At 39.6% G+C, this 61843-nt stretch overlaps 4 protein-coding genes across 5 annotated transcripts; 1 reads left to right on the forward strand and 3 right to left on the reverse strand.

Annotated features, from left to right (window-relative positions):
- Positions 1-24245: 24245 nt before the first annotated feature.
- LOC109415064 (probable 18S rRNA (guanine-N(7))-methyltransferase) lies at positions 24246-25419 on the reverse strand. Of its 2 annotated transcripts, XM_062860049.1 has the most exons (4): positions 25256-25398; positions 25108-25195; positions 24785-25039; positions 24246-24669 (listed from the first exon to the last, which is right to left on the reverse strand). In XM_062860049.1, exons 2-4 carry the CDS (start codon positions 25180-25182, stop codon positions 24292-24294), a joined length of 708 nt encoding a protein of 235 aa, XP_062716033.1. In that variant the 5' UTR covers positions 25183-25195; positions 25256-25398; the 3' UTR covers positions 24246-24291. The 2 variants fall into 2 exon arrangements, with proteins under 2 accessions (XP_062716033.1, XP_019544466.1); XM_019688921.3 differs by having other exon boundaries at positions 24785-25195; positions 25256-25419.
- Positions 25420-32231: 6812 nt separating this feature from the next.
- LOC115261336 (uncharacterized protein C9orf85 homolog) lies at positions 32232-33067 on the forward strand. Its single transcript, XM_062855721.1, has one exon. The coding sequence runs from the start codon at positions 32348-32350 to the stop codon at positions 33005-33007; it is 660 nt and encodes a 219-aa protein (XP_062711705.1). The 5' UTR covers positions 32232-32347; the 3' UTR covers positions 33008-33067.
- Positions 33068-33390: 323 nt separating this feature from the next.
- On the reverse strand, positions 33391-34370 carry LOC109415062 (vacuolar protein sorting-associated protein 37B). Its single transcript, XM_019688919.3, has 3 exons — positions 34153-34370; positions 33879-34050; positions 33391-33816 (listed from the first exon to the last, which is right to left on the reverse strand). Exons 1-3 carry the CDS (start codon positions 34264-34266, stop codon positions 33416-33418), a joined length of 687 nt encoding a protein of 228 aa, XP_019544464.2. The 5' UTR covers positions 34267-34370; the 3' UTR covers positions 33391-33415.
- Positions 34371-39650: 5280 nt separating this feature from the next.
- Positions 39651-41263, reverse strand: LOC109403284 (alpha-tocopherol transfer protein-like). The gene is made up of 3 exons (XM_029862777.2): positions 40949-41263; positions 40525-40885; positions 39651-40197 (listed from the first exon to the last, which is right to left on the reverse strand). The coding sequence occupies exons 1-3, from the start codon at positions 41221-41223 to the stop codon at positions 39958-39960; spliced, it is 876 nt and encodes a 291-aa protein (XP_029718637.1). The 5' UTR covers positions 41224-41263; the 3' UTR covers positions 39651-39957.
- Positions 41264-61843: the final 20580 nt, after the last annotated feature.

Genomic DNA, 61843 nt, shown 5'->3' on the forward strand with positions numbered 1-61843 from the left:
TGTCATAAAATTATCAAATTTAGGTGATTCTTACTTGGAGAATGTTATCTTAAGTTGAACCATTTGTAATCTAAATTTGAACTAGTAAACGGGGGTGAGCTTCTAGTGTTGGCCTGTAGATTGCGCTAGTGGTTGCTTTGTTTACTCTTGGGGGATGAAAAATTCCAAACTTAGTTTCCAAATTCCTGAAGAATTTCGAACATTCTGAGTTGAGATTCCACTGCCTAATGAAAAATAGGTATGAGAATTAGCATATTAATGTGATTTTTCATTGTTTAGCATGGTATTGGCTGTTTTGTGAGTTGCTCGAGCTGCTGCCGCCAGTAGTTCAAATTAAGATTAAAATTGGTTCAAATTTTGATTACGATGGTTCAAATTAAGATTAAAATCATTGTTGATGAAACATCAAATATTTCAATGAAATTCGATGCAAATACAACTTTTTACCATTTATCAGAAAGCTTATACCCGTGGCTTTCATGTACATACGATTTTGCCGTAGTAAATTATTTCCATGTTGGAGAAAAAATCACTTAAAATTTGCACTGCTTCAGAAAGCCGCAATTTGGTTCAAATTTTGATTACCTACCCTACATAAGAGTTTATAACGGAGGGTTTGGTTAAACATTTCTATCATGTTTTTTTTACTGTAAATTGATAGCCTAGGATGTTCTGAAGAACTTTGTTGAAGACCGCAATGCGATCCGATGCTTGTGAAAATAGTTATAACCAACGAATCGCATGCATGTGTTTATGTTTTAACGTGTAAAGGAATAACAATAGCAACAAAATCATGATGTTTCACCAAGCAATGCCAACGCTTTAACTTTTTTCATAAGCATCAGATCACTTCGCGGGCTTCGACAAAGTTTTTCAGGACACCCTAGGCTATGTTTTCACTTTAACGGTTACACGGTTTTAGAAAAATTCGAGCTTGTTATGAGAGAAATGCAAAAAAGTGTGTTTTCCCATGTAAAACCCCATACAAACTTCAATCGCGATGCGCAAAACGTAGACATAACCGATCGTGCCCAAATTTTGCACACTTATTTGGGTCCTGAAATGGTATCAAAAAAGCTTTGATCTGATGGGATACCATTGAATTTTTCACTTTTCCATATAAACGATCACCCACTCTAGTGTGTATATATGTTACAAAAAATGTCACTCACGGTTCTCAGCCGTCTGTTGACCAATTTGAGTTCTCTTGGAAGCAAATGAAAGCTACTACATCCTAGTAGAACGCTATTGAATTTTATTTTGATTGGACGTTCGGTTACCGAGATATTTTTCAAAAAGTGCTAGGGAGTAGTCAGAGCCGTAGCGTGGTCCCATGGCGCCCTTGGCAAGCATCCAGATTGGCGCCCTACGGCAATTGGACATTGTTCATTTGCAAAAGTATGTGATTATTTATTTGTTTCTTTAAAAATTGTAATCCGCTGTTTTGTTTCGAAGAAACAAATCCCTTCTCCGATTTATTTATTTGTTTTAAAGTGTTTTTCGTTCGAATTTTTGGGAGTTACCCAAAAAAAATTCTAAATTTATTTCTTTTCTATGAGTATGAATAAGTACGAAGACATTTTGTACTTCAAGAATCGCACACTCATTAGGAATGACATTTTAGATTCCATGAATAATGCATTTTTTTCAAAAAAATAGTTTTTTATTTCTTTCTTTTCTGGATTTTTTGTTCAAATGAATTATGTTTTCAAAAATACTTTTTTTAATAAAATCCTTTTATTGCGTTCAGTTAATACTTACATAAAATCTAAAACTATCTACATCTACCATATTTTCTGGAGTTTCTAATAAGTAACAGTAGAATTTTGCTAATTGCTGAATAATGTTTCGTTTTGATCTTCTAGGAATATGCTAAAGTTAGGATACACAAAATCCTCTGGTTCACATACTGCTAGACTAGGTTCTTGAATTACAATCTGTCGCCGTTGGAAACGCCAAACTTGTCTGACCTGCTGACAACGGAACAGTTTGTGCACTATTGTATCTGGTTCTCCAGGACACGTTTCGCAATTTGGATCGTCAACTACATTACGTAGGAAAAGCAGTTCCCTATGTTTTATTTTCTTGTGCATAATCATGTACCAGACAGAACGCTGATGAGAGGTAAGCCCATTTGAGTGCAAATTTTTGAAAACTGCCTTCCAGTCTCGAACATCTGCAGATACAAAACCAGGATCAGGAACTAACGATATACAGTGCTGGTATATCCCTTGCGATGACAATGCTTCACGTAACTGTTCAGGGCCCATATAGCCGAGGCGGTAAACGCACGGGTATTCAGCATGACCATGCTGAGGGTGACGGGTTCGATTCCCGGTCGGTCCAGGATCTTTTCGTAAAGGAAATTTCCTTGACTTCCTTGGGCATAGAGTATCTTCGTGCCTGCCACACGATATACGCATGCAAAATGGTCATTGGCAGAGGAAGCTCTCAGTTAAAAACTGTGGAAGTGCTCATAGAACACTAAGCTGAGAAGCAGGCTTTGTCCCAGTGAGGACGTTACGCCAAGAAGAGGAGAGGAGGAACTGTTCAGGTAACTGTTCCATCTGTTCAATCATCGTCGAGATATGGAGACACGCAGATGGGACGGGTCTATCACGATTTTCCAAAAAACTTTGGAGAAATGGAAGTTGTTCTAGTAGGGACATCAAACGATTTGTGAGAAGTGCTTTCGATTTCTGTTCAACACAATGTAGGTTTAACCCTCCACGATTTTTCGGAAGTATCAGACTCGAATAAGCAATCCTTTGTAAGGTTTGACCGTGCCAAATGAACTTTCCAAATTCGGCTTTGATTTTGTTGACATATCCTTTCGTGATTGGAATATTCGATGCCATATACCACAGCTTAGAACTTATGTAAGTGTTCAGCAGAGTGATTTTTTGTATGATGTTGAGCTTTCTGGGACTATGCAACCAAAGCCTAGTTCTAATTCCTCGCAGAACATTCTCCCAGTTTTTTTTTACGCGCTTGCTTGATATCTGCTCCATACAGTACACCCAAAATTATGACAAAGTCTTCGATGTTGAGCCACTCCGTCTGATCCGTTAAATTTACGTTTCCAATCATTAACGCCGCCGACTTTTGCTTGTTGAGGATCGCTCCGGAAACTGCACCAAATTCTTCAAAAATGTCGGTCACTAGTATTAGTGTCTCTTCATCGTTCAGGAACATCGACACGTCGTCTGCATACGCATTGAGTACTGCTTCGGGACATCTTCTCCTTATATTGTCGACTAGAGGCTGAATATAAATCTAAAATACTTGAATTTCAGGGGTTTTCAGGAATCTCAAACGATCCATTTTACCAATTTTCGGTGATTACTTAGTTCAATTGGTTTCACCAGAATTTTTCAATAAATTTACCTGAAATTATTCAGGAATCTCTGAAGAAATTTTTGCAGGAATATCCGGTGCATATGAATATATGAATTTCCTATTAAATTTTTGAGTAATTCTTGTAGGAATTCCTGGAGTAGTTCGTAAAGAAATGTGGATAAGCACTGGAAGAATTTCCGAAAGAACATTTGGAAAATGTTTTGATTGAATCAATCCCTGCAAAAGTATCGTAAGAAATCTCATTGAAGCTTTCTAAAAAAAATAGCTAAAAGGTTTTATGTAGAAATCCCTGGAGAATCTTCTAAAGGGACCCTTTGAAGAAATGTTGCATAAAATCAATGGCATGTTTTATCAGCGGAATACCTAGAGAAATTTCTGAAGGAATTCTATACTTACGGTTTATGAGAAAATTCATTGAAGATTCTCCAGGGAATTTTAGCAGAAATTTAGGGATCAAAATCTACTGAACTTGGAAAAAAATCGAAAGGAATCAACGGAAGATCTTCTAAGCGATATGAGAGGTTTCTTCTACTAAAAGGATCTATATAAGACTTTCTGAAGGAAATTTTGGTCAAATTTCTTAAGAAATCTATAGACGATTTTCTAAAAAAAAATATCTGGAAGTGTTTCTGAAGGAATTCCTAGAGGTATTTCAGAAAGCATCCCTGGAGGGACTTCTAAAGGAATCACTGTTTCAAGAGTTTCTAAGTAATCCTTAAAGATATTTTTGCTGGAATCTCTATTTTAATTTAATAAAAGTAAATCTCTATAAAGCTCTGGAAAATTTCTAGAAATTCATTTAAGAGAACCCCTGGAAAAAATATGAGTTAGAAGATTTGGGAAATAAAGTTTTGAAGAATTTCCGAAGGAATCTGTGGATCATTTTCTGAAGGTATCCTTCAAGAATATTTCCAAATTTATCCCTGAAAGATTTTTGAAAAACCATTGTTGATACCGCTACGTCGACAGCCCGTCGATCTCCACATTCCCCACGAGTAGACATGACAGGCGAGACCACGCCTATTGTTCAACAAAAGGATTGTTTCGCAGATCAAGGTCAGGAGAAACTTCACCGGCGGCTAGATCAATAGATGAGAGGAAAAGCTGCAAAAGTGAAGATACTGAAATGCAGTTTAGTGGTGAAACTTAAAATTACGATGAAATATGATTGTTTGTACTTAAAGCTACTATTTATATGAACTTAAGACTTAGTGCATACATGAACTTAAACCTACTATTATATGAACTTCTACCTAGTGTTACGAACTACTATTTACATCAACTAAGGACCTAGTGCTACGAACTAATTGAATTGTTATTTATATGCAAGTACGCTATTGTAAAAGCGTAAATCGAGATCTATAATCTTTTTTCCAATTGCAGAATTATTATTTGCTAACCTACACTTAATTAAGATCTCGCTTAAGATTGTATAAAACTGAATTCGTTGTTTTTTCGCCATTAGAAGTTAGGGTGAGCAAACCTTCTTAAATTTCAAGCTTATTTCTAAATATTCGTCCTCTTTTAAAGCAGAAACTTATGAATTATGTCAAACAAACAAATAAGTAGGACATAACACCGTTTAAATCAAGATTTGAATCCTATTTGAGCTACAAGGTGAGCCCACATAATCAAAACATGCCCAAAATGTATGTCTAAACTAAAACTATGTTTAAACAGGACCAACCAGATTTGTAGTCAAGGATAGCGGAAAAGGTTGTGCGGTAGCGAAGCACTACAAGTAAGACCCTAATGATACCACTGACTGCAACATACTAAAATTTTCTTCTTTATTAGGAATTTTGTATTTTTTTCGCACCAATAAATTGACAAAATTAATCCTTCGTACATTACCGCCCAACATCTTACAAAATTCTTGTAAGACGGACAAGACCATCTCCGGATACGCTTGGACAAAATGAGCACTGCCAGTGGAAAATCAGGAAAGGGGACGGACAATCAGGCTACGGACACAGATGTAGTTACCGGAATCGGCAGCCTTACCATCGTGAATAATGCGAAATGCGAATCGAAGGATGCTGCGAATCAAGTAACTGGCGCACAAGGCGCAACAGCTCTATTGCCTACGAATACGACCCTTAATCCTGAGATGACTAACGCGGTGAGTAGCAATAATTCGGTCCGTATAACGGGAACCAAACCCAAGCAACCGCCAAGCGGCGTGAAACTGGCCAGTGTACGTGTACGAATCACTCGGTTCAGCCATTGTGAGATGTGCAATGATCGCGACAACAGCAGGATGGTGCAGTGTGATAATTGCAATCTGTGGTTCCACTTTTCGTGCGTGGATGTTACCGGCGGAATAGCTAACTACAGCTGGGCCTGCCCTGCGTGTGCGGACGTGAGAGGGCCACTGTACGAGACGTCCATGCCCCCTGTAATGGCAGCGGAAGACCCACCGGCCCATCAGTTAAGCTCGAAGAGGTCCACTGGAAAAACGAGCAGCAAACGGAGTGAACAGCGAAGAATCGATCGACGGTTGCAGAAGCTGGAAGAATTGAAGCAGCTTGAGAAAAGGTTTCTAGAAGAAAAATATCGCATATTGGACGAGGAAGATGATGACGTTCAAACGATAGCCAGCGAAGATTCTATGGGATCCAATGAAATAGTCAAGGTTCGCGGCTGGTTACGAGAGACGGAGCAATGCGGTGAAGATGACTCGTCGAAGAGGATACTCGCCTGGATCCGTATGCTGGCAGAAAAGGACAGGAAACGCTTCATGGTTTCGCACCTAATCAACGCTCTACGCCACGGAGTCAACTCAACCACGAAGCCCCAAGTGTAAATTCGACAGCGGCACGTGGTATATATGTTCGATCCGGTCGAATGACTGAAACTTTCAGTATGTCCCGACCCAATTCGTCACGAGTACACTCCTACCCGTTAGGAACGGTGGAGCATCCTCCAGCGCCACCAACTGCTGCGAAGGTTCATTTTCGGCAGCCTGTACAGTCGGAGACAAGAAATCTGCAGAGCATGAACTCAGGGTCGGATCCCGTACGTGGAACTAATACTCAGCGAGAATATTTCCCTTCATTGATCACCAGTTCAGAACCAGGACAACCAATCGGCGAGGATTATATCTGCCTTCTAAACCGGAGCCAACTAGCGGCGCGTCAAGTTGTGCCTAAAGAGCTTCCAGAATTTAGCGGAAATTCTGAGGATTGGCCTCTGTTTTATTCGACGTACAACTCTTCGACACAAATGTGTGGTTTCACAAGCGAGGAAAACATGCTTCGCTTACGAAAGAGCTTGAAAGGTAAAGCTCTGGAAGCTGTACGATGTCGACTCCTTCATCCGACAAACGTAGCCGGTGTGATGTCTACCTTGAAAATGCTATACGGCAGGCCCGAAGCTATTGTGCACGCTTCGATCAAGAAGATCAGATCGTTGCCTGCACCTCAAGTGGAGAGACTTGACAGCTTGATCAACTTCGCTTTAACCATAGAAAATCTGGTTGCAACTATTGAAGCATGCGGAGTTCAAGATTTTGTATATAATGCATCGTTGAAGTTTGAACTTATTGATCGGCTTCCCCCCGGTTTGAAATTGGATTGGGCCAAGCACTCCAGGAACAACCCTGCTCCAAATTTGATGGACTTCAGTACTTGGTTATATGCAATCGCAGAAGATGCCAGTAGCGTGATGCAAACGTCAAGCAACACAGTCAGGAGTCGTTGGACTAAAAATGACGGGTTTGTAAATGTGCATTCTGACGCTGATTCCGCAAATCAGTCACCAGTACAAATGAACGAATCAGTCGCGCAAAGGTCTTACTCTAAAGACCTACCAGAGTGTATCGTTTGCAGAAGCAACTGCCAATCAATATCCAAGTGCAAACGATTCTCTGAGCTTACCCTGGACGCTAAGTGGGACGTAGTGCGAGAAGCGAAGCTGTGTCGGAAATGCTTACGTAAGCACAATGGATCGTGCCGCCAACAAAAGCCTTGCGGCATTAAGGGATGTACCTTTCTACATCATCCAATGTTGCACAGTGAAAGATCGCTCGTCACAAACGAATCAACTGCGGATTCTATTGGAAGCTGCAATATCCACATGACTCAAACCAGCGAGATATTGTTTCGAATTGTGCCAGTCTTGATTCATGGACCGTCAAAGGTAATACGCACCTACGCGTTCATAGATGACGGTTCAGAATTAACCCTAATGGAACACAGTCTTGCCGAAGAGTTAGGAATCCGAGGCCCCAGATCATCGCTATGTCTCAAATGGACAGGAGGAACCAATCGAGTGGAGGACAAGTCTCAAAAGGTTGATGTGGAAATATCTGCAATAGGATTCGATTCCAGACGCCACCAGATGAAGAATGTGCAAACCATCCAAGACCTACAGCTACGACCCCAGACTATGGTGTTCTCGGAATTAAAAGAACAATTAAGTTACCTTGACGGATTACCAGTAGAATCCTACATCAACGTGTGTCCCCGGATTCTCATTGGGTTGGATAATGCGTTTCTCGGCCACGTTCTTAAAAGCCGAGAAGGAAGACCACACGAACCAATCGCGGTGAAAACACAATTGGGATGGATCATCTACGGCACTTCTTCTCAAAAAGGACGCAGTACAAGCTTTGTCAATGTACATACCATCAAGGTGTGTGATTGCAATTTAAAAACCGATGAGGACATGCATCTCGCGATGAAACGTTATTTTGACCTCGACAGTTTGGGAATTTCAAAACCAGATAGGATTCTCCAGTCGGCAGAAGAACAACGAGCCATGCAACTCCTGGAAAAGCAAACCATACCTAAAGCAGGACGATATGAATCCGGACTACTTTGGAAATATGACGATGTCCGTCTGCCAAACAGTAAGGAGATGGCATACAAGCGGTGGCTATGTCTAGATAGACGAATGAATCGGGACACGCAATTTTCGGAAACCGTGCAGCAAAAAATGAGGGAATATGTGTCCAAAGGATACGTGCGAAAACTAACGGAACCAGAGCTCAAACATCGTCCAACGCGAGAGTGGTACTTACCCGTTTTTCCAGTCGTCAACCCCAACAAGCCGGACAAAGTTAGACTGGTTTGGGATGCAGCAGCTAGCGCGTATGGAATATCCCTCAATTCTCTTCTACTAAAGGGTCCCGATCTCTTGACCTCGCTCCTTTCAGTACTCGTTCAGTTCCGCGAATTCCGTATTTGAATTTGTGGAGATATTCGGGAAATGTATTTGCTGATTTTGCTAAAAAATGACACGCGACTGCGCTTTTTCTGGAAGGACGACTTTGATAGGAGTCCGCAAGTGTTCGAAATGTCTGTCTTGCCATTTGGAGTTTCGTGTGCTCCCAGCATCGCCCAATATGTTAAGAACGTTAACGCTAAACAATTCGAACTGGAGCATCCCAAAGCAGTTCGGGCTATAATCGATCAACATTACGTCGATGATATGCTCGCTAGTGTTGAAACGGAGCAAGAAGCTGTAGATTTAGCTAACAACGTCAAAACAATTCACGCGACCGCCGGTTTTGAAATGAGGAACTGGATCTCGAATTGTCCATCTCTTCTGGATGCCCTAGACGAACCTACAACGGAAGAAAAAGATCTCACCATAACTGAAGCTGGTGCAACTGAAAAGGTGCTCGGATTATGGTGGAATACAACCACTGATTGCTTCACCTTCAAGGTATCTTCACGATACGACCCTGAATTGATCTCAGGAGCACGAAAGCCGACCAAACGAGAGGTGCTGCGGACTTTGATGATGATTTTTGACCCCTTAGGGTTCATCGGTCACTTTTTGATGTTCCTCAAAGTGATACTACAAGAGATCTGGAGAACGTCTGTAGCCTGGGATGATACAATCGGAGACGCTCAATTCGAAAGGTGGCTGCAATGGCTAAAAGTACTGCCTGAGGTTGAAAATGTAGAAGTTCCACGATGCTATGGATCTACGATATCGCTTGGTGATGCAACCGAGGTACAAATGCATATATTCGTCGATGCGAGTGAAAATGGATTCGCAGCAGTCGTATACCTTAGATTTCAACAAGGCGATATGATCGAGACTTCATTGGTTGGTTCTAAAACAAGAGTTGCTCCGTTGAAGTTTTTATCCATTCCTCGCTCCGAACTTCAAGCATGTGTTATTGGCTCCAGATTTGCAAACAGTGTACTCAAATCTCTGACAGTAAAGGTTAACAAACGCTTTTTCTGGACGGATTCCAGCGACGTAATTAGTTGGCTCAATAGCGATCATCGTCGATACAGTCAATTTGTGGCCTTTCGGGTAAGCGAGATACTTGACACCACCGAGGTACACGAATGGCAATGGCTGCGGACCCAATTCAACGTAGCAGATGAGGGAACGAAGTGGAAACGAATTCCTGATATGAGAAAGACTAGTCGATGGTTCACAGGGCCTGAATTCTTGAGTAAGCCAACCAATCAATGGCCGAGGAAAAGTACAGTTTGTGAAGTCACCAATGAAGAACTTCGTCCACATTTACTCGTTCATGTGGTAATGCCGGATCCTGTAATAGACCCACAAAACTTCTCTCAGTGGACACTACTTGTAAGACGGGTCGCCTACGTGTTTCGCTTCATTAACAACGTTAGAGTTTCTACTCGTCAACAGCGGATCATCGGAATTCTGAAGTCATCCGAGTTAGCACGAGCCGAAAGATATTTGTACCGTACCGCACAGTGTTGCTCATACGCGGATGAAATAGCAGTTCTAACCAACAAACGCGTGTCGAATGGATATGATATACTCAGGGTTGAAAATCGTCCTTCTCGTCACCACTGCGTGAAGATAACAATAAAACAATCTTCGTCCGAAAGAACAACGGTGACGATTAGCCTTTTCGTCGCCGACTGCGGGCTTCACGACGAAGCTCAATCATAAATAGTCACCCACCAACTTTTTCGTCGTCCTCTTTGTTCTCTGGAAACGACCGACGACGGGCCAAGCGAACGCCAACAGAGAATAGCTTTTATTGGCGTTTTAGCGCTTACGTTGGTGTGGAACCTCACTAGCTCAGTTGGTAAGAGTGCTGGATTGGCAATCTAGAGGTTCGTTGTTTGATTCCAGGTGCAATTATTTTTTTATTAAAATCTTTTTTTGTGTGTGTTGCTGGTGGCAACATTGACTCCTTCGGCTAGACGCACTTGGACGAAGAGCAAAACAAAACGAATGAAGATTTTGTTTTCGTCACGACGCAAGCCCTTCACGACGATTCGCTGGCTTGAATGAGTCATCCGATGTGGAACGAGCAACGATGACGATCTAGTTTTCGTTCTCGTCGTCGACTTTTTTGGTCGTACGGCGACGATTTTCAGCCCTGGATATACTTATTCCAAAGAGTAGCTCAATATACCATCTTTGCCCATTCCTCGATGATCACGATGTTCTCCGTATGCGGGGCAGAACAGGAGCTTGTCCATTTGTTGACCCGGAGGCTGTAAACCCAATCATTCTTCCGAGAAATCACCAGATCACCCGACTCATAGTTGGACATTACCATCGGATGTATCACCATCAAAACCATAACACAGTTCTCAATGAGCTACGACAACGGTACTCTATATCACGTTTGAAGGCAACCCTCAACAGGGTGCGCCGAGATTGTCAGCAATGCAAAAATGATCGAGCACGACCAATTCCACCTATTATGAGTGATCTACCTTTGGCTCGTCTTGCCGCTTACTCCCGTCCATTCACTCACATGGGGGTTGACTACTTCGGACCAGTTTCAGTCAGTGTGGGCCGCAGATCAGAAAAGCGGTGGGTTCTCTTAGCAACCTGCCTTACCACACGAGCTATTCATCTCCAAATTGTTCACTCCATGACTACTAATTCTTGCATCATGGCAATAAGAAACGTTATGGCTAGGAGGGGTATCCCTGCCGTTATATACAGTGATCGAGGCACGAATTTCCAGGGAGCCAGCAAAGAATTAGAAGTGGCCATGAAAAACCTAGACAACGAGACTTTGGCCAAGGAGTTTATCACGCCCTATACTACCTGGAAATTTATCCCTCCTGCGTCACCACACATGGGTGGTGCGTGGGAACGCTTGGTCCGCACTGTCAAACAAAACCTCGACAGAATCAAACCAACCGGAAGTTTGTCGCACGAGGTTCTAGAAAATTTGTTGCTGGAGGTGGAGAATATCGTTAATTCTCGACCGTTGACCTCCATTCCCATTGACAACGATTTATCACCAGCATTAACCCCTAACCACTTCCTACTGGGATCAAACAATGGAATGAGATCGTGGGTCAAGTTCGACGACACTCCCACAATTTTGAGGAACAGCGCACACTACTCTCAAGTTTTAGCCAATCGTTTCTGGGAGCGTTGGCTGCAAGATTACCTCCCAACGATAACTCGCAGAACTAAATGGTTAACGGAATCACAGCCAATCAAGATCAACGACATAGTCATCATAGTGGATCCAAAGCTTTCTCGGAACTGTTGACCTAAGGGCCGAGTAATTGGCATCAAAAAGAGTTCAGACGGACGTGTAAGAAGTGCTACGGTACAGACAGCCAACGGAATCTATGAACGACCTGCGGTGAAGCTCGCCGTGCTTGACGTAGACGTTGGAGGTAATACGCATCCGGTAGACCAGAAGCGCATTCTGGGGGAGGCTGTTGATACCGCTACGTCGACAGCCCGTCGATCTCCACATTCCCCACGAGTAGACATGACAGGCGAGACCACGCCTATTGTTCAACAAAAGGATTGTTTCGCAGATCAAGGTCAGGAGAAACTTCACCGGCGGCTAGATCAATAGATGAGAGGAAAAGCTGCAAAAGTGAAGATACTGAAATGCAGTTTAGTGGTGAAACTTAAAATTACGATGAAATATGATTGTTTGTACTTAAAGCTACTATTTATATGAACTTAAGACCTAGTGCATACATGAACTTAAACCTACTATTATATGAACTTCTACCTAGTGTTACGAACTACTATTTACATCAACTAAGGACCTAGTGCTACGAACTAATTGAATTGTTATTTATATGCAAGTACGCTATTGTAAAAGCGTAAATCGAGATCTATAATCTTTTTTCCAATTGCAGAATTATTATTTGCTAACCTACACTTAATTAAGATCTCGCTTAAGATTGTATAAAACTGAATTCGTTGTTTTTTCGCCATTAGAAGTTAGGGTGAGCAAACCTTCTTAAATTTCAAGCTTATTTCTAAATATTCGTCCTCTTTTAAAGCAGAAACTTATGAATTATGTCAAACAAACAAATAAGTAGGACATAACACCGTTTAAATCAAGATTTGAATCCTATTTGAGCTACAAGGTGAGCCCACATAATCAAAACATGCCCAAAATGTATGTCTAAACTAAAACTATGTTTAAACAGGACCAACCAGATTTGTAGTCAAGGATAGCGGAAAAGGTTGTGCGGTAGCGAAGCACTACAAGTAAGACCCTAATGATACCACTGACTGCAACATACTAAAATTTTCTTCTTTATTAGGAATTTTGTATTTTTTTCGCACCAATAAATTGACAAAATTAATCCTTCGTACATTACCGCCCAACAACCATGTTGCCAAAATTTCTTAAAAAAGCTGTGGAAGATTGTCAAATTAAATCCTTGGAGAAATATCAGGCGGAATTCTTTCACTTATTTCTAAAAAAAATCTTAAAACTCCCTGAATTTCTAAAGGAATCTATACTTGTATGAATGCGAAGAAAATCCTCGAAAGTAACCTCAAGACATTCTCCAGTGAGAATGTTTATGATTTTTTAGAAAAAATACTGGAATTTTGAAAGCATTTTGAATTTGCGTTGCTCAGTAAAAAAAAGCTTAACTAGTTATTATTATAAAAAAATAAATAGTAGGTAAGTTGCCAGGTAACATTAAGGTAAATGTTAAAAATAAACTAAAGAAATCTAAATGTTTGACAATACGGAAAAACTAAAAAATATATTACCAATATTGGATACTGAAAATAGCGAAACCTTGATAACATTCAAGAAAACAATGCTGTTTTCTTCTTGCCTTAGGCCATTTCGGCGTCCCTCTGAGGCTAGCGCCCTTGGCGGGGGCCAACCTGGCCAACCCCACGCTACGGCTCTGGGAGTAGTACAGCTTAATTATTTTAGATATTTTTGACAAAGTGTATCACCATAAATTTATCAGCCGTCTATCAACCGATTTGGGTTCTTAAGGCCCCAAACGAAAGCTACTACATCCTAGTAGAACGCTATTGAATTTTTTTTTTTTTGATTGGACGTTCGGTTACCGAGATATCTTTCAAAGAGTGCTAAGGAGTAGCACAATTTAATTATTTTAGATATTTTTTGACAAAGTCTATCACCATAAATTTCTCAGCCGTCTATCAACCGATTCGGGTTCTTAAGGCCCGAAACGAAAGCTACTGCATCCTAGAAGAACGCTTTTGAATTTCATTCCGATTGGACATTTTGTAACCGAGATATCTTTCGGGGAGTACTTTGGAGTAATACAACTTAACTTTTTAAGAGGTATTTGACAAAATGCTTCATAATAAATGAACCAGCCGTGTGTCAATCGATTTGAGTTCTCTCAGCATCAAATGAAAGCTACAGCATCCAAGTAGTATGCTATTAAATTTCATGCCGTTTGGACATTTTGTTTCCGAGATATCTTTCCACGAGTACTAAGGAGTAATGAAATTTACGCTTTTGAGAGATTTTTGATAAAATGTATCATAATAAATTTCTCAGCCGTCTGTCAACAGATTTTTTATGATCATATTTGGTTACACAAGTTAGTTATACATGAAAATGCAATTGCATTAAATACATAAAAGCTACTATCTCTTTGTAATATTTGAGCTTAATAAACAGTAGCAAAAATATCACGGAATGTATGTAGGAAAAGCCTTTTTACCCTTCTTACACCCATAAGAAGGGTATAAATACCGCTTGGAAAACCGACTTTCGATCCGAGGCCCGCAGGGCCGAGTCACATATACCAATTAACTCAGCTAGACGAATTGAGAAAATGTCTGTATGTGCGTGTGTGTGTATGTGTGTGTGTATGTATGTTACAAAAAATGTCACTCACGGTTCTCAGCCGTCTGTTAACCGATTTGAGTTGTCTTGGAAGCAAATGAAAGCTACTACATCCTAGAAGAACGCTATTAAATTTTATTTTGATTGGACGTTCGGTTACCGAGATATCTTTCAAAGAGTGCTAGGGAGTAGTACAACTTAATTATTTTAGATATTTTTGACAAAGTGTATCACCATAAATTTCTCAGCCGTCTATCAACCGATTTGGGTTCTTAAGGCCCCAAACGAAAGCTACTACATCCTAGTAGAACGCTATTGATTTTTTTTTTTTTTGATTGGACGTTCGGTTACCGAGATATCTTTCAAAGAGTGCTAGGGAGTAGTACAACTTAATTATTTTAGATATTTTTGACAAAGTGTATCACCATAAATTTCTCAGCCGTCTATCAACCGATTCGGGTTCTTAAGGCCCGAAACGAAAGCTACTGCATCCTAGAAGAACGCTTTTGAATTTCATTCCGATTGGACATTTTGTAACCGAGATATCTTTCGGGGAGTACTTTGGAGTAATACAACTTAACTTTGTAAGAGGTCTTTGACAAAATGCTTCATAATAAATGAATCAGCCGTGTGTTAATACACGGTGTGTCTGGTGGACAACATTATTTAAAAAAAAAATCGGTATCGCTAAAATACCCACCAAACGAAAGCTAAGGGTCCCATCTTTCATTTGAGACTTAAATGAGAAAGTTCTATCGGCGGGTCTAGAACATTTTTTTTTTAAATAGTGTGATATTTTTTTGTATTTTCTCAAAGTACTAAGTAATAATGAAAAACAGTTTGTCCATTGCCAACATGGTTTTCAACGGAAGATTTTTTTATATGATGTTTATTACACTTCCCACAAAAGTATAATAGTCCGATGCGAATAAAAAATCCAGTAAACAGTAGTCAGTTTCGTAGTTTTGGGCAATAATGCTTAAAAAAAATGTAATAGTTTCAAGCAGGTGGAGATGATGAGTTCAAATTTCAATTTACATGTGTACCGCGTCATGCTCGTAAATATTATTATACCATCGTGTTCATCCTTATAGCGTGTATTTGACAAAAGTTTCAATTATTTAACGATTTTTATTATTTTCTCTATTGAGCAATGCACGCTATAAGCACAGACAAACAGACGCAATACTCTTCGATAGGGCTTGGCACATGCATTCAACGATGAATTTAAATTTCGTTTGATTTCCGCGATCCATTCACCAGAGTTTGATGTTTGACCGATCGCTTTGATGTTTGCGAGAATACACGTTGCTGAATGATACAAACGAAACTTACAGGCGATATGCATAGTTGTGTGCGTGTTTGGGCAAACGTCAAATCGCAATGGCCGACAGTGTCTCGCGCGGTTCTACCAATAGGTGGAAGCGTGTTCATGAAAAAGACGGAAATAAATAATGAATTTTCTCTAAGAGTTACGTCTTCTTGTCTGTGATATAAGGGAATGGCTGTGTGTTCCAAATACCATGAATTAATTAAAACTGCAAACATGCACCAATGTATGCGGGTCATCACACGATATTAGGCCTAATGCTATATTTAATTATTTTGTTAAGCATGGTATAAATACTTGGAATTCCACTCGTAACGGAAAAAAAAATTATTGCGAAGATAAACCGTTTGAAAAATAAAAAAAAAAACATTGCCAATTTAATTGACAGAGCTGTTTTAAGTGAAAAATATCCTTAAGGTCCTAAGATAACCGCAACTCAATGTTCTCTGGAATCAAATCTTTAAAACGCGTGTATTTCTTACGGGGCCGGTGGGTCCCATAATTCGAGAAAGGTGGGCCTACTATAATGGAGCAAAACTTAAAAAAAATGCGTTGTTTTATTTTGTTTATTGGTGAAATAGGTACTTTTTCATAATATTCTAATTGTTATCCTATATTTTTTGCTCTTAAGGCCGTCATTAACATAATCGTCATCATTGACAAATCTAAAGCGGTTTTCTCGTCAAAAACTGATATTTTAGTATTGAAAATGTATTCACTGTATTGCTGCAGGAAAATGGAGTACAGTGATTATATTTTAAATCTCCCTTTAGCATCTTTAGCAGAACTGCAACGATCACTTTCTTCTGCATCATCGGTAGCAGTGGTAAGTCTGCCGCGTTTGCCCTTTAATTATGGAGAAAATGTAGTTTTTGCAGCACTGCATATTTCACAATTACAGCAAAGATACTCCGCGTAGAAGATTCAAATTATACTTATACTTAAAGAGAGTAATTCTAAAAGGTATGATCTCATCAATGAACGAATAAACTTTAAATGAGTAATTGCAATATATTATCGTGGAATAATACTAACTTCTTTATCTGGTATATTTCAGATAATGTTGTTCAATAATATCATTAACCTGCAAATACTAATAAAAAAAGTTGGGACTTTTCTAATTTATTCTGTCTATTATTTGTATACTCAGCCATATAAAACAAATATTTAAATCTGTGAATATCAACTACCTACGATGCTATTAATGGTTGCAGAAAAGCTTCTTCGAACAAAGCACGCACACCTTGGTACGGCTTTCATCGAGACTTCATGATTTCATATCGTAGTAGTTTCTCTAAGGGCCGATTTCTTCACCTACCCGGCTTAACGACGTAAGCCTGGTTTATCTTAAACCACACTTAAAGTTAAGCCAAATTCTTAAGCCAGGTTTAAATATTTGCATTTCTTCACACCGGTTTAGCAAATAAAGGCGACGGCTTACGCTAAGCCAAGCTTAACGAAATTTCCCATATCATTCCAGTGACTTTCCAATGGAAACGTCATTTTAAGCCGCCGATATTTTGAAATGCCCGTTATATGCAGTATGGAGTAACAACAACAAAACATCCGCTGAAATTTTAGCAGGAAAAGCGGAATCGCTCGGTATTTTTTTCGGATACAGAAGGAAATTAACTATAATGATCTACCTAGACTGTTGATGTTTTACCCAACGCTAGTATTGAAGATCTACGATTTAGTATCTACTACATATGATCGTTCCACAACATTTGGTGTTCGAACTTACCTCTCATTGTACAAAGTTGGAGTGCCACATTGCAGAAAAGGCGTTGCAATGTTGATTTTATGTTTTGATATCCATATTTTGTACCGCGGTAACCGGACGGTGTTCGGACCGGTGTCCCTACATCAGGGAATGATAACGCGCACGATTTAACTAATTAAAACAACTTTATTCGCGACACGTTAAAAGTGGTACAACATATTTATTCGCGAGACGTAAACAATAACTAAACTACTATGGACAACAATACACAGACACAGAGCACAAACGACAACCAAATTAAAATACATTGATGCGCTTCCATTGCATCGCGCACGACAGTAGTGCTCTGTCTTGTGCGAGCTCAGCGGCGCGGTACACAGCAATCGGGTTGTCCACAACACCATAATAGCCTTCGAATAAAGTTGCATTTCGATAGTGAAAATGTGTTTCTCGTGAGATGCTCCAGAGTTCAGACCATTTTTCGAATATGTTTAAAATTATGAACTGTATAGGTACATTCAATGAAAGCCACAGCAAAGTTCAAGTTACACTAGAAACTAAAATTCCTTACCTAATAGAAACACTTTTATTCCATTCGTTGGTGTTTTTAATACTTTATTTAAAAAATGTTAAGGTGCCGTTCACAACGCTCCAAAGAAAAGGAAAATATGGTCGTGCGTTACGGCCCATGCAAAAAAAAAAATAGGATTTTAATATAAAAAAATGCGTAAATACGTTGCACGCTGCCTTGTACTAAAATATGAAACGGAACGTATTTTGCAGTGCTGAAATAGTTATTTATGCCACAAGTTGCAAAAATGATGATTTTTTTCAGCACGATTTGTACATTTATCCAACCAGGCTTGACGAGTTGGATAAATACAACGAGTGCTGAAAAAATCGAGTTTTGCAACGTGTTGCATACTAAGTTTTTTTTGTAATTACGAAAAACACCCATCAATTACAACTTTAACTGCACATTCTGAGAAAACATTCAAGCGGGCTTCCGCGTGTATTAGCCGTCTTAGCCTATTATCCGATCAAGTAGGCGTTTCATTAGGCCTACAGACCAGGACAGACCGAGATGGCTGTCACAAATTTTCAAGCTTCCGTCCAGTTCAGTCTGGCACTTTTTCTTCTAAGAGGAGAAGTTTTTGGAAGGAATAATAGAGGAAGTGACCGAAAGGACGTGCGCGGACATAAAATTTATAGATTTCCGGCATATTAACTTTGTTAACTATGATAAATTAAGCCAAACTAGGAGCAAATTGTCCAATCAAACAACAGTGCCGAAAAGCACTACTTTTCGGCACACTTAAGAGTGCCAAAAAGTAGTACTTTTCGGCACACTTCTTAAAGTTTGGTTGGAAAAGTAGGCCAATTCGCTGCCTTTTCACCGATTGAAAAGTAAGCACTTTCGAAACGTAATTACAAAAATGTAATTTCGATCTATCTAGATTCAATGTCATCGAATATCTTCAAAAAAGGCAATAGGACACGATCGGTGAAGCACTAGATTTGTAGTAATGAGCTAAATTGTTGTATGGTAAGAAGTTGAATTCTCCGTTTCTGCAAGGAAATCGTGCAAAAAGCGTGGGTATTATGATTCCTTGCCTAATTTGATGCTGTTTGAGTAAAACTTTGGAAAATCGTACTGATTAAGGGACAAGAAATAACCACAAACAACAACACAGTTTTCTAAAGTTTTGCTCAAACAGCATCAAATTAGGCAAAGAACCATAATACCCATGCTTTTTGCACGATTTCCTTGCAGAAACGGAGAATTCACCTTCTCACCATACAAAAATTCAGCTCATTACTACAAATCTAGTGCTTCACCGATCGTGTCCTATTGCCTTTTTCGAAGATATTCGATGACATTGAATCTAGATAGGTCGAAATAACATTTTTGTAATTACGTTTCGTAAGTGCAATCGGTGAAAAAGCAGCGAATTGGCCTACTTTTCCAACCAAACTTTGACACGGTGCCTTTTTGAAGGCTTTCAATCTAATGTAAAAACTTGATTGTCCCAAACCCGATATGAATATTTTATATTGACGACCCGCCGGCTATAGGTTATCATTTTCTTTATCATCGTCTCCATCCGTAACCAAACGTTTTACAATTTTATCGTTCCGAAGTTTACATGCTTCTTAAAAAATATTTTCTGCCGTTTCAAAAATTTATTTATGAAGCAGGTGAAGAAACCCAAACTCTGCAATTTGCGGCTTAAGCCTGGCTTAGCGCTGCTAAGCCACCTCAGAGCACCGCTTAAAATAAGCCACGCTTAACGTAAACCGCAGCTTTATTAAACCGGCTTAGCAGCGCTAAGCCAGGCCTAAGCCGCAAATTGCAGAGTTTGGGTTTCTTCACCTGCTTCATGGATACATTTTTGAAATAGCAGAAAATATTTTTAATGAAACATGTACACTTAGGAACGATACAATTGTAAAACTTTTGGATACGGATGGAGGCGATCATATAGAAAATGATAATCTACATCCAGCGGGTCGTCAATATAAAATATTCAACATCGGTTTTTGGGACAATCGAGTTTTCACATTAGATTGGAAGTCTTCAAAAAGGCACCGTGTTTGCAAATTTGTCATCCTGATTTGGAAATCGAAAGCACATTTGCATTGAAGTTTCTATTTATTTTAATCCAGTCCTTTATATAATGTCAGGTCACAATGAACAATGTTATGGTTCAAGAGATATTATTTTCTTAACAAACAAATTACACTCAAAAAAATTCTTCTAATAACTTTTTATACACTGATTTTTTACAAAAACTTAGTTCAAAGCACGTTTAGCCCATCGAATATTCAACAATTTGACTCATAATTCTAAATATAAAAAGTATTATTCGTGGTGTACTTCTAAACATGACTTATTTTGAATACCTAATAGGGTGACGATGGCTATTATCGGCAGGTTTGTTCTCTTTGTCGTGGGGGTTTTTCGTTAGCCAAAAGGCCTGAAACATTGCCATATCATTCAGCTTAATTTGGAAGGATTTGTGGCCAACTTTGAGTTCAATAGGTTTCAAAAAACCTTTCATGACGACGAAAACAAAACAGCTGAAAATACATAAGTTCCACTACCTAAAAATTACGCAAGTGGATTTTAAATATCTTTTCGCAATTTAGCACTATGAAATTTGATTTATACTTGCCGTAGCACAACGGACTAGTTTTTCATACTATACCAAAAAGTTGCAATATGATTCATAAGCACGATGGCACTGATAAAAATGATCATATTCTAGTGATTTGTTTTTCACTGCAAAAATGTTTTGCAACTCGTTTTAGAGGAATTCCTGGGGGAATCACAGATAAATTCCTGCAGCAATTCCCGGATCCCTCAAAGAAAGTCCTGGATGAATTCATGAAAGAGCCTCTGAGGAGTGAGGATGTTCCTGGAAAAATCTCTTGATGTATTCCTGGATGATCTTGTGGAAGAATCTCTAGAGGAATCCCTGGAAAAATCCTGGAGGTATCTCGGAGTAATCCCTGAAAAAGTTTCTGGAGAATTCCATGGAGGAAATCCTTTAGAATTTCTTGAAGAAATTCCTAGAGGAATCCCCGAAAGAAATTCCTGCAAGAAGGGATTTTTGGAAAAAAATGTGTAGGAATCGCAAATAAATTCCTGGAAGAATTCCCGAAGGGATTCCTTAAACAAATTCAGGAAGAATTCCTGAAGGAACCCCTGGAGGTGTGCCTAGAGGAATCCTTGGGCAAATTCCTTGAGGAATCCTGGGAGGAATCTCAGAGGAATTCAAGAAATTCCTGGATGATCTAGTGGAAAAATCTCTGAAAGAATCCTTTTGAAAAATCCTAAAGGAATTCCTGGAAGAGTTGCTAGAGGAAACTCTGAAGGTATTCTTGAAGGAATCTCTGGTAAAATCTCAAAGAAATTCCTGGACAAACACCTGAAGGAATTCCTCGAGGAATCATTGGAGGAACTCCCGGAGGAATCCTCGGAGGAATTCCTGGAGGAACTCTTGTAGGAATCGCAGATAAATTCCTAGATGAATTCCCAAAGGGATCTCCTAAAGAATGTCTTGGAAATATTCCTGCAGGAACCCCTGAAGGTGTTCCTGGAGAAATTCCTAGAGGGATCTCAGAGGAACTACTGGAGAAATTCCTAGATGTATTGCTGAAGGATCTTGTGGAAGAATCTCTGGGGAAATCCCTGGAAAAATTCCTGGAGGTACCCCAGAGGAAATGCTGAAGAAATCCCTGGAGAAACTCTTGGAGGAACCTTAGACGAATACCTGGAGAAAAACATGAAGGAATTCCTCGAGGAATTCTTGGAGAAATTCCTCTAGGAATCCCTGGAATAATTCCTGAGGAATCCCTGGAAGAAATTCATGCAGGAATTCCTGTAGGAATCGTAGATAACTTTCTGGAGGAATTCCCGCAAGGACCCCTTAAAGAAAGTCCTTCAAAAATTCCTGAAGGAGCCCCTGGAGGTGTTCCTGGAGGAATCCCAAGGCATATTCCTGGAGGAATCTTAGAGAAAATTCCTTCAAAATGGTCTAGACTCTGAAGCATCACACGACCAACACATTTTCAAAAAGTCACTTTAACAAGGCGATAATGGAGATTATTTATTCGAAGGCAATTCTGGATATCAAAACATAAAGCATCATTGCAACGCCTTTTCTGCAATGTGGCACTCCAACTTTGTACAATGAAAGGCAAATTCGAACACCAAATGTTGTGGAACGATCATATGAAGTAGGTACTAAATCGAAGATCTTCGATACTAGCGTTGGGTAAAATATCAACAGTCTAGGTAGTTCATCATTATTAATTTCCTTCTGCATCCGAAAAATTTACCGAACGATTTCGCTTTTCCTGCTCAAATTTCAGCGGATGTTTTGTTGTTGTTACTCCATACTGCATATAACGGGCATTTCAAAATATCGGCGGCTTAAAATGACGTTTCCATTGGAAAGTCACTGGAATGATATGGGAAATTTCGTTAAGCTTGGCTTAGCGTAAGCCATCGCCTTCATTTGCTAAGCCGGTGTGAAGAAATGGAAATATTTAAACCTGGCTTAAAAATTCGGCTTAACTTTAAGTGTGGTTTAAGATAAACCAGGCTTACGTCGTTAAGCCGGGTAGGTGAAGAAATCGGCCCTAAAAGTTTGCAACAAAGCTATGTTGAAATTAAATTTATTTTATTTTTCTATGATTCAATACCTAATTCTATAATACACAGCAATCCTTCAAATTAGCGAAAAATGTTAAATACTCTAACACATAGGTTCCCAAACTTTCAAGTCGCGGACCCCCTTTTGCCAGCAAACGTAGTTTTCGCGACCCCCTATAGAAATTCCCTCATTTGTTTTCTGTTACACTAAAATATTTTACAGTCCTTCGCGACCCCCTGGGTGTAGGCCGGCGACCCCCCTGGGGGGTCGCAACCCACAGTTTGGGAAACCATGCTCTAACAAGTACCAAAAAGGAGCACAAAATGAACGTATACCGGCCTATAACGGCACGAAGTCATTTTATCCGAGCTACTTTGTAATTCGTTCTATTTTTATTGACATCCAAATCATGGCCTACTACGACTGTAAAACTTTTCGAATATGTGGCACTAGGAGAATGGCAGTCAAAATAACTTCTTCTACATATCAATAAGGAGAAGATGGTTAACACACGTACCTAAATACTGGTATAATTCTATTACAACTCCCTTAATTATTTTTTTTTTTTTTTGCACTTGTCTGGGCAACATTTTGTATGGAAGATTTTGAATATTTTTTTTACTCGTTTACTCTATTAATATGATTCGTTACTAATAAGCGACTTCATACGAGCCCATAAGGTTACACTTAAGTTTGAAAGGATGAAAATGCAAGTCTTATAGTAAAAAAATGAAAAAATGAAAAAATAATTGTTCTACGACCGCCGATAGAACTTTCTTGTTTTAGCCTCAAATGAAAGAGGGGACCTTCAGATTTCGTTTGGTGGGTGTTTAAGCGATACCGATTTTTTAAAAATAATTTTGTTCTACCAGACACACCGTGAATATGTTAAATGAAAGCTTTGAATTTATATATTGTGGGAAAATGCAAGAACCGGACAGCCAAAATAACTAGCTAATGCCAAAACTGATTAACTTGGTAGATATATCGTTTTAGTCGTTTCTACACCATAACCATGAATACCAAGTACTTCGGAGCTAAATCAATCGACTGATTAAGAGATATTAGACATTGATTTTCTTACCCATTTGTTAATTGATTCAAGATCTTTTGGCAGTTAACAAAAGATACAATATCCCAGAATGTATAAGCTCTTTTTTAAACATTCCATACGAGGTTCTAGGAGGTGTCTGGCATTTCTGGTAGTTTAGTCCATGGTCTATGATGCTATTTTGGAAACCAATCCACTAGATGCCAAATCCACAGTATTTTCCAGAACTTTTGGTCAATTACACAAAATAAATATGTTAAATACAAATAATACAACACTAATTTTAATAAGTGTAAGAAGGGTTCTGTTCACCATAGGCGGATTAAATCGGGTTTTTAGTTAGTGTCTATAATACCGAATGGTCCGCTATGATGACGATACCCGTCCCCCACTCCGCAACTGCCTGATACAACATTTGCTGAGCTGCGTCATAGTGGTTCAGGTTCAACTGCGTCACCTGCACTGTGAGTTGTCAGCCATGGCTCTTCTGAAGGCAGGGCACCTTGGCCCTCCTGTTGGGTGCTGGCTGTTCGCGGATTTCCCGGAACATTCGTGCTTTTGTAGCCATACGATGGATATTCGGACAAACCAAAACTCTCCAATTTCATTTATAATAATTTATACAAAAACCGTACACCTCCACCTACCTTAGAAACGGCCACTTCGTTTCCTCGCGGTATACCTCGAATCGGTTCGGGTATCATTTCCTTGCTGACGCCGGCGTTCCTTCTTCTGCAGAACCCACTCTCGGGATTTCTTCAGGGGCTTTCCGCGAGCGTTACGTGCCAACTCGCGCTTTCTACTGTACGGAATTTGGCTCGAATCCTCGTCTGTTCCGAGCGCTGCCGGCAGTTTTACCATTCCACCCGTCATCAGCACCAGAAAGTATTTCTTCGCCTTGGACGAATTCGGGTAGTCCACCACTAGGCCACCGTAGAAGCCGGCCTTCATTGCCTGCGTTGTCACCAGTTCGATTTGATCGGAGTTCTCCGGGTAGAACTGAAACACTGCCCGGGCGTTTCGTGTCTGGTTAAAAGGAATTGTATGTTAAATTTAAATTGGTAACGAAATCTCCAACAAAACTCGACGGTATTCTTAATATGTATTCCAGCATGAAATCCTTAACATATGACCAACTTACCAATGAGGAAAACAGTGTGCTGAAGAACTGGTACAATCTCTTGTGCGGTTCGTGCGATTTCTTGTCGGCATTGCAGAGCCACTGCAGCGCCGAAATCGAAACGGCCCCATCGAAGGTACCGGCCTTGAATGGCATTCCCTGTCCCATGTCGCCCAGGATGAGGTCGCCTTCGACTTCCCGCTCGACGGCCACATCCAGCATGGCCTTGGCGATGTCAACGCCCACCCAGACGTGACCCTGCTCTTCCAGTACGCTGCCGGACAGACCCGAACCGCACCCGATGTCCAAGATCAGATGGGTGTCGTCTTCCGGCAGCGCTAGCAGCTCGATGGCCCGTTCGCACATCTGTACCTGGATGTCGATGATGCGGGTATTGTTTGTGTATTTGCGGGCTTCATCTTCGTTGTAGAACTGAAATGTAAACGATCGGAATAAGCTTGATAGAATTCAAGTACCAACCTGGATTTTTACGATTTCTGGTGGAGCCAAATGCTCAGGGCGACGTGCCATTTCTAGGGGATGAACTAATTGACTAAATAGCAAAAAAAAAACTGATTTTTTAACAAATTTCTTGATAATTTCTGCACCGGTAAAATGAGCACATGTCTTCTGATACGAGAAGCGGAGATAAAAACAAAACAAGAAAGGAATGAAAAAAAAATGAGCACCTACAAAAGGGCTAACTTCCACGCTTCCAAGCACACGGAAAAACTTTGTTTTTTGTTTCTAGTCTACACTAGAGTGACTGGAAGCAAAGATATCCGATTAACATCCCGGATAAAAAATTACAGGCCAAACATGTCTAAAGGTCCAATCTGCAGAAGAGAGGCTCTCTTTGGTTTCTCTCTCTTTCGTAAATATCTCAACTGTTTATTTGTATTTTGATTGCCTCCTTGCATTTAACGATGGTCAAAACAATCGTCTTTTGATTTGTACTGCAAAAATAGTTGAAAAGTGTACCATTACATTGCAATAATTGAAAGAGAGAGTAAACCAAGAGAGCCTCTCAAATGCAGATAGGACCTATTGAAATGTTTGGCCTGATTACCATTCATTACATGGTAAATATTATTAACATATGACTGTTTTTATTGTTCACAATAAAACACATAGTAGATATATTGTTACTTTTTACAATAGAAATCAAGCCCATATAGTTTGTACAACAAGTGAACATTAGCTTTATTAGTGACTAATTGATTCGATTGTTTTTCAATACCGTCTACCCTGTTGAAGCTAGTCCACTATAGCCATGAAGGTCATAGCGAGGCTAGCTCCGTCGATGCCTGTTTCTAAATTACAATGAAAATAAAACGCTAGACACCTTCCATCAAACTAGACGGCTGCCGACTGATACCTCAATCTGCAACCGCCACACTCTTTATTCCATTCAGGTATATACAATTCAACACACTTCTTCCAAACTTCATACCTCTGCCATCTCTCCAACAATTGTACCTACCAACAAAACTGCCGCCGTTCACGCACCTGAAGGTTCGACGCTACCCGAGCGTTCAACGCTACCTAACTTACAACACTCCTCCTTAGCGTCGCAACCTTCGAACCACGATCACCTCCTCCTGGATCGAAGCTCCTCCTCACTCCAACGCTTGGCAAGTGGCCCAACTCCGACGCTTGCACCAGCTCTACACCAGTTCTGAGCTCCGACCAGGTCCATCTCCGAGCTCCACCTTCATGTTGTCTTCCGGATCACTCCTCCTGTCGCCAACCTCTTCGTCCAGGTGCGACCACCGAGCTGCATCCGATCCAACTCAACAATCCTCGAGCTCCATCCGGTGACCAGCCAGCAGTCATCCAGTTGACCCGTATCGCCAACATTCCCATGGATCCTGTCCTCCGTTGCAGCCAATCCATCCGCCCAAGGATCCCGTACTGCGACTCCGCGACTTATGCGGCCGATCCTTCTCCCGGTCGATACGTGCTGTGGAACACGCTCCTGGGCCCATAACCTGTTGAAGGCTAGTCCACTATAGCCATGAAGGTCATAGCGAGGCTAGCTCCGTCGATGCCTGTTTCTAAATTACAATGAAAATAAAACGCTAGACACCTTCCATCAAACTAGACGGCTGCCGACTGATACCTCAATCTGCAACCGCCACACTCTTTATTCCATTCAGGTATATACAATTCAACACACTTCTTCCAAACTTCATACCTCTGCCATCTCTCCAACAATTGTACCTACCAACAAAACTGCCGCCGTTCACGCACCTGAAGGTTCGACGCTACCCGAGCGTTCAACGCTACCTAACTTACAACATACCCCCGACAAGGGGAATGACATATCCTTTTCTAACCGGAATATCCGCATAAATCCGTTTCTAACCGTCGCTAACCGCGTCTAACTTTTGCTCACTTAGTAGCTCGCTTAGCAACGGTTAGCGACGGTTAGAAATGGATAAATGCGGATATTCCGGTTAGAAAAGGATATGTCATTCCCCTTGACCTCCGATGGTTTGAACGACACCTCATGCAAACCAACGGGGTTCATTTTTTAATTTGAACTTCTAGTAACCCTTTGGGCACAGACAAACAGACGTAACACTCTGACATTTCCCATCGTACACCGAATTAATGGTCTTAGTTGGCCAACTGCCCACCCGTGGCGCTCGCATCGTTTTTGTTCGAGTTTGACGTTTGCCCACTACCGCCACCTAGTTCATGGTCGGCCAAACTCAGTCCTTTTAGTATTGGGCGAACAGGTTTCCGGGACTATGATTTGAATCGAAAAATGTTCGTAGTGTTACGTCTGTTTGTCTGTGCTTTGGGCATCAAAAAACACACTGATGGTAACCCTTTTTGCTGTATTGTTTTCATTCTGCGTTCCGTTTCACCCTGTTCCATGAGCAGAATGACGTTTGAATAATTTTTAGTTTGAACGATGTGCAGATTAGCGGGGGTCAAATTAAAGTGTTCAGATTAGATGAGGTCAAACCAACGGGGGTAGACGGTATTCACTCAATTTCAAGCGCTGGTATAAAGCCTACAAGCTGTAAAGAAGTTTGTCAGTGCTGTCACAGGGCTTGGAGTATATGACGTTTATATCAATCAAAATTGATTTCGACCAAAACAGACTCAAATCGGTCACAAGATCGGTCATGACTAATACATTTTAACATGAATGTTAACGGATCGAGATCGGGGGAACAGTATCATTTTTGTTGTCGTTGGACGAATGCTGCTCGGAATGCTATTGTTTAATATTAATATTAATACAAATACAATTAGTTTAATGGGGTCAATTGCGGCTTCTTTAGCAGTGTTGAGATAATTCCATATTCTGAATCTGCATGCGAAACTGAGCCGAAATCCAAATTTTCATGAATTTTGGTGACCGGGAACCTATTTAAAAATCAATTTGAAGTTTGTATGGGATCGATTTGTCGAATTACCCTTCGTCGCATTTTGTACTGGGTGGAGCTGTCAAACAGTTACTCAGCTGTCAAAGGGTGATTTCAAAAAATTTCTTTGAAATTGATTTTAGGTACCAGAAGAAAGTTCTAAAAATCTGAAAAAAATCATGGTGGCTCAGAAAAAGGTGCTTCGTATAAAATCAATAAATCGATATATTTTTCTTAATTTAAAAACCCAATTGAACCGATGTTAAAATAAACATGCAATAATATTCGTTGTTATGTAAACAGATTTCGCCTTTGAAAAACCAAAGAATTCATATTTCTCGGTAACATTTTTCTCCAGCATTTACAGATACTAAAGGCCACATGAATTGGGTTTTTAAATTTTGGAAAATGTATTGATTTTTTGATTTTATATAGCGCATTTAGTTCACCACTGGACTATCGCACTAGTTTTCACGAGTGCGAAAACGCTAATAAAGGTGCGCGATTGCATCAAACTTTATTTTGGTACCTAAACTCAATTTTTTTTGAAATCACCTTTTGACAGCTGAGCAACTGCTTGACAGCTCCGCCCAGTACAAAATGCGACGAGGGGTTATTCGACAAATCGCTCCCATACAATCTTCAACCTGATTTTCAAATAGGTTCCCGGGCACCAAAATTCATGAAAATTTGGATTTCGGCTCAGTTCGACATGCAGATTCAGAATATGGGATTATCTCAACCAGATCTCAACACCACTAAAGAACACACTTAGAAAATAGAACCGAACTCGGTTGAATTTCAACCGAGTTTTTATCTGCTGAACGCTCGGTTCCTCGCTCGGTTCAAAACTTTACAACCGAGTTTTCGGTAGACGTTCTTTGTCTTAGAAACGTCAAACTTACCGAAAAAACTCGGTCGAAAAGTCTGATTCAACCGAACATTCAGTTCAATTTATTATTACCGAGAGCTGTCAAACCAAACGAATTTCGGTTCCTTTTTATTAACCCTGCATTTCATGCATAGTAATTTCCAAGGTAATTTCAGCATGAAGAATAAAAACAAATTCTTAATTGGAGAAAACTATGATTTATTATTTGCTGCCAATGTTCAAGACACACCTGCTATTTTTAAATACAATTTTGCACATCTTTTGTTTGTTCGTACATGCCGCAGACTGGATGAGCAACCAACGGGTAAAGCTTCATCTGGTGAAAGAACTTACATGCCCTTTCCTTTGTGGTTCTTAAAAAAGCTTGAGAATTTCTTTGTTGCTTATTCGTCTGTGGCCTTTTTCTGGAGATTGTCCGTGAACTGAAAACACACGTCTTCAAACAATATAGTTGTTATAAAAATATAATAAAAACAAATTTTCTCACCTATTTCCTCTGCGATTGTAATTTACGATCCGAATGCAAGGACCTTCCTTCACTTCAGAAACAAATATGGCCGATTTGTTTGCGCAGTCAAACCAAACTGTCAAACCAAGTGCGCAACCGACTTTTCGGTTGAAGTATCCGACGTGAAGTTCACCGCATTTGACGTTTGAACAATGCTTGGTGTTTTGTTTTGCCTCGATTTACCGAGTTTTCTCGGTATGTGCTACCGAACTCGTACCTTTAGCTGCTTCACCGATGGTTTCGGTTCAACTGACAATCAAATACAGTAGACGTTCGAAAACTGCAACATGTTTACGTTTCACTTAGCGAACGAAATTCGATAACTGAAACGACTGACAGATGTCAACAAGTTGTCAATCGACATAAAATAACCGTGAACGTGGCCCAAACGTTCATTTGGGCTAACATGGCGCACCATTTTGACGTTTGGCGGTGCGATAACTGCAAATTTGTTGCACTTACCGGACTTGCAGTTAAAAAGCATTGCAGTTAAACCGTTTGCACCGACCGAACGTCTACTGTAGATGAAAGTATACCAAAAATCTGTTGCCTTTCAAAACATCAGGAGCAAAACGACATTTTGAAGCGATCTTTTCGGTTCCTCATTATAAACCGATGCTGGTCGGTAGATTTATGGTATGGATCATACGACCTGAGGTCTGACTTGTGATATTTGGCAGTTATTTGAAAAAATTGAAGATAGATCTTATCAACAGTTTCCAAGCAATACATACCAGACAGACAACAGAGTGTTTGATTCTTATCATAAAATGTGCATATCATTCTGGCGGATGTTAGTGCTTATAAATGCTGGATATAAATGTTAGCGGGAAATATAAATTCTATGGACTTTCAAAAGCGAAAACTGCTTACAAATAACAACAAATATTATTGTATTTTTATTGTAACAACGATTCATTTGACACCATTCAATTAATTGTATTTGTATTGCAAGAACAATAAAAAACATTAAGATATATTGTTATCTTTTGAAAATTGCCCTAAAAATGTCTCATAAAAAACACAATACATTCTATTGTTTTTCGCGAAAAAGTGCATGAAAATTTTCTCAAAATTTTATGGTTAAGATACATAACGACCACCATTTTTTATTGTAAAAGTGCCATTTACCATTCGCTGAATGGTATAGAACAATAGGGGTGATGGTGAGTGTGCCGTGTAAATTACAATATGTTTAATGGTGAATATTTTTCGAAAAAATGGTGTTGTATCAATAAAATTTATCGTATTTTTATGATATATTTTATCAGGGATAGGTTCAGTTTCTGCTTCTACGCCTGATTGGCAGTTCAAATCAGAATCTGAATCGTCCTGATTTGCATGCTCAGTGCATGTAGAAGCAACAACTGTATCTACGGAAGTAGCGGTACTTAACAAAAAGTGTGTGCTGGCAAAAGTGCCGACAAGTAGTACTGTTCGGCACCTTTGCTTCAGTGAAGAAAAATAGGCCGTTTTAACCTTGGTTTTAACATTGTTTCCGCGAGTGAAAAGTAGGGTAATTCGCAACGCAATTACAAAAATGCATTTTAAAATAGTTCCCGGTGTCCGAAATGTTGGAAATAAAAACACAGGCGAGGCTTTGTTCTCCAAACCCAGGCACTGACTGATATCGCTACCAGCGCAGTGTCTCTCCTTTATTCAATCTAGGTATAACTTATTTACAATTCATTTCCATCATACTTTACCTACCAGTTGATACCTAGCTCCTCACTGAGCTGTGTGATGCACCTCCAAGAATGTACCTACAATCCAACACTCCTCCTCATCACACACTCAGAACCCGACGCGTCCCGAGCATATCTGGTCACCGTACTCCTCCTGGATCCAAAGCCCGCCGAGCTCCTAATAGCACCTAGCTCTACACTACCGAGCTACCTTTGCTTCCAAGCTCCTCCTGGCTCCAAGCTTCATCCGACACCGAGTACCTTCCCGCCATCCAGCTCCAGCGTCCCGATCAGCCAGCACCCTCTGCCTCGACCTCTTGGTTCCAGCGCAGTTCCCTCAAGATACTAGATCCTCACCGCCTCTCGGTATCTCAACGACTATTGGCACCAGGCCTCATCGCATCTTGATATCTCATCGGATATTGGATGGTACCGCATCTTGGTCTCCTCGCTTCCCGAACCACCGCCAGGGCCCATAACCTGTTGGAAATAAAAACACAGGCGAGGCTTTGTTCTCCAAACCCAGGCACTGACTGATATCGCTACCAGCGCAGTGTCTCTCCTTTATTCAATCTAGGTATAACTTATTTACAATTCATTTCCATCATACTTTACCTACCAGTTGATACCTAGCTCCTCACTGAGCTGTGTGATGCACCTCCAAGAATGTACCTACAATCCAACACGAAAATTATGAAATTTTGGATTTCGACTCTTTGGGCGGAGAATCCGATTATGAAATAATCCGGATGAGCCATTTTACGAGACGTTTCGAATCAGCTGATCGCTCATTTCATGAATGAAAATTTGACAGGAGGTTGCGCCCAAGCCCGTGAGTGTTAATATCAATATCAACACTGTTGTCGTTTCGTAAAATAGACTATACCCTTAAAGAACCCAATTCCGGAAAACGCTGGACGTAATAAATGAATCGTCCCTTTCGGCGGTGATACGTGAATGAGGTTAGCCCATTATTGTCATGATTTGTCAAAATCTTTTGTTGTTTCTTTTGTTTACGGTCCGTTTCTGCTTTCAACACGTGAAAAATGAAGTGCTACTAAAATAAGCATTAAAATTGATAAATTATTCAAAAGTTAATCAGTTTTACCTATAAAAATGAGCACAAGACGTGGTGACGGTGGCCGCAGGTCACGCCCGCAGAAGCACCAGAACTCATTTGCCTTCAAAAACGATCTCCACGACAAGCACACACCGCTCATCAAGTTGATCACCACGCTGAATGTTTGCGAAGTCTGCGAGCGGTGCAAGGAGCAGATCGAGTGGAAGATAAAATACCGCAAGTACAAACCGCTGACGCAGCCCGGAAAGTGCAACAAATGCAGCGAGCGGAAGGTCAAACGGGCGTATCATGTCCTCTGCCGGGATTGTGCCCTGTCGAGTAAATGTTGCGCCAAATGTTTGAAGTCGTCCGAAGAAGTGAGTATCGTTCCACCCGAACCAACTGTCGAGGAAAAGATCAAGCTGAAAGTGGAAATGGACCAGCTCATCAAGTCGCTGCCGGAACGCAAGCGGAGGACTTTCCTACGATACATGAACAAGGGCAAGAAGAAGGAGAAAGCCCAGGACGGCGATTCGGATTACGACGACGATGACCAGAAGGGGCGGAAGAAGGCGGAAAATATGCCTCGAACCAGGGAGGAGTTGATGGAGAAGTTCGAACAGCTCAAACTGGCCGGAAATGAAGATGGAGATGATTTGTTCTCGGATGACGATGACGATTACGAGGACTTGAGCGATGAAGATTTTTCCAACTGAGAGATGTTTGAACAGGAATAGATTGTAAGCAATGTAATAAATGTATCGTACATACCTTAATCTTTTTATTTCATTTCCTAATTTTACAACCAGTACTTCTTGTCAGAATTGAAATTTTAAAGCTGTAGAATAATGTAACACAGTGCATAATCTGAGAAAATGTAAATTTTTATCAGCAAGCAACATAAAGGGATATGCTTCGTAAATGACTTATAGAAAATGTTGAAGCATTGTAGCTAAGATGAGACATAGGGCAGTTCAGGAAACAGAGCGGAATCACGCTTTTCCAATACATTGGTGAATAGACAAGTTGTTTCCTTGAAGTTCCAGCTTGCTTGTAAACAAACGTGATTCCACAGCTTCATTGATAGAGCGGTCAGACGAATAGTTAGTGAACATTTATTTGTCTCAATATGGCGGTCGGAACATTCCCGGCATAGGCATCGAAATGGGTCCAATCGGATACGGTATACTGCCAGCAGAGGGCTGCGGAGGCGGTGGATAAAATCCACTGGCATGCGAAGGATACGGAGAAATTCCGGGCGCCGGAGAACCATGCAGTGGAGGCAACATGCCTGTTCGTTGTTGATTCGTACCGTTCCGAAGCAGTTCAACCATCTTCTCTGCTTTGAGCTTCCGACTGTGCATGGCTTTTCGGGGAGTCATAAACTGCTCCAGATAGGCATCAATCGACAGTTCGCCGTCCAAAAATGTCTTAACAATCTTTTCCGACTCTTCTTCGCTTTCCGCCGCCGCTGCCTGGAGGAGCGCCAAGACTGTGTCGGGATTTGTGCTACTGGATTTGGTCTCTAAAATTAAAACAAAAGCATCTTCAGTATCTCTTACCCAGCTGGTTCTTCCCCAATCTTACTTAGTTCCTCAGATTTTTCCTTCACCGAAGTCGCTAGCACTCTGCCCTGTTCGGAGAGTTCGTTCACTTTGGATCGCAGTTCAATCAATTTGGGCTCCTTTTCCAGGTTGCTTTCGGCCAAACTGCGATTTTCGCTTAAAATAACATCTTTCTCGGACTCCAATGTTTGCACCTAAAAATAAATAAACGACGTGAAAATATAGCATCCCAACAAAGGATGAGTCATGATCGCAGATCAAGAGCAGGAGAGATGATTGATAAAATTTTCACTCACGGCCAAGTCAACTCGTTCGTCCAGCTTGTCGTCATCGTTTAGCAGATCTTTGAGTTCGTCGGAGCTTAGATTTTGCAGTGTCCGAACTGCTTGGTTTAGATATTGTTGGTACATGTGAACTGGTACCGATTATTTACCGAAAAATAATAGAACTTTAACTTTTACTAATCCACTTTACTTTTTATGTTTTTATCGCTTTTCTATTATTTTGACAACTCGCTCATAGCGGAGGTTGGGTTCAAAGGCCTTGAAAATATCAATATAGGGCTAACTTTGCGTACAACTAAATTACTGTGCCGACATGTGAAAAGGGTCCAACTACAGTCTGTTTATTGAGCTGTCCAAAAAATGTCACGATAATGATTTTTTAAAAATGTAAATACGCTTTAAAATACACCAAAAACTATTTTGAGATATACAGAACAGTCCTGAATATCAGCCAAAAATTAAAAAAAAAATATTTTCCACGAAACAAAGATAGGGTATAACCAACCCCTGTGGGAACTTAGGTCGTAGGCTGACAAGGAAGGGGTCATTCAAATACAGTAGACGTTCGATAACTGCAACATGTTTACGTTTCACTTAGCGAACGAAAATTCGATAACTGCAACGCCTGACAGTGTCAACAAGCCGTCAATTGACGTAAAATGAACGAAAAATTCATTCGACTGTTCATTAGGGCTAACATGGCGCACCATTTTGACATTTGTCGGTGCGATAACTGCAAATTTGTTGCACTTACCGGACTTGCAGTTAGAAAGCATTGCAGTTAAACCGTTTGCACCGACCGAACGTCTACTGTATGAGGTCCATCATTTAAGGGGGAGGGGGGTCTGAGAAAGTGTGACACTCCATATGTTAGGTATACGAAAAAGCATGACAGAGGGGGGAGGGGGGGGGTCTAAAATCCCCGAAAAATGATGGACGTCATACAGTAGACGTTCGGTCGGTGCAAGCGGTTTGACTGCAATGCTTTCTAACTGCAAGTCCAGTGAGTGCAACAAATTTGCAGTTATCGCACCGCTTTCCGTCAAAATGGTGCACCAGGTTAGCCCGAATGACGTCAATCTGACGTTGCAGTTATCGAATTTTGTTCGCTAAGTGAAACGTAAACATGTTGCAGTTATCGAACGTCTACTGTATTTGAATCGTCCCGAAGGGGGGGGGGGGGGTTGCTTCGGCAAACTTGAGCGTCTGTTCTCCAGGAGGAGCGGCTCACAACAGCGTCTGATCCCCATGTTAGGGGCGGCTGATCTACGTTCGAGTGTCAGGGAAGGACTCTAAGCTCAACTGTGCACTATGGTCCTCCGGAAAGTAGGGGGTTGGTGTCAGGCCCTACGAGCCAGCCGTAAAAAAACATTGTAACGGAAAATCAGCAACAGAATAATACGAACCGAGACCAACGGCAACGACCTTAGCGAACAAAAAGGACTTGCGATTGGAAACTCGGTACGTGGAACTACCGATCTCTCAACTTCATTGGGAGCACCCGCATACTCGCCGATCTACTGAAGGACCGCGGGTTCGGAATCGTAGCGCTGCAGGAGGTGTGTTGGACAGGATCCATGGTGCGAACGTTTAGAGGTAATCATACCATCTACCAGAGCTGCGGCACACTCGGATTGAATCGACAAAAAATCGATAGCGCTGCACATAGTTTTCAAGTGTAAAAGCAACTGGTCATAATCTAAGTGCAGAACTTTTAAATTTAATATGTTATTACATCTTTTGCACCGTATTCGACCCCCTGCAAAAATTTTTTGTCCCACCACAATATGTTCCCACCAGTTTTAGCATACATTGGTTCGTTTCGCTGCTAGAATTTTTCAGCGTCGGTTACACTTTTTGGATGGTGCATGGAATAATCGGGTTGTTTACATGCTACTTCCCATGGCGTTTGACGTGTGAACAAATATTTCAAACGATTGAACATTTGCACGGTAATCTAAGGAGCAAAGCAAGATGCAATATTTTTCTGAGTGTACTGAGTAAACAAGAGCTACTAGTAAACATTTTATAAATTTGTTTGGAATATAAAAAAGGCGACTTGAAAATCGATGTTTTCACTAAAAAATTATCATAATTTTATGTTATAATTTTGAGCGCTCATTCCGCTGGATTGAAGTCATTTATGAGATAGTCTTGTAATAAAAAATAAATAACTTTTGAGTGCTCCAAAAATACGTTCAAAATTGAAGGTGACCCATCTTGCCCCGCGGCCGTTTATATGGAGATTTTATGGATTGTATCACATAAGAAAAATGGCTAAAAACATTTTATTTTTTATTTCCAATGAGAGTGAATATTTTTTTTAATCAATGCCCCAAACTTTTGTATGTTCATGTTCGTCATCTAACAAAATTATTAACATAATCAAAACATAAGCAATTCGCCCGAAAATGGCACTGACCTATAGATAGTACACTGCAAAAACTGCAAACAATTATTTTATGTTTTTCACACATATATTTTTGCAATTTGTCTGGACAAATGATGTTTATGGGTGACACACATAACGAATTATTTTTTGGTATATATCGTTTTGATGTGGACCACACATAAAAACAATGCAGAATGACAAATAAAATCAATGACATTACTTATATATTTGATGGATGTGCTCAAATGGTTTTTATATTAGAAAATATAACTTTATCGGGGATTAATGTTACAAGTTTGATATAAAAAGCTTTAAACATCCTAGCTTTTAACATGGATTTAAAACACAGCAATCAGCTCATTTGGAAAGAGTCAAACACCGTATTTCACTAAAAAGTTGATCGATTGACCACCAATGAGTAACCAATCGATCAACTTTTCATTTCCGAACCATGTTTCTGATGATGTTTTAAACTTGTTCTCCTGAGAATTTTCGAGTTTCCATAGATTTTCCAATTTCAAACTATTGACAACCACTATTTCATGCTTCAAAGAATAAGGTCGAGATGATTTCGGAAGAAATTACTCCACTACGAACTGCAACTCCTGCAGCACATTATTCTGTAAACGTGTTTTAATCGCCATCTTTTCACTTTGAGCATCGCCGGCGGCTTGACCGGCGGCTGACACAGACACTGATGCAAACACGGTTTCGCTATACATTGTTATTATGTGTGTACACACATATTTTTTTGCTATGGGTGATCACACATACCAATGATTTGTGAAACTAATCAAAAGAATAACAATAACCATGCTAGTTATATTTTGGGTAATACAATATATGTGTGGGATGGTCGATTGGATCGATGTGTAATTTCACATAAAATAAATATTTGCAGTTTTTGCAGTGTAGAGTAAACATAGATCCGCGGACACCGCTGACTAAAATGTTTCAAGCGTGTAAGTAGTAATTTTCAAAAGTGCGACGATTGGATACAGATTTTGACAGTTCGTTTGGATACAACGGATTCATCTTAGCGGATCTATGTTTACTCTACTATCTATACACTGACCCATCTTGTCCCGCCCCACCCTATCTTCCTTATGGGGCAAAAAGTTGTACATTGGGATACCACAGACAAACAGACGTAACTCTTAGAGGACATTCATCAAAAACTTTTGCCAGGCATCTTTTTCATGAGCACACTGCCACCTGTTGGTAGAACCGCGCGTGACACTGTCTGCCATGATGGATTTCGGTTTGACGTTTTGCTGACACGCACACTTCACAAATTGCCTGTAATTTTCGTTAGCATCATTCAGCAACGTGTACACTGGCAAACGTCAAAGCGATCGAACACTAGCGCATCTGGTGGAATGATCGCGCAAATCAAATGAAATTTGAATTGATAGTTAAATGCATGTGCATGTTATTTAAATCTATCCGTCCACGATCGTCTACTGAGAAGATATGACCATAATAAAAATTGGTCATACTATGATTTAACAGCATTCAAATCTACGTTGACAGCAATATTCATGGCTACTATGATGATAAGTTAAATCCACTATCGTCTTATCTTAACCCTCTAATACCCATTTTTTTGATTTTGATCTAAATATCATTTTTCGCCATCTAAAATCGATTTAAGCATGTTTTGGAAGATGATTTTTTTAAATTCTCGATTTCGTGAATTTCAGTTTTTGATTTTTCTAATTTTTATTTTTGAACATCCCCACACTTTTATATTTTTCCTGCAAGCATATTTGGGGTACGGACTTTTCGAGATGAAAACATTTTGAGGTTTTATGATTATTGTTGAAATATTTTTATTTTTTTACATAGAAAATTTTATTTTCCGTGTAATTTTGAGGAAAATAATTTTAGAGTGTATTCGATTCCCTTAAATTATTAAACTATGGTAGAATGATTTGGGAAAAATTTAAAATATGTTAATTGTAGCGATTCAGTATAAAATAAACAATGGCTTCTAAAAGGTGACTAAAACATCAATTTTTCAATGATTTTAAAAAAATATAAATACGCTTTAAAATACACCAAACACCATTTTAAGATACACCTAAACCTTATTTTACGTCCACTATTGGCTTAGCGAAATAAAATTTTACTGCCAAAATAATAATTAAAATAGATATTTTTATATTTTTGTACACTTCTCCTAATCACGGAGATGTTTTAAAAAATATAAAAATGTTGAGTGTGCTTATTGTCTTGTCGGTAGAATTTTTTGTCGCTTAGCCATGCATGGACGTAAAAAAAGGACGAGGTGCATACAAAACAGTCCCAAATATCAGCCAAAAATATAAAAAAATTGATTCTCCACGAAACAAAAATTACAAAAATGCTCGAACTATACCCCGTCTAAGGGCGGGGTTGGGTATTAGAGGGTTAATAAAAGTTCATTGCATTGATTATCTTCATATAGAATTTCAAATTGCTTTCCAGAGGTACACAGATCGAAAAAAGAGTGTAAAATTCTGTGACATATGATGCACATGATTGGAGCGTGAGATAACACAAAAGTTTACATGACATATCATGTAAAAGTCATAAAATATCATGTAAACTTCCATTATATGTCATGTAATTCAGCATGACTCTGTGTATTTACATGACATATAACACAAATTTACATTATATATCATGTAAACCATCATAACACTAAGTTTACATGACTAAACTGAAGTTTACATGACGTGTAAATCTTATTAATTTTAGCTGTGTACTCGTGAGTTGTTTGGCTCTGTGAGGGCGTATGAAACCCCGATTAATATTTTCTAAGATAAATCTTTTTATCAGATTTTCTCATTCTTCGGAAAAAAACAATACTGGAATGAGATGCAATGAAAAAAAATATATAAATACGCGAATTTCATTCGGTAACTGAAACGTAAACATGTTGCACTTATCGAACGTCTACTGTAGTAGCAATAGTCTATTTTTCGAAACGACAACAGTGTTTATATTGATATTAACACTCACGGGCTTGGGCGCAACCTCCTGTCAAATTTTCATTCATGAAATGAGCGATCAGCTGATCCGAAACGTCTCGTAAAATGGCTCATTTGGTCCTGTGAACATACAATAAAACACATTTTAAAAAGAATTTGTACCAATTTATTGTTTTGCTCAATTTGAAGCCACGATTCAGCTTAACAACTCTTTTTTACAATTATTCCCAAGCCCAATTAAAATTCCACCTAAACGAGTTATTCGAATATGTAAGTTTCACTTGAGCAATTGCATAATATCACAATTAGTTTCCTTAAGCTCAAAGCTCACATTGAACGAGCCAGATGAATGTAATGGATAGTGTATGTAAAATATTTGTGCAGCTATTTTCGTTATTTTGGCTAAACATCATCTCTATGGGAAAAGCGCGATATGTAGAAGAACGCCCGCTAATCGATGTCCAAAGATTTAATCTTGTTGCTCGTTTCTTCTATCAGCTTGGAATCTCCCTTTCGTTGTCGCTCTTCGGCCAGGAAGTACGGCCGAAGTGATTGGTAAGTTTTCAGGTGCTCTTGATGCAACTCAGCGACAGATTTCAGCTCACCACCATAGTCCGAGGGTAAGCAACTGCGGGGAATCCACTCGTCATACAACTTTTCCAAGCTAGTATTTGTGGGGTACAGAAAGAGCTGGAATGCAGTTGAGACACGATTAGAACTACAGTAGACGTTCGGTCGGTGCAAACGGTTTAACTGCAATGCTTTTTAACTGCAAGTCCGGTAAGTGCAACAAATTTGCAGTTATCGCACCGCTATCCGTCAGAACGGTGCGCCAAGTTAGCCCAAATGAACAATCGAATGAATTTTTTGTTCATTTACCGTCAATTGATGGGTTGTTGACGCCTATCTGACGTTGCAGTTACCGAATTTTGTTCGCTAAGTGAAACGTAAACATGTTGCAGTTATCGAACGTCTACTGTATTAGGTATATATTTCGTCACGCTGCTCAATACTCACCATGTTTAGAATTTCAGCGTGCATGAACGGTTTGATGATGTAGAGAACCTTATCGAAGAAAGAGACGGCGTTCAACACGTGAATGGCTTTCAGCTTGGCCGGCAAGCCCTCCTGCAGGTAGTGGAAGAATTTTCGAATGGTGCCGATTTTGACCCGAAGCAGATGCGACAGCCCCACGTTGTTCATGTCGAACAGGCAGATCAGGCCCGGGCGGGGACCTTGATGATACATACAGGTTTCTATGAGCATGAAGTAGGTTTTTACTGCTTCGTCGAAGTGGTAGTTGGACGCCTTAGGGTTGCTCAATCGGTGGAAGATCACGGAATGACCGGCCGGTGTAGGTGGCAGGAAAAAGTAGTCTCTGAGAATGTGAAAGGTTGGTTTCTAAATTACTGGTTTAGGCGGATATATGTCATGAACTCACTGGTTTTGGAAGCATTGTTGGATTTTTGGATTCAGCGGGTCACGATTGTCGAACAACTCCGGAGCCTCTCGACGATCTTGGTAGTAGATTTTGATGACTTTTCGTGTTTCGGGGACATTTTTCCTACATGCATTGAGGAAACAGGCCAGCAATCTATCGGTGATGTCCAATGGCACTCCTTCGATGGGAGGCGTTCGCAACGCTTGCAGATCGGCTCTGGACAGACCTTCTCTTTTGATGGCTTCCTCCAGGTCGAACCCGTAGTCGTGATCCATTTGGAAAGCTGCTTGTGAGAGAAGAAGTTTTGTGTTGTGTGAGTCAGTATATTTGATCTTCTATGGACAATTTTCGATATATGGTTTACTCAGGTATACAGAATCGTACGACCACCTCAACGGAACTTTCAAGATTCGTCTACAAATTAAAGTATTAGGTACCGTTTTATGGGGTTGATTTGAGTGGATGACGCGGAGTGCATTGCTTATTTTATCATGTTTTTTTTTATTCCTGTTCGGGTCTCAGACCTCAGGTCTGTCCCGGGGTATGTCACTGCGACCAGTTTTTAGATCTATTGTGACATTACTCGTATCCTTAGTGTAGTGCATGTCGCATTACTCAATTACCATTGAAGGACAATAAAGTATCGATTTTTATACAGTTTTTGTTTAGTTTTCTTAGAAATGTCTTTCTTATAGAAAACAAAACAAGAGCACTGATAATTGGCCATGCATCGGAAACCTAGCACCACCCTGGTTTACCGTTAAATTCTCCCCAGTAAGAAGTTAAGAACCCGCGTTTTACCATTAGCAACAATACCATTTTAATAATGGAACATGTGTTCAGTAATAAGGATTCTAGTATGTTCCTTACGTACCAGCACTTTCCAGTCTTCGAAGAGTTAGTACATACATGGATCCCTAACCCAATTTGATTTCCTTTGCACTGAGGTTTTTAACTATATGCAAAGTAAAGTTGGTAAACATAGTTTTATTCAAAAAATGGAAGTCATCAAAACACTAGTAGCAAGAACGAAATACTATTATGTTTCCAGTTCAAAACCGAATTAGCGAAATTTTTTCTTTTACTTCCGCAGCTTTTGACTTGCGTTAAACACTATGTCGGAAGTGGGGCGCTGTATAGAGCACCACGTGTACAATACAGCGCCCCACTTCCGACATTGTGTTTAACGCAAGGCAAAAGCAGCGGAAGTAAAAGAAAAAATGTCGCTAATTCGGTTTTGAACTAGAAACATAATATAATTCCCTATAATTCCTTAAATTACCAGAACACATATACCAAAATTGAAAAATAGGACGACACTAGATTTCGGTTTGGTAGATCTTTCGCCACAACGCAACCCAAGAGGGCGATCTACGCACGTTACGGGCTCCGTTAACGATCGAGCATCTTTTACACCCCCTCAACCATTCATCCCTCAGCACGGGTCGCCTGACGCCTTGGATTGGGGTCACTTGTTTGTTGGACTTTTGCCCCCGGAACAGGTGGTCCGTAGAGGTCCGTAGTGCTATTCTAAGCCGGCAGCTACACGATCATATTTTCATGTTACTATGATTCTAGCAAACAATTGAGAACAATACATTAAAAACTCTATCTGAGAGATATTTTTTATTGAAAATATGTTAATTTGACACTTTTTATGTAAAACATAATATTACAGTTTATGATGGGATACCTTCTAAATCTTCACTGTCCATCCGCTGGCTATCGTCCTTCAGATGACCATCGTCTAGCGGGTTAACTATGAGAAGTCGCAGGAACGTTGAGGTCCCTGAGCTTAGTAGTTCAGCATTTCTTGTTGGTCACAATTAATATACACTAGAGTGGGTCATCGTTTATATGGAAAAGTGAAAAATTCAATGGTATTTCATCAGACCAAAGCTTTTTTGATACCATTTCAGGACCCATATAAGTGTGCAAAATTTGGGCACGATCGGTTATGTCTACGTTTTGCGCATCGCGATTGAAGTTTGTATGGGGTTTTACATGGAAAAACACACTTTTTTTGCATTTCTCTCATAACAATCCCGAATTTTTCTAAAACTGTGTAACCGTTAAAGTGAAAACATAGCCTATGGTGTCCTGAAAAACTTTGTCGAAGACCGCGAAGTGATCTGATGCTTATGAAAAAAGTTATAGCGTTGGCATTGCTTGGTGAAACATCATGATGTTGTTGCTATTGTTATTCCTTTACATATTGAAAACTTCTGACTTATTTCAAAACTCTTTACACGAAAGAAAGTTAAAATGATTGGATTATTTTTCTAATATAACACCAATTTATCCAAAACTTCATCATCGTTTCAAAGTTCGAGATAGTAATTATAGTTCATTTAAATTCCCTCTAATTGACTTGAATATATTTATGTTTCGAAGGAAAGCAACTCAATCGCCGGCATTAAATTGAAAAAGTAATGGGATGCATATAAAAAATAGATAAATTCACAAAAAAAAACATATAATAAATGAAATTGCTATAACTTTTTTTTCTTTTGAACAATTTCAAATTAAATCAAATGTTTTTCGAAGTTTATTATATTAGTCATAAATGATTAAAAAATTGATTGCATTCGGTTCATTGAATCCGAAGATATAACAGCTCAAAGTTGGCTATCGGATAATTATTCCCTTTTCTAGATTTTTTCTAACTTCGTGTAGAATAGCCCGATCTTATCCAAATTTGGACCACCGATACACAACTAGTTGATGAACTTACAGTAAATTTTTGAGAATATTTGATATCCTTTTCGAAAAGTTACAGCTAGTTGAACAGTTATTGAATAGTGAAAATTTTACCTGTCCCAGTTATTTTGAGTATCCCCTGTACATTGCCCTTTCTAATTACTAACGAAATATTTTATTATCTCACAGAAGATTGAGAGACAAATGGAGATGCTTGGTTATTGATGCCTGTGCTATCCATGATAAATGTCATTCTACACCACATCCGGAATGTTCGAACCAACTACTGAAAACGCTAAGCATGGATCTAGCGAAAATTGATTTTTTATGGTTGGCACTTTAAATATTCTTAAAATATATCAGTTTTTCACTGAAACCGAAGAAAAAAAATTAAAACTGGCACTTCGAATCAACTTACCCTTGTATGCTTAACAGCATCTGCATCACCAAAGCTATACACTCCAAGTAGATTAATTAACGATCGTAGTATGACATTGACTATCTACTGAGCAGCTCCCCATCTTTAGTCAATATTGAGATTTTATGACCAGACACCCTTTTCCCCTATGCACACGTTGAACCGAACTAACTGAAGACGACGTTATTGCTATGTTAAACATTGCGCTGTGTATCGCCCTTCCCGCGAAGTCAGTGAGTCAGATCAGTGCCGGTAATTGCAAGATACACGGTTCGCATGGTGGATTTTCAGATTAACTTGGCGATCGCTTGTATATATACTATACGGGTATATTGGCAGCATCTACAAATCAAAGTGCCGTAATTGAATAGACATTGTAATATTGAAATCGCTTATGATGTTTCTTTCAGATTCAAATTCACAGATTTCAGTCGCATTATTTTCAGAAAATTTGACAAAATTTTGAATATTCATTCTTGTAGTACTCCTATAGTATGGTATGGGGGTAAGATTGATCACAGTCGTTTTTTGCCGTTCTATATATTGTTTTAATGTTAATTTTACCAGATTAACAACATCAATCCAAAAAATCGATAATATTATGTTCATTATGTTCATTTCAAATTTCTTTACGTTTTTTTGCTCAGAGAAATATATGAAATTAGGGCCACAGATGCAAAGGGGTGTAAGCGACCATTTTGTCGATTTTGAGCTGAGCATATCAAAAAAATATTCAGATTTCAAGCCATAAGAAACTTTTTCAAGATTATTTTTTCGATAGTTAGAAAAAAAAAATTCAATACGTCGAAAATTGGGTCTATTTTGATACTCTTCTTCTTCTTCTTCTTCTTCTTGGCGTAACGTCCTCACTGGGACAAAGCCTGCTTCTCAGCTTAGTGTTCCACTTCCACAGTTTTTAACTGAGAGCTTCCTCTGCCAATGACCATTTTGCATGTGTATATCGTGTGGCAGGCACGAAGATACTCTATGCCCAAGGAAGTCAAGGAAATTTCCATTACGAAAAGATCCTGGACCGACCGGGAATCGAACCCGTCACCCTCAGCATGGTCATGCTGAATACTCGTGCGTTTACCGCCTCGGCTATATGGGCCCTTAAAGATTTTGATACTCTATACATTTTGTATAGGATGAAAAATTGGTAAAAAAAACTTTAAACCTCATTTACCTGAAAGTGTTTTTTTGTCACGCACCCTTTTGCCTCTAGCCCCCTCAAATATTTTATCGTTATCCTGTATGGCAATGTTGATTTGCTCGGACTGTGAACCACTACCCATCCATTGTTCGGATTGCGTCTTCGAAACTTGACAACATCACCTGTAGAAACAACACTGATCAGTTACAGATCAAAACTCAAACTAAAATTCAAAACAATTACACGCGGGGGGTACACGGTCTTCTAGGTTGTAGAATTGAGGGGTGTTCAATTCAAAATCCCAACATATATTCCATTTAACTAATTACCTGTAATGTTTAAGGCGAAACTGGATCTATTTCCTCACTTTTGGTTTTTGATTTTTATTAAATAACGAAGCGATAATTTCAAAATTGGGTTTCGTGCACATGTAGAGTATGGATCAGGGTATCTACTGATTTTTTTACGCGAGAGAGAATGTTTTTCGTTTTTGCAGAAACCATTGTTGAACAAAATTTCACTAAAAAATGGTTTCTGCAAAAACGAAAAACATTTTCTACAGCGTAAAAAAAATCAGAAGATACCCTGATCCATACTCTACATGTGCACAAAAACCGATTTTAAAAATATTGCTTCGTTATTTAATAAAAAAAAAGCATAAACCAGAAAAATGAGGAAATGCTTCCAGTTTCGCCTTGATGTAATGTGTAATTGTAGATTATCCTCGGGGTTTTCAAATAGCCAAAAATCTCTGCAACTGAAAATTGTACATGATCTTATAAGAAACTTTTCAGTGGTTTCACCATAGAACCGGTAATAAAAAAAGTTTTGCAGCTTCCATTAGAATTCCGGTGCCCAAGCTTTATTTTTTAGTCTAAAAAGCTTTTGGAAGATGCTTAGCACTACCATGGAATCCGAATAACTTTACAATAAATGTCTGTGGTTCCAAGCGTTCCGTTCTGTGACAAACAGACGTCTCACTCTACTCACTTCCCACAGTTTCACTTTTTAACAGTCAATTCAAATATTCTGTAGTTCGCAAAGCGCTCACTCACAATGCTCGCATCGTTTTCGCTCCTGTTTGACGTTTGCTCACTACTGCCGTCTACTCCGTGGGTTTGCGAAACACACCGTAATTAGCATTGGGCGATTATGTTTTCGTGACGATCTGAAAACCCCTGGACTATACCATGTTTAACGGTCATGTATAGCAAGAATCCCTAAGTTTTTCTTCAATATATTTTATTATCACAGACAGATTCCGGCTCTCTAACCACAATCATGTACGTAGTCTCGATCGAGTGTAACGTCCCAAGTAAGGGAACGTTCAAAAATTACGCCCAACATTTGGGGGAGGGGGGGGGGTCAAGAAAAGTGTGACAGTACGTGTATTAGGTATACGAAAATAGCGTGACAGAGGGGGAGGGGGGTCTAGATATCCCAAAAAATGATGGACGTAATATTTGAATCTTCCCTCACAAGCATTATATCATTGCACGAATTAGACTGAATATCGACCTTTGCAATATAAAATGCAGTAATTCCGCAGTTGTCATGCAATAATCCTTAAGATTGCCATTATCAATGTAATGATGCATTGCATTTTTCTTTACATTAGGGTTCATTAAATGGTGATATAAGATAATTCAACAATTCAATACTACAAAAACTGAATAAATGCAATGTACAAACTAGCAAAGTTTGCTCTAACAATGCAATTATAAAAGCTTTTCGAGTAAACAAATGAAATCAAGAAGATTGAACAGCTATACGGTCAACTCTAGTGGTATTCATCATTTCTGATTCGACTCCCAACCAACTTAATCCCCGTTTGAGCCACCGATCGACGGCAGCAAAATTTTTTTAGAGATGACCTTTTTTCTTTTCTGTAGGCTGCTATCACATGCCAATAATGATGGAAACCACAATTAGCATATGAGCAGTGTGCGAAGCGAAGGGTGTTTTAATCGAGGTTTAAATTTTCTTATATTGATTAAATAACTTCTAAAATGCATTATGTATTTATCAGTAATTTATTTATTTATTTATTTATTACACCGTCTTCGACATACATCGTACAGACTGAACTTATAAACTAACACAATTAAATTATCTTAGGATCTAAACAATTCACTTCAGTCGGGTTTTAAAAACAGATTTGGACATATTAAAATCGAACACTTCACAAACATTATTAACCCTAAAAGGGATACCTTCATGGCCTCAGTTTCGCCACCTCGCTGAGTGTGTTCCATCAAAGACGAGCTCTGAAAGGCGCCTGGGGTCCAATGGACCCCAGGTATCCCTTTTAGGGTTAAACAAGCGAATGCAAGAGTCAAGTGGGTTATTATATCCGAATGTGATAAATTACTGTATTCTATTACATACGACATAGTCGTTTTGCGCTCTACTGCAATGATTGAGACAGAAGTTATATAGTTTCCTTTAAGTTAATGAAACATCTGTTGCTATCACTGCTATCACTAAAACGGTACAAGGCATCAGCGCGTATGGAACTCATCTAGCGGTCTTCAACACTTCTGGTTCGACTCCCGACCCAGCAACAAAAAAATAATGGTTAAAACAAAACATTCATGTGGGCATCAGTACCGTCGATAACGAAACGGTGCTAAAAATAGATTTTTGTTTTGGGTTTTGGTGTTGCACGTATCAAGCATTTTTTTTTCCTTCTAAACCATAGGGGGATAAATCTGCTCATCAGACACCCTAACAGGAAGGTTAGGGTAGTGTGGGGATGAGGCCGTCTTCTACAATGCCGGTAGAAGCCAGGACTACTCTCTCCTCGACCCACTAAAACACATTCCTATGGTCGCCAAACCCTACGTCTCTCCGGAACCACCAAGAAGGTATTGCTTCAGAGAGGGGCTAGTGCATATCGCACCCTCAAGGTTAGCTGCCGTAGCCTAGCAGCAACGAACATCGATGACTCGCTCTGGAGAGTCCATCACGGTAGCCTGCTGGCGCTTAGCCAGTTTCCCGAGTGGTCCTCGCCACTCCCTTTGTCCTCGGAAGGCGGGCAGGGTCAACCCCGCCCGCGCCCTACTGCTGAGCGGACATCAAGAACTGATGCCCACGTGCAACCCGATCTGACCTGCCCGCAAAGGAAGGGTATCACTACCCTTCAGGCCCTATCAGATGCACCCGTAGGTTGCAGACAGCAGGATCTCACCTACCCCGACCCTTGCCGGGGACCCCTTTCCAACCGCGGGCTCAGATCCAACCCAGTAGACTGACGCCACGACAGCACCGCTACCGGGACTTCCTCTCCGCGGCCACTTAATCGCTGTAAGGGTCGATCACGACCGCAGGGCACCGGTATGACCTACGAAGCCGACTTCGAACCCCTGGACCACCTCTTGTATTGCATCTGGACTAGCCATTCTCCGAGTCCACGCGCCACCTCCTTTGTAGCTCCCAGACGATATGGGTGATAGCCGTTGAAACGGCATTCCAGCTAATCTCATCCCTACACATTCTCTCGACCAAGTTGTCCGGAGTTGTGTCCTCCCCGCATGTGGCAAGCATGCGGTCACGCATTGTGCGAAAACGCGGGCACACGAACAAAACGTGTTCCGCCGTTTCCTCTAAACCATTGCACACTGGGCATTCGGGAGAATCCGCATGCCCGAAACGGTGTAGATACTGTCGGAAGCAACCATGACCTGTAAGGACCTGTGTCAGGTGGAATGAAACTTCCCCATGGCGCCTATTAATCCAACTATCTACCCTCGGTATCAACCTATGGGTCCACCTTCCTTTGGTGGAACTGTCCCACGCGCGCTGCCATTTGACCATAGAGGCCATCCTGACAGTCTTGCGTATGCCTCTTGTGCCGCGCATTTCGAAGCACTCCATATCCTCACTGATAAGAATGCTGATGGGCACCATACCAGTAATGACACAGAGAGCGTCGTGTGACACGGTACGGTACGCGCTTGCAACCCTCAGACACATAAGCCTGTAAGTACTTTCCAGCTTCCGTCGGTAGCATTCAGTACTTAGCGCGGTACCCCACGCCGGGCCGCCATACCTAAGTATGGACGTAGCAACACTAGCCAGAAGCTTGCGCTTACTGGCGTACACCGCTGAGACGTAGCATGTGCAAATGCAAATGTACAGCACATGCACTTATGTTACTTCAGCAATGGCTGTCAGCGTGCTGCAATATGTGGCACTAATTTGATTTTAGTGGGGCCCTTTTCTACTTTAATATTGCTTCAATGAGGTGTTTAAAGTAATGCTGCATTATATTCACAATTTTAATTATCAATATATGGCAAAATTGATGCACTATATACGGCTTCGTGGTTATTTGGGGTCAAACCTGTCCTCGCTGCCTCCCTATAGACGAGTGCACCGATGAACACTGAATTCATCGCGGTCCGACAATATTGACAATGGCCCCGTTCTAGTGTCAAAATTCTCGGACCGAGATAAATTCAGTTCACCGGTGCACTCGTCTATTTGTTCTACGATCGATGCCGATGAGGTCAATATCGTCTGTAAAGCCGAGTAGCATGTGCGGTAACGTGGGCTATAGTTTTTTTTTGATTCCATCTCGGATCCAAAATCATTGTGCAAAAATTTAGCGCGATCAGCTACGCCAACATTTTGCACATCTTTTTCTGTGGATGCTATCGACTGTTGATTCTTAGACTTGGAAGACTGCAAGGCCGAAAGAAACCCCCATGTCCACTTTGCATATCGGGATTGATTTTTTTTGCATTTTACTTATATCGGACCAAGATTATTCTGAAATTATGTCACCGATCATGTAAAGGATAGCCTTGGATATCCTGAAACACTTTGTCGAAGACAAAGTCCCATACAAACTTCTATTGCGATGCGCAAAGTATAGCATAGATCGGTCATGTTCAAATTTTTCACAGTGGCTTGGAACCAAAAATGGCACCTAAAAAGCTTTGATCTGATTGAATCCGATCAAGTTAACATTTTCCCATACAACGTAGACCCACCCTAAGTGCGGCTGTGGAACGAGGGTGCCGTTTATCTGCGCGCCAGATCTGGTTATTGCTCTTTCCAGTACAATGTTGAACAGTAAGTTCGAATGTGGATCACTTTGCTTCAATACATCCAAGATCACAAAATTTATTGAGGTAGACAATAATTACATTTTTGATTTGATCACTTGATTTCGACCTATCCAATATTGTGCGTATCAGCGTAAGGAAAACTATGTTTTGACATTATCTGGAAAAGTTCATATCTTACCATTGTTTCAAGGACAAACATCTTTGCAAACAGAACTTTAAATGCACACATCTAAAGATGTAAACATCTGACGAAAGCGTAATTTTTATTCCGTTCTTGCTCACTTCACATGACCTTTATAGAAGTAGATCCAGTACGCTGATTAAGGTTTTCTATGAGATTTTGTTCGCTTACAATCGTGATTACGTTCAAAAGTCGGCCATTGTGGCGGCTTTCTTGAGATTATTGTGGAGCTTAGAATTATTGTGGACAAGCGGATGCCCTCAGGAAGTAACTTGTGTTTACACTTTGACGTTCGTGAAGTGGTGACGCGACGACGGTTGGCGCGCCTACTAGATTCCTTGATATGCATTTGGCAAACCATGTGCCACTGGCGTGCATTAGAAGTCTAATCGAATAACAATGCAGATTCAGTACCACACATCCTCCCTCTTCTCAGGAATGAATATAGTAACAGAAGCTTTCAAGTCCAGATACTACATAATTTTCAATTCCTTTTTGGTCATTTTAAACACCTGCTTTCGTTGTTGCAGTTTTATTTAATTTGTATTCGTAGAATCGATAATCGCTGAGCACTGAGCGATAATATGTATTTACTGTTCACATATCTACCATCTACAAAGTTTTACTGAATGCATGCACCTACTAGTAGTGTAGTACTGTTATTAAGCCCGAAACCATCAAGTTCGATTTTTTTTGTGCGCAGCCTTCGCATTTTAATCAGCAACACGGATCATTCATCACGATAAACTTGCAAAGCTTAGGTACTAAACAATTATAAATTTTGCTATTTTTGTTATGCTTTACTATGACTGCTTACCAAACCAAAATATGAAATCATAGTTTCACAATTCTTCCCTTAGGCGTATCTTCTGCGCGAATTATTCTTAAATTACAGCATCTTCTAGGAATATCATTTCAGAATCGTCAAAAAGTCTCATCACCTCTTCGGTCAGATTCTGATCGAACAGCAATTATACAACAAACAAAAATTTAGAAGTTTGAACGTCAGACCATATGCTAGATCAATTGAGACCAAAGACAGAATTTCTTACAAAAGTAAAGGTGCGGTCATCCGGACGCGCTGTGAACTGTTTTTACTGTCACCATGAGACAGAGTTTCTTACAAAAGTAAGGGTGCGGTCATCCGGACACGCTGTTGACTGTTTTTTTTACTGTCGCCATGAGACAGAATTTCTTACAAAAGTAAGGGTACGGTCATCCGGACACGCTGTGGACTGTTTTTTTTACTGTCGCCATGAGACACAATTTCTTACAAAAGTAAGGGTGCGGTCATCCGGACGCGCTGTAGACTGTTTTACTGTCGCCATGAGACAAAATTTCTTACAAAAGTAAGGGTGTGGTCATCCGGACACGCTGTGGACTGTTTTTTTTTTTACTGTCGCCATGAGACAGAATTTCTTACAAAAGTAAGGGTGCGGTCATCCGGACGCGCTGTGGACTGTTTTTTTTTACTGTCGCCATGAGACAGAATTTCTTACAAAAGTAAGGGTGCGGTCATCCGGACGCGCTGTAGACTGTTTTACTGTCGCCATGAGACAAAATTTCTTACAAAAGTAAGGGTACGGTCATCCGGACACGCTGAGGACTGTTTTTTTTTTACTGTCGCCATGAGACAGAATTTCTTACAAAAGTAAGGGTGCGGTCATCCGGACGCGCTGTGGACTGTTTTTTTTTTTACTGTCGCCATGAGACAGAATTTCTTACAAAAGTAAGGGTGCGGTCATCCGGACGCGCTGTAGACTGTTTACTGTCGCCATGAGACAAAACTTCTTACAAAAATAAGGGTGCGGTCATCCGGACACGCTGAGGACTGTTTTTTTTTTTACTGTCGCCATGAGACAGAATTTCTTACAAAAGTAAGGGTGCGGTCATCCGGACACGCTGTGGACTGTTTTTTTTTACTGTCGCCATGAGACAGAATTTCTTACAAAAGTAAGGGTGCGGTCATCCGGACGCGCTGTAGACTGTTTTACTGTCGCCATGAGACAAAACTTCTTACAAAAATAAGGGTGCGGTCATCCGGACACGCTGAGGACTGTTTTTTTTACTGTCGCCATGAGACAGAATTTCTTACAAAAGCAAGGGTGCGGTCATCCGGACGCGCTGTGGACTGATTTACTGTCGCCATGAGACAGAATTTCTTACAAAAGTAAGGGTGCGGTCATCCGGACACGCTGTATACTGCTGTAGCCGATACAATGGAGATACAACTTTGACACGTCTGAAAATAAACCCACTTTTATAAACTCTTACTCAGAATCGCTGGTACTACAGTAAATATCAAATGATCAGGGAATCTTCCGTTTTTGCTGACACAACCATACGTTGCTCTCATAGCTTCATTTTTTTTTGTCGTGTTCACTCACACAGTCATTTTTAATGATTTCAATCTTTTATCCTAAAACATACATATTTTCCAAACGCACTTCCTTAGGTAATCATCTCCCGCAACACTTCCGCAACGAGATCCACAGTCAATAAGCCACACGTTCACTCTGAAGTCGCAAAGTGCTCAAAACAACTTTTACACGCAGAAGGGTACACTTCGTCAGCACAAAGATGGGTGCCGAAGTGGTTTCCCATTTGATTTTGCTGGAAGTTCGGCACTGGTGCCGAGAATTGGTACTAGACTAGGTGCAGTAAACTCGTTCAAAATCAACTTTCCGACAGAAAATTTTCACAACAATCACTGTTAATAACAAGTTTACGCAATAAGGTATCTGATTCAGATGAAAGAAGTGGACGAAGCGGTCGTTTCGTTGTGAATTGAGGTAATGAGCCATTTTGTTTACCTGTAGTGCCGGGAATGGGGTCTAAAACCCTACTGGACAGGATAACGTAAGTCGTATATAACGATGTTTTTTTTGTACGTATGTACAGAACTGATTCAAGTGTTGCTTATAAATGTTGTCATAAGACACAAAAATGCGTAAGAATACCACAATTTTCAAATAAAACTCTCTTTACGTAAACATACGGGCAATTCACTTCTACTACCTTTACTTCACCTTTCTACATTCTACTACCTTTTCTTAGAAACCACAAAATCTTTGATTTTTTAATCTCCTGCTTAAGAACACGCACAAGCAATATTGTTTTTTTTTGCAAAGAAATCATGCATGAGATAAATATTTTGCTTGCTCTTTATCTGAAATTGGAACAAAAAATAAAACTGTTCGATTTATCACCATCGGGTATAGGTCACGCCAAAATATAATGCCTGAGAGTGATCTAAGAAGTTATTCTCTAGTGCATACAGATGAGCAAACTTTACAGTGTTATTTCACATTTATGAGCGTTCCAAGGGGCTAGTCGCTTGGAACATTGTGCCAAGAGGTGCCAAGCACACCGTCTTATACGCTGTGTGGCACACCGAGGCACACTGAGGCACAATTTTGACACTTGAGTTTGGGTGAAAAAACTAGGCAACCATGTGCATTTGACCTGCAAAATGAAAACAAACAGTTGGTTGTCTTGGTAGTTGCCAAGCAAAATCTGAATCATCAAGCAGTGGCACTTCGGGGCACACTGAGGCACAATTCAATACCCGTTGGCACACTGAAAATAATTGGCATAAGTAAAGATGTGCTCAGCGACTCCCCCTTGGAGCGTTCCTTGTTGCGATTTTGGTAGGATAAACATCGCCACGGGACCCAAAAGTAAACGAATCATGCACAACTTTTGCAATAATTCAACCGACAATAAAACATTCGTTTGACCCTAGAGAATAGAGGTAATAAACTATAGAGGAAGAATGTCGCTGGCGTCGCTGCCGAAACATCTCTTGCTGGCGGAGATAGGCCGGGCTATAAGTGTCAAAGCGAAAAAGTATGCAGTTTGACAGATAGATACCCGACATGTTTGCGAGCGAGAACAAAGGGAACAGCAGCGACATTCGTCCTCTATAGTTTATTAACTCTATTCCCTAGAGCGATCGCGTTGTTGTATTTTGTACAACACGCTTAGTAATAGCGTGGTGCTGGCGGTGGCTGCCAACCGCGCCGCTGCCGGAAGGTTAAGGAGAGCAATCTCCAGACAATTATCTAAACTCACCACTGCCTAGGCCGTTTGCTCTAGGCATCCTACCCGATCTTCCGGAACACTTTACAATTTCACTACCTTTTTTAACACACACGCCAGGAAAACTAAACGGCACTAGAATAAACGAACACTTTTTCCGGGTCTGCACCCGCTTGTCATCACCCAGAAGATTGGCTATTCTCCTGGCAGGATCGCCAAATGTGGAGCTTAGAATTATTGTGGACAAGCGGATGCCCTCAGGAAGTAACTTGTGTTTACACTTTGACGTTCGTGAAGTGGTGACGCGACGACGGTTGGCGCGCCTACTAGATTCCTTGATATGCATTTGGCAAACCATGTGCCACTGGCGTGCATTAGAAGTCTAATCGAATAACAATGCAGATTCAGTACCACACAATTATAACAAGCTTGTCCTTGAAATTAATGATCAGATGATGAATCCGCACGTTTTTCTTCTGAAATTTGTGTAGGATCATCCGCAGGTTAAACATCTGATCAGTCCCACCGGTAACCAGCTTAGTATTTGCTAACGAAGGACTGCTCCAGAGATCTCAGCACGTTGAAAGAGATACGTGTCAGTACAGTCGAGTCTCCTATAAGACCCACCCATTTTATGCCCACCGCAATTTCTCAGCTAGGGTAAAAAATATAATTTGGACATGTATATAATTTGGACATGCACGGCGATGTATGCTTTGTTCCGGAGAGCTAATAATAGTAGATACTTCTCAATATCGATTATTGGATCAAATAGACCCTATTCTGATTACTTACGTTGAAAATACGCTTAACAATTAAGAATATACTTCAAAATTATCGAAAATGTAAATTATTTCACTAAAACCCCTCAAATGCACAGGTATGCAAGACCACATACACTTCACAGTCACATACAATATTCACCTCAAAATCGTTGAAATAATACTTGTAAGAAATTTAAAAGTCTTATTGCATTGAAACATGTTCAATAAAGAAGCATTAGGCAGCCAATCTCTTAACATTCATCTAGAACGCTTAATATAGGTGGTGTCCAAAATACATTACAAGTTTTCTACTGTAAATATATTTTGGTCATCTGACGAACTACATGGGGATGCACTGCGATTGCATACTTGGAGGCGTATTCTGTGGATCTGGCGATATTTCCTCGATTTTAACAAAAACTGTAATAGTTATCAAAATAGATGCCTGTTAAGCGGAGAAATTTGATTATTTGTAAGAAAATATTTGTTAAGTTATGCTACTTCCATGATTTAGCAGTATTCATGGCTAAACATTGAGATAATTGCCCTGTCCAAATTATATATACCTGAGGGTGTCCAAAACATATATTCGGTGTCCAAAATGCAATTCTAACAGGCGATCGGAAATTGCGATTTTCTCAGCTTACAATGCTTTCGTTAAGGTTTTTGTCACCAGGAACGCAAAGCACAATGATATTATAAGCGTATTGATAACTTTGCAAAATAATCAATTGCTTTCTATGAAATCTAGGGGACGATTTTTTCAACGTTGTCCTCAGCCTGTCCAAAATACATGAATTACCCTACCTTGCATCCAATCCAGTTGATTTTTTAGCCGGTTTGTGATTACCATGAGCTCATCACATACAAAAAATGAACTAAATTGGTTGGAAGACAGCCTGGAAAACGTGGTGGGCGTAAAGTGGGTGGCAGCGTCTAATAGGAGACCCGACTGTATTTTACACGTCTAATGTCGAAGGGTGATGGCTCTGCATTAAGCACATTCAAGTCAGTGCCCTTTCTTTTAGATTATACCCCGGACAGACATGTGTTACGAGTATGATACACGTATAACGGTACGCAGTGTCAAGAAAATTCTAACAAGACTGACTTGAACGGAGAGAATTATCAGTGTGACTCATTTCAAGTGCAATTGTACAGTGATTCCTGTATTACATGTGTGCTATAAGTATTAGGTACATAGATATATAAAACCACCCAACCAGCTGATGGACAATTCTGCATCACCCCATATCTTTGGCAAATATTGTGGAAATTTATCGATGCAGCTGCTTGCTTCCGCACCTAAGAAGTTCTACCGGAATCTTTTCATTTCCAGCAGCCTTTTTTTCCGAATATTTTGCAATGTTAACTACGAATTATCCAACAATGATTGGTATGTTTAACACTGTATGTTGTTTGCTTGACCAGATCAGTGCTTTCGGTATTTGCAAGACAGCCATTTTTGTGGCCCCCAATAACATTTCCAGTTAGGTACTAGAAACAACGGCCAATGCAATTGGTGATTTGATGTTGCATTAAAAAGAAGAAGAAGAACGATGGTGTTTTGAAAAAATCCTATCCCTATAACACAGGGAAATTTTTAAAATGCCTTTATAAAATCTAAAACAAAATTTAATTAAAAACAGTTTGATGTACTGTGTTAGACTTTGAACGGACTACAAATTAAGTACCTTATCAAGAAAAAACTGTTAAATTTAAATTTATACGTTCAATATGTAGTCCGTCCAAAATCTTACACCGTACATCAAACCGTTTTTAATTAAATTTTGTTTTAGATTTTATAGAGGCATTTTAAAAACTTCCCCTGTGTTATAGGGATAGGATTTTTTCAAAACACCATCGTTCTTCTTCTTCTTCTTCATGTAACATCAAATCACCAATGGATTCTTAAAAAAGTCTTTTTTAGAAAATGTGTCGTGTACTGTTGTTTTCTTGAAGAAAAACGGTATGAACTATAGTTGTAGACTGGCGTCAAGTTGAGTTGAATATTTTACGTAATTTGCATTAAATTATGGATTAAATTTCATTATTTTTATGATGACATGAAACAAACATGAAATATGAGTGACCATTCGTTTGGCTGCATTGCAAGTGTTTACATTTACCTATGTAAATTAGAAAAAAATAACATATCAGAACTATTCCATGACCATAGCATGATACAATAGCAATGAATATACATTTAATCTTTCCGCAAGTGCCTATTTTATATATATTTTATAGAAATATATTATCAGGATGAAACAATTTTAAAAGCGAGATGCGTTGGCTTTTGTTTTATTTGAAATATTTTTTTTAATTTGGCGAAAAATTTTGTGTTTTTTTTTTGGCTAAAATATAAACGACTCATAAGAAAGTGATCATTCTTCATAAATTATTCGAAAAGTCCCAGTGAAGAAACAGGGCTGTGAGCAGTAATAAATAAAAAAATTTCCGCACCGCAACTGCATCGATTCAGTTCTAGGCAAACCACAGATCCAAGAATTTGCCCGGTATAATGCAAACATAGATGTTATCCCTTTTTTAGGTCCGACGAGCGATAGCGAGTTCGGACAGCAAGCAATTGTTCGGTAAACTGCAATCATAGTTACGCAAACTTTTCAGTCGTTTCAGTCATATATAAGTGCGATTCAGCATTTCACTGTCTCATACTTTCCTGCATTTGTTTTTCATGGGTAATTTCGTCATTTTTTATTGCATTTTTTGTATTTTTTATTGCTTTTTCGATATTTTTTTATTGTGAATTTTCTAATTTATTATGGAAAAATCGGATTTATTTATGAAAAATTCGAAGTTGTTTGGTGGAAAAAATGGCTTTTTTTATTGCAACAGTTGATTTATTCATTGCATTTTTGACGTTTTCAATTGCCCAAAAATCAATTATTTATGGATTTTTTTTATTTATTTATGCATTTTCTTATTTGTTTATGGAACTTTTGTTATTTATTACTGCTTACACCCCTGTTTCTTCCCTGGGATTTTTCGAATTATTTATGGGAAATTTTGTATTTATTATGGAACGTTTAATTGTCTGCCTTTTTTTCAGATAAAAATGCCACAAACCGTTAAAAATGTGCATGCTGTTGTTTCAATGAAATCAACTTGCATTGTTCACAACGTTTCGGGTAGCGTAGTATTATGAATGTTGTGAACAGATGAAGCTCCAGTAGCAACGTAGAGTAATATGCAAGATCGTGTCAAGATCCATAGGTCCATAGGTCACCAACTATTAACGATGCACCAGTAATAACGCACCAGACAGACAATGCAATGATGCAATGGTTCATTAGGCCGTGTCGATTTTTGCAAAATTTCGAATACACAAACCCGAATGGTCAATAAAAAGTACTGCGCTATCTCTCACACCCGAGATAATTGGCCACACCCCTATTTGTCCCATTTTTATAAGGTACTTGCGTCTCCATCCAGTGCAAAAGTTGTCTTCTAACGAAATGTTCACTAATATATGCCCTAAATTTTCAGGGAGGAGCGGATTTTGAGAGTTACTTTAAAGTGCCCTTTTCTTCAAAAGTTTGCTTTCCCCATGCTGAAAAATGGAAGTTTCCATATAAAACTTCAAGTTGAGTGCGGACTAGTTTACCATTTTTTTAGATTTTTTTTAAATTTTGCTGGGCTTCACTTGGGTCCATTTGCAACCATTTGTGACTATTCGGGTTTGTGTATTCGAACTTTTGCAAAAATCGACATAGTCAAATGGTTCATCATCTAATAAAACACCGTACCTACTTAGTAGGCATAATCCCAGTATAATATTATTACTATATTCGCCTTTTTTATCCATTAGATAGTTCAGTGAAGATGCATCAGAAAAAAAAAACAATTATTCTAGTGATCGTTAGATGCAATCGGCGATAAGTGAAATGACGAGACTAATTATGCAAATTTTGTTCGAGCTTCTAGCCGCTACTAATAGTCAACGTTGGTGGAGGCAAGGTGAATATTCACTGAACCGACTGTTTAGTTACCGTGTTGACCCGTCGCCACCTGAGCATTTACGAATTATTTATGACGGCTTCCAATGTTTGATTTGATTTGTTTTTTTGACATTTACTCATTTTCGGACTATAAAGACCCAGGTCTTCAGGAGGTGCGAATTGTGTTTAGTTTTAAACAATATGCGTGTCGGAAGGTTAAGATATATTTGAAGAGAGAAGCTTGAGAGTTGATATAAGCTGATTTTTTTTCTTTTTAATCATAAATTTTAACTTAGGCTAATTCTTCACAAACATAAGCTGAACTAGAGAAATGGACATCTACACACACACTACAATCATCGAATGAATTGAAAATGTAGGGTTCCTATATTTTTTTTTATTCATGCTATCATGTAATATTATAAGTCGGATAAATTTGTTAACTCTGTACATACAGTTATCTGTGGAAAACAAAAATAAGTTGAGCAATCATGCGTCTCCATTTAAGGAACTTAATAAATCATTACGATTATATGATTATTTATACTGTCATTTAAAAATAGTTAGGTTAGGTGTTCTGAAACGTTCTTCGTTGTTATCGATTAGCTATCTCATTACAAATTCATTTAAAATGCTAGCAGTAATCGATACTAAACAATATTTGCAAGTTCAAAAGCAAAAACCTTTTCAAAAGTTAGCCCGCAAGCCGGTTTATATATTACGTTCGATTTGTGGGCATAATCACCCAAGCGTCTTCATGCTTTCTTCTACCGATTATTAGGTATTGCCTCATTGTAAAGTCTATAATTTTGCAATATTTATTGAAAATTGACATTTTTTGGTTGATGGGATCAAATTTTGCGTGATTAGTACTATGCTGTGGTTTGTATAAAACATACGATTTCGTAGTTTTTGAAAACGAAGATAAAACATAATTTCCATAACATTGCAAGTTCGGGACGTTCTTTTATTGCTTAAATGCTAATAACCATGCATCGTGTTACTTAAGACGGGAGATGTAACATTGTCCATCCCAAGTTCCGATGTGCAAAGAGAAAACATTGTTTCTGTATTGATTCTATACGGTTTTTATGTGTGGCCGAGAGTGGTGAATATCAACTATGAATTTGTTCAACTTCTGACACCTCTGAAAAATGATAGTTTACTGATCATACAACGTACTGTGCAAATTTTAGACAAGAACAAGAACAAGAACAATATCAAGAACAAGACCAAAACCAAGACCAAGACCAAGATCGGTTTCGACAAGAACTGATTATAATCTTACACATTCGCCAGAATGACCGTGTAGACAAAGTATCTTTCTACAGGGTCTGAGTATCATTAATAATTTTTCCATCCCAAATTGATTCTATTGAAAAACAAGCGATTCCGTTCTTTAAGTTTTGATACGTGATTTCTTTAAACAAAAAAATGTACACAATACTAAGAAACAAAACAAACAGCGATTTAATCCTTTTAAAAAGCAGAAAAAAAGTGAAAGTTTTAAAGTGAAAATGATTCGTTGTGGCTAAAGAATGGTAATACAAAAACAGCTCGATAAAGTTAGACACAAAAACAATACAAAATTTCAAACCGTGTAGTGAAATAATGTTTTTTATTTGCCATACCATATTATGATGATGAGGAATTGAGGAGATTAGAAGCAAAGGGGTGTAAGTGGCAAAAACCCACTTTCGAGTAAATGAGGTAGGTTTAAAGTTTTTAACCAATTTTTCATCCCATACAAAATGTATGGAGTTTCAAAATCAACCCAATTTTCCCTGATTTATTATAATTTTTCCAATCATCGTAGAAACAATCTTAAAAAAGTTCGTGAAAGCTTGAAATCTGGAGAATTTAATGATTTGCTCAACTCAAAATCGACAAAATGGTCACTTACACCCCTTCGCATCTGGACCTCTCAATTATGCTTGATTCAAATAATATATTTGATACTAGTTTTCGCTAAGCGTCACACAGTGGAAACCTTTCCATTGATGAACGATAATTCTATTCTAAGCCTTTGATGGCACTAACAGACAAATGCACACTTGGAGGAAGCTACGCCGGGAATAATAATGAGAGTAGCTTATTGTGGAATGAATGATTAGTTAAGTATCAACGTTGGGCATAAGCAATATGAGTAGTTCCAGTTGGACAAATAATCTGTTACTTATGGAAGCTTGAGCCAATACTTGCGAACAGTTTTGGGAATTAGAACCATTTTGTCAAACGCAAACTGATGGGGTAGAGTGGGGTAAGATTGTATGTTCTAAACTTTCGTTGTTGTCAATGATAAATAGTCTCACTTGTTAGGCATTCAAAGTGTTTATAGCAACTTTATAATATTTGCTTGGTACTACGGCGAAAACATTAACTAATGTATTTTCATCGTTTTTTTACATTTTTTAAAGTTGGTTCGTAAAACGGAAATTGTACAAAAAGGTCATGCCATGGGATAAGATGCCACTTAACCTTGGCAGCATAGGCAATTACAACCATGCGCCTCCATGTGTTTCTCAACATCCATGGAAACCCATGGCTGATAAACAAATCATCAGAAAACCACTGAAGGCACAATAAACCGGAATATCTGAATCA

The sequence above is a fragment of the Aedes albopictus genome, chromosome 3, assembly GCF_035046485.1.
Source record: "Aedes albopictus strain Foshan chromosome 3, AalbF5, whole genome shotgun sequence".
Lineage (NCBI taxonomy): Eukaryota > Metazoa > Arthropoda > Insecta > Diptera > Culicidae > Aedes > Aedes albopictus.

Bases quoted from the DNA above. Each gene is read 5' to 3' on its own strand.
- LOC109415064 (XM_019688921.3), bottom strand. From the start codon at position 25,294: ATGGCACGTCGCCCTGAGCATTTGGCTCCACCAGAAATC. The intron at 25,196-25,255 runs GTAAAAATCCAG...TTTACATTTCAG, and splicing joins ATTTGGCTCCACCAGAAATC to TTCTACAACGAAGATGAAGC. The intron at 24,670-24,784 runs GTAAGTTGGTCA...CCTTTTAACCAG, and splicing joins GCACACTGTTTTCCTCATTG to ACACGAAACGCCCGGGCAGT.
- LOC115261336 (XM_062855721.1), top strand. From the start codon at position 32,348: ATGAGCACAAGACGTGGTGACGGTGGCCGCAGGTCACGCCCGCAGAAG.
- LOC109415062 (XM_019688919.3), bottom strand. From the start codon at position 34,266: ATGTACCAACAATATCTAAACCAAGCAGTTCGGACACTGCAAAATCTA. The intron at 34,051-34,152 runs GTGAGTGAAAAT...ATTTATTTTTAG, and splicing joins ACGAACGAGTTGACTTGGCC to GTGCAAACATTGGAGTCCGA. The intron at 33,817-33,878 runs GTAAGATTGGGG...TTTTAATTTTAG, and splicing joins GGAAAAATCTGAGGAACTAA to AGACCAAATCCAGTAGCACA.
- LOC109403284 (XM_029862777.2), bottom strand. From the start codon at position 41,223: ATGGATCACGACTACGGGTTCGACCTGGAGGAAGCCATCAAAAGAGAA. The intron at 40,886-40,948 runs GTGAGTTCATGA...TCACATTCTCAG, and splicing joins CAACAATGCTTCCAAAACCA to AGACTACTTTTTCCTGCCAC. The intron at 40,198-40,524 runs GTGAGTATTGAG...ACTGCATTCCAG, and splicing joins ACGCTGAAATTCTAAACATG to CTCTTTCTGTACCCCACAAA.